General features: G+C 35.3%; 1 pseudogene; it reads right to left on the bottom strand.

The window, feature by feature from the left end:
- Positions 1-24042: 24042 nt before the first annotated feature.
- On the bottom strand, positions 24043-24817 carry LOC130455223 (cyclin-dependent kinase 1-like; annotated as a pseudogene).
- Between the last annotated feature and the right edge of the window lie 47272 nt (positions 24818-72089).

The raw sequence follows: 72089 nt of genomic DNA on the forward strand, positions 1-72089 counted from the left end.
ACCTATTTTAGAACAGAGCTCAGCCAGACAACAGAGCAATAGAGGTAACATGGGCAAGAAACATGTATGAATTTGCAACACTTTACTAAGCTTGAGAGAAATTGCCCAACAACCAAATTCATCCAGTGTGTGCCTCCTAAAATCACTTGGGATATAGACTGTCACTTGGGATATCGAGGCCAGTGAAATGTCAATTATCCAGCTGGGGAGAAAGCTGAGATAGTGTTATTATTCAGCCCCAGACCATCAAGAAGAAAGAGCAGGAAAGTAAGCAATAAAGGGATATAAAGAAAAAGAGATTAAAATTATCAGGACACTGCAGGAGGAAGAAATCTCAGTTAAAAAACTTGAAAATAAACATATCAATTGATAGAACAGATGTTAATAATAGAAGGGAATAATACCTCTAGATCAACTAAAAGAGTCTAGAAATTAATGAATAAATATTTCAAGACAAAGTAAAAGAACCAGTGCCCTATGTGAAAAAGGACACTATCTCAAGAGTTGAAGGAATCATTCCAGTATGTTCCTGAAGAGTTTCAAAGAGAAATAACTATTGTGAAAGTATAATTTATGGCTTGCACAGCATAAATAATTAGATAGAAGAAAAATTGGAATACATAGTGCAAACACTTTGGAATACACTTTGGGAAAAAAAAAAGAAAAAATCTGATTGAGAATGCAAATAAACAGAAGTGAAGGACAATCTGGAAGAAAAAAAAAACAATAACATTAAAAAAAACATGATCTCCATACAAAAAGTACATATTAATCTCAAAAACTGGATGCTTAGAGACAGCCCAAGTAAAAAAAAAAAAACAAAACTGAACATGAAAATACAAAGAAGTAATATTTAAAAAGTTCCAGAATTCCTGAACTCAGAAAACCAAGTGCTAATTGCTAGAATCCATAGATTCTAATGACAGTAATTTGTGCAAGTGAACAGGAAAATATACTGAGGATTAATCCAACCAAGATATCATTGCAAACAGAAGCATCTGGAGGTCCTTACTAGCCACAAGATGGTATCTTCACTGGATTTCTTCTAGGACTTGATCATCTTATTGGATTTACTCCAGCACAATGTGAAAAAGCTTTTACAAGAACAACATCTCCCTCTTAAAAGTCTCACCTAAGGTTTATGATCAGAAACTCATTTGCAATATTTTGGTGTTTTTATATCTTTCAAAGTATTTTTTAATGGTTTTCATGTATTTGTGAGAAACATCTTGTTAGAAGAGGGCATTTAAAGCAAAATTCTTGACATTTTTTGTTTGTTTGTTTAATAGATCCTAGAACTATTTGTCTAAACCTATTGTTTAAACCTATCTCAGAATAATACTTTTCTAGTACATTATAATGGAGATCACCTTTTGGGTATAAGTTGTTCTAAGTAGTTGTAGAGGAGCTTTCCTCCTTTAAATTCTGATACTGCAGTGGTGCAATCACATGGGACAAACACACACATAGGTACAAATGTGTGAAAAAACGTGATTAGATATGTAGTTATTAGGAAAACACTAAGAACTCATTAATCAGTAGTTAGTTGATAGGTAGTAAGAAATATAGATAGATGGAAAGCTATATCGGTCTGTGTATACAGATATTTAATGTATATTCTACCTAGGAAATATAATAATGTACATATATACATATATAGGTATTATGATAGATACATGTATAACATATAAACTAACATATGTGCATGTCTATATATACATTGGAGTACTACTGAATTTAGAATCAGGAAGGTCTAAGTTTATTCCTGCACCAATTACTTAACTTTGTGACTCAGAGGAAATCAATTATATTCTTTCAGTCTCATTTTCCTTAACTATCAAATGGAGGAGACTTCCGGTTAAGATGGCGGCTTAGAGAAAGCTCAAGTTCAGATCTCCGGAAAAACCTTCCCCACCGATCTCAAACGATAAGCTCCTAAGGCGCCGAAATTCAAAACGATCAACAGCACAGACCCTGGGAACCCTCCTCCTGGACCTGGACCCGGTTCAAAAGGTACGGCTCCCCTCAAAAGCCAGAACCCGAGATCCCTCGGACCTCAGGGGTAGGAGCGCAGAGTCCAAGGCTCCCGGAAGCCGCAGCCCGGCCGGCTGGGCTCAGAGAGCAGAACCCTCAGGGCCTTCTACAGTCCCGGTGAAAGTTACTGCCTGGGGCTTCCGCTGCAGAGAGCTGGTCAAAACAACAGCAACCCTCAGGGCGGGCAAGACAGCCTCACGGGCTGGATCATGCTATCCAAGTCTCAGTGAAAGTCCTTGCTCTCGGAGCTTGGGTTAGCTGCAGCCCATCCCCCCGCAGGCCGACGAAACAGCCTCACGGCCAGCAATTCTGAAGGCAACTTCCGGAAAGCAACGTGGTCCGACCCTTCCATTCCAGTTCCAGTGAGGCATATTCAGTTTAACCCAGGAAAAGTCATAGAACCATCTGCCCAGGACTAAAGCCTCTGAACACCAGACAGAGACAAGAAAAGCCAATCCTCCACATTCAGAGATGGAAAACTCCACAGAAGCACAGAAGCCCCAAAATACCAAGAAAAATAAGAAGAAAGGGGCGACTTTGGACACATTCTATGGAGCCAAAATACAAAATACAGAGCAGATAGAAGATAATATAAAAGAAAATGCTCCAAAACCTTCCAAAGGAAATGGAAACTCTCCACAAACCTATGAAGAATTTGAATCAGAAATGACCAAAAAGATGGAAGCCTTCTGGGAGGAAAAGTTGGAAATAATGCAAAAGAAATTCACGCATCTACAAAACCAGTTTGACCAAACTGTAAAAGAAAACCAGGCTTTAAAGGCCAGAATCAGGCAGCTGGAAGACAACGATCGTGTAAAAGAGCAAGAATCAATAAAGCAAAGCCAAAATACCAAGAAATTAGAAGAGAACATAAAATATCTCACCGACAAGGTGATAGATCTGGAAAATAGGGGGAGAAGGGATAATTTAAGAATAATTGGACTCCCAGAAAAGCCAGAAATAAACACCAAACTGGACATGGTGATACAAGATATAATCAAAGAAAATTGCCCAGAGATTCTAGAACAAGGGGGCAATACAGCCACTGACAGAGCTCACAGAACACCTTCTACACTAAACCCCCAAAAGACAACTCCCAGGAATGTAATTGCCAAATTCCAAAGCTATCAAACAAAAGAAAAAATCCTACAGGAAGCCAGAAAAAGACAATTTAGATATAAAGGAATGCCAATCAGGGTCACACAAGACCTTGCAAGTTCTACTCTGAATGATCGTAAGGCATGGAACATGATCTTCAGAAAGGCAAGAGAGCTGGGTCTCCAACCAAGAATCAGCTACCCAGCAAAACTGACTATATACTTCCAAGGGAAAGTATGGGCATTCAACAAAATAGAAGACTTCCAACTTTTTGCAAAGAAAAGACCAGAGCTCTGTGGAAAGTTTGATACCGAAAATCAAAGAGCAAGGAATACCTGAAAAGGTAAATATTAAGGAAAGGGGAAAATGTTATCTTCTTCTTTTACTCAAACTCTCTTCTATAAGGACTACATTTATATCAACCTATGTATACTAATATGTGGGGAAAATGTAATGTATAAATAGGGGGTAAAGAAAGACCAAATAGAATAATCATTCTCACACAAAGATTCATATGGGAAGGGGAGGGGAAGAAAACTCCTATAAGAAGGAGAGGAAGAGAGGGGGGGGGGATTTACTTAAACCTCAATCTCAGGGAAATCAACTCTGAGAGGGAAAAACATCCAGATCCATTGGGATCTTGAATTCTATCTTACCCAACAAGGGTAAGGAGAAGGGAAAACCAAGGGGGGGAGGGGGAGAGGGAGAACAAAAAGGGAGGGAAAGAGAGGGGGGAAGGGGAGGGAACAAAAAGGGAGGGACTAAAAAGGGAAACATCAAGGGAGGGGACAAGGGGGACTGTTTCAAAGTAAATCACTGGACTAAAAGGTAGAGCCGAAGAAGAATAGGTTAGAATTAGGGAAGGCAATCAAAATGCCAGGGAGTCCACAAATGACAATCATAACTTTGAACGTGAATGGGATGAACTCACCCATAAAACGTAGACGAATAGCAGAATGGATTAGAATCCAAAACCCTACCATATGTTGTCTTCAAGAAACACACATGAGGCGGGTTGACACCCACAAGGTCAGAATTAAAGGATGGAGTAAGACCTTCTGGGCTTCAACTGATAGAAAGAAGGCAGGAGTGGTAATCATGATATCCGATAAAGCCAATGCAAAAATAGACCTGATCAAAAGGGATAGGGAAGGTAATTATATTTTGTTAAAAGGGACTATAGACAATGAGGAAATATCATTAATCAATATGTATGCACCAAATAATATAGCACCCAAATTTCTAATGGAGAAACTAGGAGAATTGAAGGAAGAAATAGACAATAAAACCATACTAGTGGGAGACTTAAACCAACCATTATCAAATTTAGATAAATCAAATCAAAAAATAAATAAGAAAGAGGTAAAAGAAGTGAATGAAATCTTAGAAAAATTAGAATTAATAGACATATGGAGAAAAATAAATAGGGATAAAGAGGAATACACCTTCTTCTCAGCACCACATGGCACATTCACAAAAATTGACCATACATTAGGTCACAGAAACATAGCACACAAATGCAGAAAAGCAGAAATAATGAATGCAGCCTTCTCAGATCACAAGGCAATAAAAATAATGATTAGTAATGGTACATGGAAAACCAAATCTAAAACCAATTGGAAATTAAACAATATGATACTCCAAAACCGTTTAGTTAAAGAAGAAATCATAGAAACAATTAATAATTTCATCGAGGAAAATGACAATGGCGAAACATCCTTTCAAACCTTTTGGGATGCAGCCAAAGCGGTAATCAGAGGTAAATTCATATCCCTGAATGCTTATATTAACAAACAAGGGAGAGCAGAGATCAATCAATTGGAAATGCAAATGAAAAAACTGGAAAGCGATCAAATTAAAAACCCCCAGCAGAAAACCAAATTAGAAATCCTAAAAATTAAGGGAGAAATTAATAAAATCGAAAGTGATAGAACTATTGATTTAATAAATGAGACAAGAAGCTGGTACTTTGAAAAAACAAACAAAATAGACAAGGTACTGGTCAATCTAATTAAAAAAAGGAAGGAAGAAAAGCAAATTCACAGCATTAAAGATGAAAAGGGGGACAACACCTCTGATGAAGAGGAAATTAAGGCAATCATTAGAAATTACTTTGCCCAATTATATGGCAATAAATACACCAATTTAGGAGAAATGGATGAATATATACAAAAATACAAACTGCCTAGACTAACAGAAGAGGAAATAGAATTCCTAAATAATCCCATATCAGAAATTGAAATCCAACAAGCCATCAAAGAACTTCCTAAGAAAAAATCCCCAGGGCCTGATGGATTCACCTGTGAATTCTATCAAACATTCAGAGAACAGTTAATCCCAATACTACACAAACTATTTGACATAATAAACAAAGAGGGAGTTCTACCAAACTCCTTTTACGACACAAACATGGTACTGATTCCAAAACCAGGCAGGTCAAAAACAGAGAAAGAAAACTATAGGCCAATCTCCCTAATGAATATAGATGCAAAAATCTTAAATAGGATACTAGCAAAAAGACTCCAGCAAGTGATCAGAAGGATCATTCACCATGATCAAGTAGGATTCATACCAGGGATGCAGGGCTGGTTCAACATTAGGAAAACCATCCACATAATTGACCACATCAACAAGCAAACTAGCAAGAACCACATGATTATCTCAATAGATGCAGAAAAAGCCTTTGATAAAATACAACACCCATTCCTATTAAAAACACTAGAAAGCATAGGAATAGAAGGGTCATTCCTAAAAATAATAAACAATATATATCTAAAACCAACAGCTAATATCATCTGCAATGGGGATAAACTAGATGCATTCCCAATAAGATCAGGAGTGAAACAAGGATGCCCATTATCACCTCTACTATTTGACATTGTACTAGAAACACTAGCAGTAGCAATTAGAGAAGATAAAGGAATTGAAAGCATCAAAATAGGCAAGGAGGAGACCAAGTTATCACTCTTTGCGGATGACATGATGGTCTACTTAAAGAATCCTAGAGATTCAACCAAAAAGCTAATTGAAATAATCAACAACTTTAGCAAAGTTGCAGGATACAAAATAAACCCACATAAATCATCAGCTTTTCTATATATCTCCAACACAGCTCAGCAGCAAGAACTAGAAAGAGAAATCCCATTCAAAATCACCTTAGACAAAATAAAATACCTAGGAATCTATCTCCCAAGACAAACACAGGAACTATATGAACACAACTACAAAACACTCGCCACACAACTAAAACTAGACTTGAACAAATGGAAAAACATTAACTGCTCATGGATTGGACGAGCCAATATAATAAAAATGACCATCCTACCCAAACTTATTTATCTATTTAGTGCCATACCCATTGAACTACCAAAATACTTCTTCACTGATTTAGAAAAAACTATAACAAAGTTCATTTGGAAGAACAAAAGATTAAGGATATCCAGGGAAATAATGAAAAAAACCACACATGATGGGGGCCTTGCAGTCCCTGACCTAAAACTATATTACAAAGCAGCAGTCATCAAAACAATTTGGTACTGGCTAAGAAACAGAAAGGAAGATCAGTGGAATAGACTGGGGGAAAGCGACCTCAGCAAGACAGTATACGATAAACCCAAAGATCCCAGCTTTTGGGACAAAAATCCACTATTCGATAAAAACTGCTGGGAAAATTGGAAGACAGTTTGGGAGAGACTAGGAATAGATCAACACCTCACACCCTACACCAAGATAAATTCAAAATGGGTGAGTGACTTAAACATAAAGAAGGAAACCATAAGTAAATTGGGTAAACATAGAATAGTATACATGTCAGACCTTTGGGAGGGGAAAGGCTTTAAAACCAAGCAAGATATAGAAAGAATCACAAAATGTAAAATAAATAATTTTGACTACATCAAACTAAAAAGCTTTTGTACAAACAAAACCAATATAACTAAAATCAGAAGGGAAAAAACAAATTGGGAAAAAATCTTCATAGAAACCTCTGACAAAGGTTTAATTACTCATATTTATAATGAGCTAAATCAATTGTACAAAAAATCAAGCCATTCTCCAATTGATAAATGGGCAAGGGAAATGGATAGGCAGTTCTCAGATAAAGAAATCAAAACTATTAACAAGCACATGAAGAAGTGTTCTACATCTCTTATAATCAGAGAGATGCAAATCAAAACAACTCTGAGGTATCACCTCACACCTAGCAGATTGGCTAACATTACAGCAAAGGAAAGTAATGAATGCTGGAGGGGATGTGGCAAAATAGGGACATTAATTCATTGCTGGTGGAGCTGTGAAATGATCCAACCATTCTGGAGGGCAATTTGGAACTATGCCCAAAGAGCAACAAAAGGATATCTACCCTTTGACCCAGCCATAGCACTGCTGGGTCTGTACCCCAAAGAGATAATGGACACAAAGACTTGTACAAAAATATTCATAGCTGCGCTCTTTGTGGTGGCCCAAAACTGGAAAACGAGGGGATGCCCATCAATTGGGGAATGGCTGAACAAACTGTGGTATATGTTGGTGATGGAATACTATTGTGCTAAAAGGAATAATAAAGTGGAGAAGTTCCATGGAGACTGGAACAACCTCCAGGAAGTGATGCAGAGCGAGAGGAGCAGAACCAGGAGAACATTGTACACAGAGACTAATACACTGTGGTATAATCGAACGTAATGGACTTCTCCATTAGTGGCGGTGTAATGTCCCTGAACAACTTGCAGGGATCCAGGAGAAAAAAAACACCATTCATAAGGAAAGGATAAACTATGGGAGTGGAAACGCCGAGAAAAAGCAACTGCCTGAATACAGAGGTTGAGGGGACATGACAGAGGATGGACTCTAAATGAACACTCTAATGCAAATACTATCAACAAAGCAATGGGTTCAAATCAAGAAAACATCTAATGCCCAGTGGACTTACGCGTTGGCTATGGGGGGTGGGGGGGGGAGGAAAAGAAAATTATCTATGTCTTTAACGAATAATGCTTGGAAATGATCAAATAAAATATATTTAAAAAAAACTATCAAATGGAATTGTGAGAATCAAATGAAATAAATCACATTTACAAATCTTAAAGCATCATTAGCATCATCATTATTGTCATAGTCATTATTAAACTGATAATCATTAGGTTAAGGAACTAAGCAGAAGGAAGAGACCACAAATTTTAATTTTAATAACCACAAATTATTTCTTGAAAAAATGGCTCTTCTTTTTGAAATCAATATTGTCTGGTGATATAAGACTGAGTCATGCAATAGTTTCTGAAAAACTGAAACTGAGACTATTTCAAGTGGAAATTGTGCATGTTGGGCACGATTAGGATACAATGCATAAAACACAAGGAATTTTGAAAGGGAATCTTAAAAAGAACTCAAGAAACTGTGGTTGGTGGACTTCTGGGAGAACCTGAATAAGAATTGAAAATGGGTTTCAATGAGGGGTAAGAACAGATTAAATTGCATTCTGCATCCTTGGAGAAATTACCCACAACTATGAAATAAGAGATACATTAGAGTAGTGAAGTACTTCCTTAAGCAAATGTTTAAATGATCCTCAATAAAATGCTGAAATATTCTAACAGATTAATAAAATATTCATAAGAGCATATATTTAGAATTGGAAGGGAGCCTAGAGATTGTCTACTTCAAACCCATCATTTTGCAGATGATGAAATTGAAACCTAGGGAAGGGATATGACTTGCCCAAGGTCACATATCCAATAAATTACAAAGACGGAATTAAAATCTATATCCTCTCTCTCAGAATTCAAGACTTTTACCTCTCTCCCAGGTCTAACTATTCAATTTTATTATTGAAAATTTGCATTTTCATTGGAAATATATTTGTTACTAAAGTATATGAGCATTTTATTGAAACTCCCTCAATAAGCCTACAATTTTCATCCTCAGAAATGATTTTCCTTTCATGTGATTCACCTCTAAGGGATTGTTTGTTTGTTTTTTTAAAGGGGAAAATGACTCACTTAATTTACCTCTTTAATTCTTATGTGAAGTCCTATTTGCTATATTCCTGTCCCTGGTGGTTCTGAAATGGGTTCTGCAACCTTCATCACTCACAGTTATGAGCCTACCCAAAGATTAAATGAAAGGAACAGCTGGGGAGACTGAATTGGGAAGGTTTTCTCATTGGCAAGACTAGCACGATAGGAAATTTCAAAGTTCACCAAATTTGGCATTCCTTGCGACTCTTTTGCTGATAGCAAATCTTCCTCCTCAGCACCCCTGCCCCTCAATTTATTTATGCTCTACTCACTCTGTCCATTGTCCAAATACCCTTGAAGGAGGAATATTATAATCTGGTAAAGTAGAATCAGAGGGCATAGAATGTTATGACTGAGATACTCTATCTAGCCCAGTCTCACTTCTTTCATAGATAAGGAAACTGAGGTACAGAGAAGTAAAACACCTTTTCCAATACTTTATGACTAGAGATGGGAGAGAAAGCACTGTAGCCTAGGATTTCTATATCTATTTTATTTCCCTTTCTACTATAATAGAGCCATTTTATTTATACTGAAAAGGCTTAAACTATTAGGGTCTTCTAGAAGCATTTGTATTTTGAACAGGTTACAAAGCTTAAAGGTAAAGAAGAGGATAGATAATTTGGAGTTTTCCAGGATCAAAAAGCTGGATATATATTTGTCCTTGAAATCCTATTGTACAGACTGTTCTTTGCCCACTGAAGAGCCAAAGGGGGGTAAAAAAAAGGAAAGGATTTCTAGATCTGAGGTCAGAAGCTATAGGTTTGATTCTTGCATCCTCCATGTTTTTTAGCTGTAAGACTTGATCAAGTCATTTCACTAATATAGATCTCAGTTTCCTTAGCTGTAAAACAAGCTATTGAATTAGTTGACTTCTAAGGTCCTTTTAGCTCTTATCTGTGAGAATTTGCCATTTGGACAACAACTTAATTATTATGCCTGTGACTGCTTAACCCCCTATAAAGAAATTTCTGGAGGTATATAATAATCTATCACTATTGGTTGACTATTCTTTTCTTTTCTCCTAAAAATGTCTTCTTTTCAATCAACAAGCATTTTCCCCTCTTCCTCTTCTCCCTCATTAAAAATAAATTTTTGTAAAAATATGAATACTCAATCAAAATAAATTCCCATGTTGGGAATATTAAAAAAACAAAACAAAAAATGCCTTATTTTGAGTTAGGTAGTCCTCTGGAATTATGATTGTCATTGAATTTTTATAGTGCAGGACAACTGGAAACTAAGGGGAGAGCTCATCAACAGAGCAATGGCTGAACAATTTATGGTATATGAATGCAATATCATTTTTCTGTTAGAAATGATAAAACATCATTTCAAAAAATCTTGGGATGGTCATATGAACTCATGCAGAGTGAGGGGAGCAGAAACAGAACAATTTATTTAATAACAACACTGTAAAATAACTTTAAAATACTTTAAAACTCTCTATTTCCAAGCAAGATTTCTTCTTCTTAATAATTGTCATAATTATTTTAGAGTCAGAAGACCTATGCATTCAAATCTTGAATCAATTACTATTTGGATGACTTTGGACTTATCTATTTTGGGGACTCACATGGTTCCTTCTTCACAAGATGAGAGGGTTGGAATAGGTGGCTTCTATGGTCCTTTTGTTCTAATAGCTTTAAGGAGAACAGAATTAATTTCCTTTCATAATAAAATCCTCATTGGTTAGTGATGAAGCTTGTTATCTTTAACATCCCTAATAGGCTTGAGAAAGTGTTATCTGGAGTGAAGAGAACTCAAAGACTACTTTTAAAAATTGTAAATAAAATGATAGTGCAGGGTAGAATTATGGAGGGAACAGGGCAAGATGCAGAAAAAGGAAGAGAAGCAGCAAAAGCCTAGAAGGAGGAAACAGAAAGAATAGTATTTATACTGACCTGAGCTTTGGAAATACCTTAGAGATCAAAGAAACCAGAGGAAAACTCTGAACTGGCATTTTTTGACTATCAGATACATCAATCTACAAATCTATTGTGTTACATTTTTAAATTTCATTTACTTCTGCTATAAAATGGAGTCTGCTTCCAGAGAGAAAGTGTTTATTTTTGCCTTCAGAATAATCTCCTGCAGGGAAACTTGGGTGTTTACTGGGAGAGGGAGAGATTGGGGAAAGGGGAAAGTTCAAAATTGGTTTGTTCTATAGAATATTTTGAAAAGCTTGTAAATACATCACAAAGCCCCTTGTTTCTTGAGTCCTCAGATTCTGGATACCAAAGCTCTAATTATTAACATAAACCCTTGAAGGCCCAGTCTCCACCTGGATGGGCTATCTCATTTTTTTTTATCTCTGATCTTTTTCCCTTTTTATTAGGTAAAAAAAAAAGCCTTTGGCTACTTTCTAATGAGATGAAACCAGATTTTTGTAGTCTAGGTCACCATCAGTTGCCCCAAGGTAGAAAGAAGAAAGTTCAATGCAAGGTAAAGGGGAAAATAAATAAACAAGTCTGGCAGAGCTAAGCTAGTTGCTATACTATTGACTCTATTTGGCTCAATGGTTATTATTATTTGGTGGTGTGGGTGGTGGAAGTAGAAAGCAGGAAGAGAAAAAAAAAAGAAAAGAAAAAGTTGATGCCCCTTTATCTGTTTCCTTTTGGGAAATGAGTCAACTTGATGCTATGCCTCTCTCCTGTCATTTCTGAAAATTCACAAATCTTCAGCCAAGCAGCCTGGGTTGATGTTTACTCCATTGCCCAGTCATTGTCAATTTGCTGTCATTGACCAGGAGTTGGTGAGACTTTCCCTTCAGAGCTGGCATTAAGCTGCCAGCCTGCATCCTACTGCCAAATGATGGGAGCAAGCTGATGAGAACAACGTGGCTCACTCCCTGGAAGGGTGATTGGGAGTAAGCTGAAAAGTCCTGTCTTAGCTCCAGCTTCCTGACTGTACCTTCCTCTGTGGCAGCTAAGGCTACCATGTATGTGGTTTGACTTCAAGGGATCTGTTTTGTGCACCCTATGGACCTTTAACAATTGGAAAATTCCTTGGGGTTAATGAGATGTCCTCCCACATGGAATTTATTCTTCTGGGATTGATGACTAACACAGATCTTTCACTTGGAGAGCTGAACCCAGAGTTAGTCAGCTGGCAGGTTGTCCAGACAGACTCATTTCTATCTCCCTTTAAGTTTTTGCAAAGCCCCTTTCAAACCTGAGAACAACCCTGTGAGGTCAATATTGCAGGAATGGTTATTTGCCACTTTGAGGAACAGATTTGTGACTTCCTTGGCATAGAAAACTCGGGAAAGAATGCTGGGTTCGAAGTTAGAAAGCAAGGCAAAGATTTAAATCTCTGCTCTCCCATGGCACTACATACGTGACCTTGGACGAGTGATCTCACTTGTCAGGACTTGTTTCCTCCTAATCTAAATATACAATCTTCTTGAGGATGATTTCTCTGTCCCTGCAGAGCAACACCTTCTCTATCTATCACTTATAGTCTTAGAGAGCTTGCTGCCTTATGTGTCAGAGGCTGAATTAGATCTAAGTCACCCTTGATCCTTGGTTCACTTCTCAATCTTACAAATGTTTAAACTGAGACTTTGAGAGGTTTAATGGCTTGCCCATAGTCCCACAGCTGGAAGTGTCAAAGGCAGGGCTCACATTCATGTCCTTCTGACTTCAGGTCCATTATAGTATATTCCATTCATTATAGTTGACTATCTCTCAGAAAATCTATCTAAACACTATTGTCAAAAAGCGAGTGAATATGCAGTGGTCACTTCCAAGGGAGCGTCCAGCAGACCAGAGGCATGCTAGAGTGCCCTGCTGGAATGAACTGAGGCTGTTTTCCTATTCTTGTTGGAAGATATATTTTTAAAAGTGGTTAAGTCAGAAATAAAATCATCATTTTGCTATTTTTCCAAATTCTTCTTTAGACCCATTTGTAACAACATCAGCAAATTTAAAGAGGATATTTATTCTTAAGGATAGCTATTAACATTTTGAAGTTCTGGTATCAACATGGATCAGAGGTCAAATAATAGAAGGAAGCTAAGTGAAAGTCATATCCAACTTCTATTTTGCAAATGAGGAAAGTGAAGCTTTAGAAGTTAAGTGATTTCCCCAAGGTCACACAGCAGGAAATACACTGACTATTCAAATGAATGATTGCATATACATGGGTCAAGTGGACAATGAGCAACTCTGTGTCTTCAATATAATAGTTGTTGTTCAGTCATGTTCCACTTTTCATTAACCCATTTGGGGTTTTCTTGGCAAAAATATTGGAGTGTGACCCTAGACAAGTCACTTAATTTTTTTGGACCTTACTTTCCTTATTTGGAAAAGAAAGAATCAAACTGGATGACCTCCAGTTTCCATTAAGCTTTAGATGTCTGACCATGTGAAATATGAGGTCTAGGATCTACCTTCAGCTCTGTTATAATATACTATATTTTAACTTTGGAGAAATGATTTTACTTTTTCTAGCCTCAATTTCCTCCTCTCTAAGAGGAGGGAATTGAACTAGTCTACCTGATTTCTAAGACCTCTTCTAGTACCTATTTCAATAAACTTATTTAAAAAAATCTCTATAGGTGATATTGTCAGTGTCAAATCTTCTAGGATGGGGTCAAGGTATACATGGTCTACTCATATTCTCCTTGGCAGCCACCTTTTCTTTTTTTTTCCAACTCTAGTACACACAACTTTTAAAACAATTATATTTTTTCAATTACATGTAATTACATTTTTTTACCATTAATTAACAAATAGTTTGAGTTCCAGACTTTCTTCTACCCTTCCTCCCTCCACCCTTCCTTGAGTTTTATCCCCAAAATTTGGATATTTGTATTTATCAAATACTAGATTACTATGGTCCTTTACTATTATGTGTTGCATATGTAATCTGATCCACCACTCTATTTTTTTTAACCTTTACCTTCTGCCTTGGAGCCACTTGGCTCCAAGGCAGAAGAGTGGTAAGGGATAGGTAATGGGGGTCAAGTGACTTGCCCAGGGTCACACAGCTGAGAGGTGTCTGAGGTCAGATTTGAACCTAGGACCTCCCATCACTAGGCCTGGCTCTCAATCCACTGAGCTACCCAGCTGCCCCCCACTACTCTATTTTTTGACCTGCACCAGATTATTTTGATAAAGATTGCTTTGACATGATTTTTTGATGATGATAATGTGAGATCTGATACTGCTAGACTACCTTCCTATGCATTTTTTATGGATTCCCTTGATATTCTTGACTTTTTTTCTTCCAGATGAATTTTGTTATATATCTTAGCTGTATAAAATAATTTTTAGTGGTTTGATTAAGTCATTGAATAAATCCATTTAGGGAGAATTTTTCATTATTACTAAATTGGGTTGGTCTACCCATGAACACAATATTTTCCCAGTTGTTTAGATCTAGTTTTATTTATGTGAAAAGTATTTTGTGATTGCGTTCATATGGTTTCTGTATTTTGTTTTTTGTCAGGAAGGCTTTTAAATATTTTATATTGTCTATAGTTATTTTAAGTGTAATTTCTCTTTCCATCTCTAGCTGCCTACTTGGTTGCTAATATTTAGAAATACTGATGATTTGTATGAGTTTATTTATATCATGCAATTTTATTGAAGTTGTTAATTGTTTCAATTAGTTTTAAAATTGATTCTATAGGATTCTCTAAGGCTATCATCATGTCATGTGCAAAGAATAATAATATTGTGTTCTCATTGCCTATTCTAATTCCTTTAATTTTTTTCTTTTCTTTCTATAAGTAACATTTTTAGTACACTATTGAATAATATGAATAATGGGCATTCTTGCTTTACCCCTGTTTTCTTTGGGAAGACTTCTAGCTTACTCAATTACAGAAAATGGATGCTTGCTTATGGTGTTAGATAGATTTTGTTGTTGTCTAGTTGTTTTGGTTGTATTTGACTCTTTGTGATGCCATTTAGAGTTTTGTTGGTAAAGATATTTTAGTGGTTTGTCATTTCCTTTTCCAGGTTGTTTTTTGGGAGTTAGCATTTAAAAATAAATGTAACATAATATAATATGTAACCTAATGCTAATACAATATATATTTGTTATTATAAACATACAATAAATTATAAAGCATATAACTATCTAAGAGAAACAAAAATCAGAGTTTTTTTGTGATCATTTTTCTTGCCAATTTCTTATGGCACAATACAATCATACACCACCATTTGTTTAGCCAGACCCCAATTGATGACTATAGTTTCACTTTCTAGTTCATTGCCATCACAAAAAGAACTGCTATAAATATATTATAACAAAGAGTTTCTTTTCCATTTTCTTTGATTGCCTTAGCAAATAATCAAGTTGGGGAATTGAGGCATACAACATTAATTGACTTGTACATCTTGTAAATGCTCCCCCATAGCCTCAAGTGCTTTCATGACCCTTGAAATGTGACTTGGCTTTCTGCACCCCTGTGTTCGCAATCGTTGGTGTTCCCTTGTGAAAGACTACAATCACTCTTGCATGCTGCCACCAGAGTAAATATGCTAAAATACCTTTTAATTGAGGCTTGAAAACATGGATGGACAACTGGTCCTGCACCCAGTGCCAGGAAAAGGTCCCCTCTAATCTCCTTCTGATGAGTTGTTTGACCATCCTCCCTTCTATTGGCTGAAATTTCCCAAAGCTGTACCACCAATGCAACCACCCCTAAAATCTACTGCTGGTTTGCTGGGGTCTCGCCTGAGCTGTACTGCACTCAGACATGACCACCACCCTGGTGAGGCAGACCTATCCTGCTGTCATCTTGGGCAGGAAAATTGTTTCACCTCCACCTTTTATTGCTTCTACCTATCCAGAAGTCTATTTGAGGCATTATTTTAAAGATGATTGAGATTCAAGTGAGTCCCTGCCTTCATCCTACCAACTTGGCCCTGCCCTAACTTAACAATTTTATTATATATTTCATTGCTTTCTCCATTTCTCTCTACTATAGACTATGACTAGCATGAAGGCAGGAACTATGCCCTATCTGAACTTCACTAATTCTCTCTAAACACCTAGCACAAAGCTGTGTTAATAATAGGGACTTAATTGATATTTTATTGAGGGAGAAGGCTTTAGGGTCTATTTGTTTAATGTGAGACAGGAGAAACTCCAAAGCCTGAATAATATATTAGATTCATAGAATCAAGACCTGAAAAATGGGACAGAATCCCAATAGATACCTAGTCTAACCCAGGTGTGAAAAATACAATGTAATGTTAGCCCAAACTTCAGAAGAAATGGGCTGCCAGCCTTTTGTTGGAGGTCTTCAATGAATGGTAACCCACAATACCCCAAAGCAGCTCCTTCCACTTCTGCAAAGTTCTTGATGTGAGGAGGTTAGACCTAATGTCAAATTGGAATTCACCTAAAATCGTTGGGGTAAAGGCAGCTGTCAAAACTTAGCCTCACAATGGAAAGGGGATGGTAGGAGGGAAGGGAAAGAACATGAATCATGTAACAATGGAAAAAATATTCTAAATCAACTAATTAAATATTTTTTTTCAAATTAAAAATAAAACAGCCTCAGACTCAAGCTTAATTGACTCAATTATGAATAATGCTGAACTCTTCCAGTTCTATTCTAAAGGAAGACAATGAGGGAAGAATACAGACCAAAATGATTGGTATTGTCTGTTGTCTATTGCTCATAAATGAGACAATGCCTAGAACCCACCTCAAGTGGCAGGATTCTTTGCCTTTTTATGAACAACCCAAGTGTAAATTATAAAAGTTGAAATCTGTTTCCATTTTCAAGTTATAGAAAATAGTGTAAAACTAGGTTTCTAAGAAATTTCTGCCTTGCCTAATAGCACCCAAAGTAAAGGGTTACATAAAACATCCCTAAATACACATAAACTATTTTTGGCTAATTCTGTTTTTGCCAGAAGACTCTAGATGTATATAAATGTTTTTTTTTAATCAGTAATAGATAGTTATTTTTTCAGATAAAGCAAAGCATTCTGTACAGGAAGAATGCTTTATTAAATAAATTTCATACTACTCTTAGGGTCGCAGAATATTTTATCTAAATGTCTTTTGCACTTAGAATTTCTTTTATTGTTTGTCCCTGAAGTAGTTTTAGACAATAAACATTTAAATGACATAGGAACTTCCTAGATAAAAGATTTTTTCTAAGTCAAAGTCATTGACTTTTCTGTGAATTATAGTCAGAGACCTGCTAAGTGTTCAGGAGGTAAATGTCAAAGGGGGGGCATGAGGTTGGGTTTTCCTAATTTGGGGGCAGCTCTCTACTACTTGATATTATTGCTACTGACTAGTACTGTTACTGTTGTTGATGGTGGTGGTGGTGGTGGTGGTTAAGGAAGTCTTTTATCAGGAGCCCTCTGAAACAGGATCATTAAAAAAATGAATATAAGAAAAAAAATTCCCTTCCCTCAAAGAACTTAAATTTTTGTAATATTGTTTGTATTTGATAGTTTCCATTCCAATAGGGGGATGAAGGTAGAGAATATGCCATAGCTAAATTGTCTGTCTTCCTCATAGTCTCATATTTTACTCTGAACATAGCAGGTACTTAATAATTCAGTTGTTATTATTTGATTTTTTTTTGCATAGAAATAATATTAATCTCCTTGAATGGAACAAATTTTACAGCTTCTGAAGACCATATTCCAGAAAGAGTTCTGTCTTAGGAAGATTGGTTTAGTTGCCATGTGGAAAACTTATTAGAGAATGGAAGGAATGTAAGCAGGAAACAAACAATTATTAGAAGGTTATTATGATAATCAAGAAAAGAGACAATTAAGGATTGAATTATGGTGAAAACCAAGTGAGTAAAGCTTCCTTTTAGCTCCTACTGTATCTGGTTCTATTAGACAGAAACCCTGAAAATTATTTGGGAAGAGAGTTATATGGAAACCAACAGGATCAGCATTGTATAAGACAAGCTGAATTTATACATGTAGGGATTTTATGACTTTATAGAAACATAAAACTAGAGTTGGAAGAGGCCATCTAGTCCAATACCCTTAATTTATTGGTTAGGAAATGTGGACCTTAGAGAAGATGACTTGACCAAGATCAAGCACCTAATTCAACAGAAAAAACTTTATTTGAACTAAGGCTTTCTCTCCCACACTGTACACCAATGTCCAAGTGTGGAGTTTTCTTTTATTTTGTTTTCCAGGATTATGTATTGAAATGGCTGCATTTGGAGGGGACAACACTAAATTGGATGTTTTCATTCTGATATGCATGTTAAAAAATCCAAATCATATTGTTTTATTGTTCCACTTTGTTTTAGACATGTCGTTTTGTTTTCCTCTTTGTTCTAAGGAACATCCTGTCAGAATCAGTTGTGTCTTTTTCTCCTGTGCTGTCATAACAATCAGATTCCTCTTGGCTAGACCTGTCTCAGTAATCACCAATAATATTTGTGTTTTTTCTGCAGAAAAGTGATTTTGGATCTCCAAATGTAGAATGAATCATTCTTGTAGTAAATATTTCATCATCCTGCAGGTTTGGAGGATGAGGCCATCTGGTTAACCCATAATTCCAGTTAATGGAGAATTTCAAAGTAGAAAATACAAGGATTTGTCACTTGATCTGTATGTAACCTTGGGTAAATCACTTAACCTCTTTGGAACTCAGTTTGCTCATTTTTTCAATGGGGGTGGGAGGAGAGTGTTAGGCTAGATAAACTTAAGCTAATGTCCCCTCTAGCTCTCAACATATAATTCTATGAAACTATAGATTCAAATATAATACACTTAATACCCAAACTTTTTGGAATTTGATTGAATCTTCCTTTTTTTTTTTTAATAAAGATTCAGGAAGTACTCAAGAACTTATGGTGATCTAAGGGTTACATGATTAGAAACAATCAATGATAATTATGATGTTTGTACCTAGAAATGTCAGTTAATAGAGATCTCTGACTGAGGAAATACTGGTGGAAAATAAAGCAAAAAAAAAACAGTTTTTAGTAAAATAGATCTTAGATTGCCAAGTGAATTAGTGACAGTTACATTACTTGACAGCTGCCAGGATTTAAAATCTCCATCTCAGATCATACATACTTCTTGTATATTATTCATGAACCTCCAGTGCAGTATTTCTACAGAAAGAGACAGAAAGAGAAACAGGGGTTAGGGATCTGTATAAGCTATTAGAAAGGAAAAAACATGCACAAAACATAGTCTGCAAAATTTTGATTGAAGCAGACTTACTGGTGGAGCCAGGATTTTTGTTTATTGCAAAAAGTAACTTTTTTACTATATTAATGTCTTTTTGACCAAATTTATGATAAGTAGAATTAACTGACCTTGTGTGATTGGGTATGTATTTTTGCAAGTCCCAGAAGAAGAAAACAATTACACTTGTCAGTTTTTGTTACTGTCTTGAAAAGATCTGGGGCAGTGTATTTCTATTTCTCCCTCTCTCTCCCAAATCATGTGAAAATTCAATCAACAAGGAGACATTCAAAGCACATAGCAAAGACATCTATCACTTAACAATGAGGACATCCCTCTCCAATAGGTCATTCAATATTAAAAATGAATGAGCATATTGGTGTCACTCAGTAATGAACTAAGTTGAAGGATATTGATGAAGGAATACAATGACAAGATATAATACAATGCATTACTTATGTTTCAAAAGGCACTTAATTAGTGTAAGATGCAAGAATGACTGTTCCCGGTATTTTAGATGTACTTTGAATGGATGTCAATGAAAGGATTAATGGGTTATGTATCTCAGTAGAAATATCCTAAATTTGTCATTACAATGCCCTTTCTAGGTTACTACTTTACCTTGTACTTACAGGTTGCAGGCTAAGATTTCTGCTGTTACTTCAATTTCTATGGTATAAAATGTAGTACCACGTTTTTAAAACTACAATCAGAAGCCCAACCAAGGATCTTTCCCACAATAATCATCCTATAGACTCAATAGGCTCTTAGCAAAGACATTTACTTAATGGCAGAGCAAGAAGATTAATAACAAAATATCCCCTTCCCCATGTACTTTGGGTCCACCCTCATACAAGCATACATCATATCTATGGGAAGAATGGACAAAAACATAATTCAATGGTAATCAGGCACAAATATAAAGAATATATATATATATATATATATATATATATATATATGTCTAACACAGCTCACTAATCCATGACCTTTATTATTTTCCCCTCTTTTCATGGAATGTTCACAAATTCTACTAGAAATATCTGTGCAAGTTGGATAATCCAGGTGTGTATGCTCCTCATAAGTCATGGTGTCTCTGTTGGACTTGCTGAATTCACTGGGTTTGCTGCTCATTGGTCAGGGTTTACCACCTCTAACTTAACTGAAAGGCAATTCTCAACTGGGGTTGTTGTTTAGTCCAATCTGATTCTCCATGATCCCCTACCCCAAATAAACATGCTTTTGGGAATTTTCTTGGCAAAGATATTCAAGTGGATTGCCATTTCCTTCTCCAGATCATTTTATAGAAAAAATAACCAAGGTAAAAAGGGTTAAGTGACTTGCCCAGGGTCACTGGCTTGTAAGAATTAGAGGCCAGATTTGAACTCTGTCGTTCCTGACTCCAGATTTGGTACTCTATCCACTGCATCAGCTAGCTACTATGAAGGGGATATATAGAGATCTATATTAATCTAGATAGATATCTATATATAGACACACAGAGAAAGAGAGAGAGTAAGAGAGTGAGACAGACACAGAGACAGACACATAGACAATCAGAGAGAAAGAGAGAGAGAGAGAGTTAGACAGAGACAGACAGAAACAGAGAGAGACAGACAGATAGGTGAGAGAGAGAGAGATGAAATCTGAAGGTTGGAGTTTGATTGTGAAAATTTTTTTTCTAATTCATTTTACAGATAAGGAAACAAACAAGGTGATTAAATCTGAGGCTTGATTTGAAGTCAAGAAAATGAGTCTTCCTGACTCCAGGAGCATCACTCTATTGACTATGCAACCAATTCCTTAGCCCAGGACATGTAGAATCCTCTCCAATTCTTCTCCATACAGACTTCAACTTTGAGGTTTGGTATCTCCCAGGCATTAAGTAGGAGAGCTTATGCGTGGCCTTTTCTTTCAACAACTAATCTCACATGGGTAGACCTACCCAGTGAAACTATCCATTCCAATTTCCAAATCTTCATTTCTGCAGACTTGACCAGAGTCAGGCCTATATTAAAAAAATTCTGAGTTTCAGAGTTCATCAATTTAAAAACAAAATAAACCAAATAAACGAAACCAAACAAAAAAATTGAAGGTTCTTCTGATGGTCTATTCCCAAATAAAGGGCTAGGGAAAATTGCAAAGGAAATGTGTGGAGGATGGGGATGTGGTGTTCATTGTCTGTGCTGGCCTTTCATTTGCAGATGAGTAACTGAAAGTCTCATTTCCTTTACAAGAAGGAATGTAATATCTTGCTCACTTCAGAGAGGGGTCTACCTTTCCAAAGCACAAATACAGTCTTAATGGGACATAATAGTAGTAGTAATAAATATAATAGCATTATTATTATTACTAACAATAGCATTATATAGTACTTTAAAGTACACAGAGTATTTTACAAATATTACCTCATTTTATCTTTACAAAGATGCTATTATTATCCTCTTTTTAGAAAAGAGAAAACTGAGAGAAATCTTTTAAATGGCTCATTCAGGATTGCAAAATTTGTGTCTGGGACTGTATTTGAGCTCAGGTCTTCCTGGTTCAAATTCTGGTGCTCTACCTGCTACAAAACTTAGCTGCCACTACTTATGTCTTATAAGATGGAAATCTGATGAAGTATGAAAGGGGATGTGCCATTTTTGGGATTTATAACCAGGCCTTATTTATCGAACTAAATAGGCAGTCAAAAAGGTCAGCTATTCAGGGGAAACAATGATATTCACTAAGTTTCATTTCTGGTTTTACATACATTATTTCACTTGAGGCTCAAAATAGCCCTAAGAAGTAGGTATGACAGGTATTATGATCCCTAATTATTTTTATTTACAATTTTACTTATAGAAAACAAAACAGCTATACTTATTCATGAGATCTACATAGAACATTAGTCACTGTAATAATATCTACAATTTAAGTAACATCTTGGAAAACAGGTCAGCTTCAGTTTTCCAACAAAGAAATATATGTAAAAACAAATGTTGACAAGAGTTTAACAGTAAAGGGGACTATCCATTTCCCCCTACTCTTTACCTTTTTTTTAAAAAAAGATTTCCTTAATTAATTAATTTAGAATATTTTTCCATGGTCCTATGATTCATGTTCTTTCCCTCTCCTCCTTTCTATCCTCTCCCATAGTCAATGAGCAATTCAACTGGGTTTCACATGTATCATTGATCAAAATCTATTTCAATATTATTAATATTTGCAATAGAATGATCATTTAGAGTCTACATCCCCAATCATGTCACCATCAAACATATGATCAAGCAGTTGTTTTTCTTCTGTGTTTCTACTCCCACAGTTCTTCCTCTGAATATGGATATCGTTCTTTCTCATAAGTCCCTCAGAATTGTTCTGGTGTGAATTTCAAAACTACGAAACCCTGTTTAAACCATTCTTTAGAGGATGTGATTTGGCTATTTCCTGATCAATAACAACAGAGATACTTGGAATGACAGAATCAGGTCTTGGAAACTACAATCTCCACCCTACTCAGGGTAACAGGATTTAGGAAGGGCTGTAGCAAAGCTCAAGATTTAATTATTTGAGAATATGGCCTTCAACAGACATGTGCAAAGGGGACAGCTCTCTGGGCGGTCCTGGGTGAAGCTAGAGCCACCATTGGCACAGGTGAGACACAGGAAGTGAGGTAGAGGAGAGCTGAGGAGGCTGGGACTTCCTGTGTGGAGGGAGAGTGTGGTGGTTGGAGGCTGGTTGCTTGGAGTGGAGGCCCTGAGACTGTTTCTCCATTTTGGTCACGTGAGTGATAGGGACTGATCTCTTTTCTTTGCCTCAGCTATCCAAGGTCTTGGGCCTTTGGCCCAACCTAAGCAGAGGGGGTATTTAAGCCCTATTCCCTTCTCTCCCCTTTCTCTCTCTCTCTCTCTCTCTCTTTCTCTCTCTCTCTCTCTCTCTCTCTCTCTCTCTCTCTCTCTCTCTCTCTCTCTCTCTCTCTCTCTCTCTCTCTCTCTTTCTCTCTCCCTCTCTCTCTCTCTCTCTTCTCTCTCTCTCTCTCTCTCTCTCTCTCTCTCTCTCTCTCTCTCTCTCTCTAATACCTTTCTTCCTCCTGTTAGTAATTAAAAACTCCATAAAAGGTTGACTGCTGACTTGAGTTTTCATTTAAGAATTACATAGCTGAATTCCTTGGTGACCTTAAATTAATATATATAAATCTTTTAAAGTCATTTCCATATAACACTGGATCATTGCATTGTTGCTAGTAGAAAAGTCCATTACTTTCGATTGTGCCACAGTGTATCAGTCTCTGTGTATAATGTTCTCCTGGTTCTGCTCCTTTTGCTCTGCTTCAATTCCTGGAGGTTGTTCCAGTTCACATGGAATTCCTCCATTTCATCATTCCTTTTAGTACAATAATATTGCATTACCAACAGATATCACAATTTGTTTAGCCATCCACCAATCGAAGGGCATCCCCTCATTTTCCAGTATTTTGCCACCATAAAGAACATGGCTATAAATATGTTTGTGCAAGTATTTTTCCTTATTATCTCTTTGGGGTACAAACCCAACAGTGGTATGTCTGGGTCAAAGAGCAGGGAGTCATTTAAAGCCTTTTGGGCATAGTTTCAAATTGTCTTCCAGAATACTTAGATCAATTCAAAACTCCACCAACAATGCATTAATGGGACTATTCATTCTTGATGCAAAAACCATAGATATATTTGGCTAGAACTTCTTCAGTAAACTAAGAACTAAGTCATTAAAATACAGATTATTTAATGTTCTTTTCAGCCAGAACAGACTAACATTTTAGAGAGTATACCTATTCTCTTTACATCAAGACTTTTGACATGTAATTTCAGACTTTCTGGTTTCTATTTGAAGGATATATTATTATAATCCTTCAGTGACTCAATTTTTGCCCACATCAGTTTTGAATAGTTCCCCAAACCCTGAGAATTCTAAAGAGCCAAACAATTAGAATCAGCATGGAAGAGTGGTTTCTTGGTTATAATTCAGCAAATATTGTACTGATACTCTAAATGTCTACCAGTGTGTAATATCTAGCAGATATTAGCAATACCTCCAGAGATCCATATAACAAACAGTATTACTATCCTCAAAGGTATTATAAAGGCATGCGTAAGCTCATAGTCAGATAGAGTATTTATTTCTTTATCATCTATGAACAAATTTTGAGGTTTCAATTCTCTATAAATATCTCTTCATGAGTGACAAAAGACAATGTCTTGAAACATTTGGTACAATTAACTTTTAACAAGTTGAGTCCACAAATGGGCCAAGCATGATAGAATCCAAGTATTTCTTAAGATATATGAAAGGAATTCAGAAATGAGGTATATTTTTTAATCAGAATTTCTTGAAGCCTGACTCTGTTAGGATGATTGAATTCTTTCAAAGGAAATTTCTCCTATAATAGTCTTGCTTTCTAATTTAATTTTCCTTATGGTTGCCCCCTGACTTTTAGTTTTATGTCCATCTTTATATGCAACACCATTAGGACCTTTCCCCAGTTTTCTCTATTTTTGTATAGTCCTCCATAACTATTCAATATAATAGAGATTATGAAGATGCTGAACCCCAAGAAATGGCAGCAGTGCCAGCAGCAGTAGCTATGGGAGCATTGGCAGTGGGAGAATCTCATCCATACCTACTCTGGGGATGCCTCCACATTCATTTTATAAAAGTTGAAACTAATGCCCAAAGAAATTAAATGTGTAGAGTTTGGTTACATGGCTAGCATGTATCAGAGTCAGCCGTTGAAGTGAGATTTTTCTAAATCCAAGTCCAGCTTTCCATTACCTTGTGCAAAATCCTAAACCAACAGGAAAAATAGATTATACCAGTGGACAAGAAAGAATATAAATAATATTCTAAGAAACTTTAGAGAAAATTACTGATAATTCCAAGTTAGATGAAGAGAGAGAAAGCAAGTCATGGTTTGGTCATGGTAGTTTACATAAAGACATCTATAATTTTCTGTGAAGAACAGTAACTTAGAAAAATCACCTTTGCTTTAGTCTACACTGTTTGCTTCAAGGCTTCTTGGCATATACAAAGAGCATTAAGTACATGGTTATGGAGTCTTCAATGCTGATATTATTCCTTTGCTCTATGATAGAAAATCTGAGATCTTTAAGTTGGTTGTTGTTGACTATGATGGTTATGATGAAGTTAATCTGGTAGTGTACTTAATGCTCTCTGTACCATGCTTCCTGTGTAGCCCACCAAACTCTGAAGTGAGATGTGAAGCAGATTAAAGTGCAATTGTGAAATAGTAAACAAAACATATTAAAAATTTAATAAAACATAGCTAATTTTACATTAAAAAACCAAAATCAATATGCAATCTATAGGAATCTTTATGTACAAATTATTGACCTCCATGTATATTTAAGTTTGTTTTCACTATCTCAGGACAACTCTACCTGAACCCCTATGGACAATGACAACCGACCTTGATTTATTTTTACTTGTTTTTCTTACCTTTCCCCATTTCTCATACTCTGCCGCATTCCAGTGATGCTGAATCCTTGTCTGCCATTATTCAAACACCCTTTCTGTTCCCCAATTCATATTCCCTTATTTATAGCGTCTTCACACAAACCACACAATGTCCAACTCTATAGCTACCCATCCTTCCACTATCCTCTTTGGAATCCTGATCCAGAGGTTATAAGCTATCTTTCACCTTAAACCTTTTCTATATTTGTTCCTTCTATCTTGCATTCACTGAGACTTGGTTCTCACTTGGTGACATACCTTCCTTCCTTGGCTAGACTTTCCAGTGCACTTTCATTCATACCCTGATTCATTTTCAGGATGGGGGAGATGGAATACTCCTTGCTCCTCATTTCTACTTCCAGGCTTTCCATTTACTAATATCACTCAGTAAGCTTTACTCTTCTGAGATTCATTCAATTATTATTTATCTATCATCCAATCAAGGTTCTAGTGATTGTTTTCTACAGAATTCTAGGACTCTCTCCTTCTTTCCTCACCCAATTCAGTGCTCATCTCACAGTCTTTTTATCCTTTCCTACTTCTGCCATTATACTAAGGAATTCCAACATATATATTGATACTCTCTAAATTTATGCTAACCTCCCAATTCCTCAGCTTACTAATTTCCTATGACTTATTCCTATACCCCATTCTGTTGCACACAAAGATGGTCATGCACTTGATTTTAACAATGTTCACAAATTTTCCAGATTCATGTGCATGAGCACATGTTCAAACACTGAAATTCCTCTATCCGATCATATTATATTGTCATTTTATCTCTCTGTCTTGCAGTCTCTACAGCTTTGAACTTATTTTTAAATAAAGTTCCCTCTCTGGCCAGGGTTTGAATAGAATTTAAGAAATATCTCAGTGTCTGGAGTTCCATTTAGTTAGGAAAAAATCTTATGATAGTGTGACAGAATGAAGGCAAGAACTTTCCTAAATTGAGCAGTATTGGATTTCTAAAGGGCTGTCATGCTCACCTCTCTGTTTCATGCAATCATCAGACATAAGCATGCCACTTTACCAGGAGAAAGATGACAGCAATGTAATCCCACTATTTCCTTAGGCTCCAATTTTAAAAATGCAAGTTATACTAGAGAAGAAAACTATATTATTTCCCCATCACAAAGAGACAATTCAACCTGTTGCTGTTAATGGTTCTGAGGTCTTTAAAGGATTGTTTTATGTCACAGAAAGCCTTGATGCATTTGCTTGGTGTCTGATAAGCTAGAATTGCTGATTGAACCTTAATTGCATTCTTTCCATGTGAATACATCTATTGACAGAATGACCTCCATATCTACAGCTTGAACTGGATGGTATGATTTCAGTTGCTGCTTACCCATATCAGCACAAACTCAAAATGCAAGCCATATTGCTGCGTGTGCATCTCATTCCTGCTTGGAGGCTCAAATCCAATCTGCTTGACAGTTCAAATTAGCAGGACAAGGTCAACTGTTAAGGATGAAACTGGTTCTGAACAGAAGCCCTTCAGAGTCTTTGTTTGCTTGTCAGATGGGCTGCAGTGTCAGCTTAAATACCATCAATATGAGAACACAGAGCATGGCTGAAGGAATTAGAAAGTGTGCATTTGAGCAGTAATCAAACAAAGCATAGGGGATCTTCAAAACAGGTTTCAGCTACTGTATGAGAAACTTCCACTTTCTATAGCTGAGTGCAAAGAGGGCAGACCCTTAGGAGAGTCAGAAAGCACAAATGCCTTTCACAAAATATTAATGTAGGTTTATTCAAGAACTGGCAATCCCATAGGGGAGATGGTCAGACTCTAATATATGTTTGTTTGTTTGTTTGTTTTTTTAATATCACATCTACTTACCTAGCTGTTGTGAAATATTTCAGCAATATGGAGAATTCAACAAAATCTCAAACCGTAGACCCAGATGCTAAATCTCACAATTTTTTTCTAGACCCTAATGTTGCAAGGTTTCATATTAGACCTGATTTGTATGCTGCTGCCATGCATAAAAGGTCTCTCCACAAATGGTACCAACCGTGTCCAGGCACAGCATGGGAATTTGGCTATTGAATCAAAGCAAAGGAAATTAGTTGTGCCACATAGTTCATTCATTCAGAAATCTTTTCTCAATATCATTCATTATGGCATTTTTACTAATCATTTCCATTAGTTTAAAATACAGGGGAAAAAAGAATTTGACATCTATAAAGATTTCCCCCACCCTTTCCCCACTTTTTTATGTAGCTGTATATAACTTTCAATGATCAGTCCCAATGTGTTCCCTGCTGCCAAAGTACATTTTAAAAAAAATCAATATTTTCTAAATGATGTTATGTGACTGTGGATCATGGAACACTAAAATTTATGGGATTCAAAAGTGAGAAGAACCCAAAAAGGACAATAGAAAGATGGATGGTGGGTGTCAGGTATCAGTATACTGCAGCATATTACCAATGGTGAGTTGTGAATAAGTGGTATAGCGACAGCATGAAGGTCACATTGGAATAGAAGAGATGTCAGTCAAGAATGGGCATTGTGAGGATAATTTTGGTGTTGTGACTTAAAATCTAAATTTTAATGGTCGCCAAGGGAAATCCCAAATAATAAAATACGTCAGCTGGAAATTTTATGGTGATTTAATTGATATAGTGGAGAAGATTAAGAAGAAGGGAGAAGGAAAGGGTGAAGGATTTCTCCCCCAACCTGGCTTGTACCAGGCGGGAAGATTAGAAGATCTAGAAAGTAAGGGTTTGGAGTGTGAAGGGGAAAGAATCAACATGAACTCTAAAAGGGGCTCAGCTGAGATGCCTGAACCTGAATCAGGTCAAGGACAAAACTCACAGCCAAAACTCAGACAAATAACTGCCACCCTCCCAAGATGTCAGAACGCCTAGCACGCTGCCAGCCATAGTCACCTCTCCAGGGAAAGAAGAGGAGAAAGGAAGTGACGTGTCTTACATAGACGGTTTTACATGACTTTCCTGCATCTCATTTTTACCAATGATAGCTTAGCTTGACTTAGGAAAGCCCAGGAGTCTGTCCACTGTTTCTGCACATAGCTGTTAAAGGCCATCTCCTCAGATAATTAAATCTTTGGGTTTGGTATAGACCTTTTTAATCTTGTTGCTCAGAGGGAGAAATGTAGAATTCCCAAGACCTGATTCTGTTATTCTAAGTATCTCCATTGTTACTGATCAGGAAATAGCTAAATCAGATCTTCTAAAGTATACTCTGATTAGGGTGGAGTTGTTTTAAAATTCACAGTATTTGCAAACAGTTGAATTTCCTCAGTTTTGTAAAAAGTTCCATTAAATATTAAAAAACCACTGAGGAAGGTCTTAGGCTTGATCTTCCAATTGGAGGTATATGGAAATTCATAGGCAAGGATAACACTGAATGATAAGATGCAACTGTGTTGTGATCTGGACAAATACCATGCATGAAACAATCTTAATCTCAAGGCACTCACCTTCATTTCCGAATACTGGGTGCTCTAAAAATCTTGGTGCAGGTTTAAGTCTTAATAAGTTCACAAGAATAAATACTACACACTTACAAAAATATCATTTTGAAAGTTTATTTCAATTTCCTGTATGCTTAGTTTTGTTCATTTTAAGTGACACATTTTAAATTTTGCTAAGAAATTAATAAGGAAGGAAACTTTAGTATGTGTTGCATAGATGATACTTTATGTATGACTCTTAGATTGGTTGTCTACTTCATTCTTTTGGTTTATCTCCATTCAACTTATTCTTGCATAGACATGTCAGAACTAACATGTTTGCATCAGAACCATATGCTTTGGATGATCTTTTTAAAATGTTTAATCTTTTCCCCAAATGGACATAATAACAATCTTAAACATATGTTTTCTAAAATTTTGAGATCCAAATTGCTTCCTTCCCCTTCCCAGAAATGGTTAACAATTTGATTTAGGCTATACATGTATGATTACATAAAACATATTTGCACTTTACTAATGATGTGAGACAATAATATTATAAAACCGGAACCCCAAAATGAAAAAATGCAAAAACAAAAGTAAAAGTTAGTATGTTTTCAGAATTCATCAGTTTTTTTTTCTCTGCAGTTAGATAGCATTTTTTCATTGAAAGTCCTTCAGAATTGTCTTGTATCATTGTATTACTGAGAATAGCTAAGTCTTTCACAGTTGATTGTCATATAATATTGTTCTTAACATGTATTATATTCTCCTGGTTCTGCTTATGTCATCCTGCATCACTTCATATAGATCTTTCCAGGTTTTTCTGAAATCATCCTTCTCATCATTTCTTATAGCACAATAGTATTCAATTATGAAATTATACCACCATTTATTTGGTCATTCTGTAATTTTTGGTATCCCTTCAATTTCCAATTTTTGCAACCACAAAAAATGGATATAAACTTTTGTACAAATAAGTTTTTTTTTGTCTTTTTAAAAAATCTATTTGGGATACAGACTTAATAGTGGTATTAATGGATGAAAGAGTATGTACAGTTTTGTTGCCCTTTGAGCATAGTTTCAGATTGCCCTCCAGAATGGTTGATTCAATTCACAACTCTACCAAAAATGAATTAGTTTCCTAATTTTGTTACATACCCTCCAGGCTTTATTATTTTCCTTTACTATCATATTTAGCCAATCTGTTAGGCATGAAGTGTTTATATGATTTATTTTCTTTCCCTTCTTTTTCCCTCCCCTCTCACAGAGCTGGCAAGCAATTCCACTGGGTTGTACAAATGTTATCACTTGATACCTATTTCTATATTATTCATTTTTGCTATAGAGTGATTTTTAAGTCTAAACCCCAAATCACATACCCATATATACATGTGATGTCATATGTTCTTCTTTTGCATTTCTACCCCGATAATTTTCTCTCATTGTGGTTAGCATTCTTTCACATAAGTCTTTCAGGAGTGTCCTGGCTTGTTGCATTACTACTAGTAGCAAAGTCTATTACCTTGGATTGTTCCAGAATGTTTTACTTTCTGTGTACAAAGTTCTCCTTATTTTGCTCATTTCACTCTGCATCAGTTCATCATCATTCATTTGAGGTTCTCTCAGTTCATATCAAAATACTCCAGATCATCACTCCTTACAACACAATAGTATTCCATCACCATCATATACCACAATTTGTTTCAGCCATTCTCCTATCAAAGGATATTCCCCCCCCCATTTTAGGGGTTTTTTTTGCCACCACAAAGAGAGCGGCTATAAATATTTTTCCTTATCTTGTTGGGGTACAAACACAGCAGTGGTATGACTGGATCAAAGAGCAGGCAGTCTTTTAAAGTTCTCGGCATAGTTACAAACTGCCTTGCAGAATGGTTGGTTCAATTCACAACTTTACTAGCAATGCATTATTATCTCAATTTTGCCATGTACCCTCCAACATTTATTACTTTCTTTTTCTGTCATATTAGCCAATCTGCTAGGTGTGAGGTGGTATCTCAGAGTTGTTTCAATTTGCATTTCTCTGATTATGAGAGATTTAGAACACTTTTTCATGTGCTTATTGAGAGTTTTGATTTCGTTATCTGAAAACTACCTATTTACATCCCTTGCCCATTTATCAATTGGGGAATGGATTGATTTTTTGTATAATTGACTTACCTCCTTCTGTGTTTGAGAAATTAGACCTTGGTCAGAGGTTTTTGTTATTATTTTCCACCCAATTTGTTGCATTGGTTTTGTTTGAACAGAAACTTTTTAAATTTAATATAATCAAGATTATTCATTTTACATTTTATAGTGTTTGTTCTCTATTTCCTGCTTGTTCTTAAATTCCTTCCTTTCCCATAGATCTGGCAGGTATACTATTCTATGTTCACCGAATTTGTTTGTAATTTCCCTCTTTATATTTGTCATTTACCCATTCTGAATTAATCTTGGTAGAGGGTATAAGATGTTAATCTAACCCTAATTTCTCCTATACTGTTTTCCAATTTTCCCAGTAGATTTTGTCAAATAGTCGGTTCTTATCCCCAAAACTGGGATATTTGGGTTTATTGAACACTATTTGCTACTATCATTTACCCCAAGTCTATTCCATTGATCCACCTTTCTATCTCTAAACCAGTACCATATTGTTTTGATTATCATGGCTTTATAGTATAGTTTGAGATCTGGTTACACTAGGTCTTCATCCTTCACAATTTTTTCCACTAGTTCTCTTGATATTCTTGATCTTTTGTTCTTCCAAATGAACATTGTAATATTTTTTCTAATTCTATGAAAAAAGTTTTTTGGTATTTTGATAAGTATAGCACTAAATAAGTAAATTAATTTAAGGCAGGACTGTCATTTTTTACTATATTAGCTCATCCTTCCCATGAGCAATTAATGTTTTTTTTTCCAGTTGTTTAGATATAGTTTTATTTGTGTGAAGAGTATTTTGTAGTTATATTAATATAATTCCTGAATTATTTTTGGCTAGTAGATTCCTAGTAGATTCCAATTTTATATTGTCTACAGTGATTTTAAGTTGAGTTTTTCTTTCTAACTCTTGCTGTTGAGTTTTGTTGGAAATATATAGAAATGCAGATGACTTATGTGGTTTTATTTTGTACCCTGCAACTTTGCTAAAGTTATTATTTTGACTAGTTTTTTAGTTGATTTTCTTGGATTCTCTAGGTATACCATTATGTCATCTGCAGTGATAACTTGGTTTCCTCATTGCCTACTTTGATCCCTTCAATTTCTTTTTCTTCTCTAATTGCTACTGCTAGCATTTCTAGTACAATATTTAATAGTAATGGTGATAATGGACATCCCTGTTTCACTTATGATCTTACTGAGAAGAAATCAAACTTATGCCCATTGGTAATGATATTTGCTGATGGTTTTAAATGAATACTGTTTATTATTTTGAGGAAATGTCCTTTTATTCCTATATTTTCTAGTATTTTCCATAGGAATGGGTGTTGTATTTTGTCAAAGGCTGTTTCTGCATCGATTGAGATAATTATGTCATTTCTATTAGTTTGGTTGTTGATATAGTCAATTATGTGGATGATTTTCTTAATATTAAACCATCCTTGCATACCCAGTGGTATCAATACCACCTGGTCATGCATTCTCTTTTCACTTTTGACACTGGTAATTTGATTTTTTTCTTTACTTAAAAACATCAAATTATTCAATGATCTGTCTAATTTCATCCATTCCAATTCCTAGTCTTCATTATTATTTAAGTGGTTTTCCTTAAGTTTTATTATCTTCTCCTTGATTTTAAGTATTTCCAATTTGTCATTAATTGGAGATTTTTAATCTGCTCTTTTTTTAGGCAAGTCAATAGGAGAGCACAGAGGATAGAAGCATTAACACATGGTAGAAATTTCTGTTTTCCAATTTAATGCAATACAGTTCTGTCTCCCTGATCTCCCCATGAGCAATATTATTCTCATTCATATGCAATTCCATCTCTTGGTCTGTGTCTTCTGATATTTCTGGGAACCACTTACCACTAGGAGCTTTGATTTCTTTCTTCTCAGTCAGGATATTGTCCATGGAAGAAAAAAATTTTCTCAATGGACATTGTCTCCCTATGCATTAACCCCCACATTAGGATTATTGTAATATCTCCATATTCTTCCTTTTTTTTTGCAAAGGGAAAATTACTTTTATTTTATTTTTTTAATTTTATTTATTTTTAAATATTTTTCCATGATCACATGATTCATTTTCTCTCCTTCCCCTCTTCCCTTCCCACTTCTGTGGCTGAGAAGCATTTTCACTGGGTCATACATGTGCTATTACTTGATACCTATTTCCATATTATTCATTTTTATAACCCCAAATCCTATACCCATATAAACAAGTGATAAAACATATGTTTTCCTTCTATGTTTCTACTCCCACAGTTCTTTCTCTAGATGTGGATCTCATTCTTTCTCATAAGTCTTTCAGGATTTCCCTGGATAATTGCATTGATATTAGTAGCAAAGTCTACTACATTTGATTGTGCCATAGTGTTTCAGTTTCAGTGTACAATGTTCTGGTTCTGCTCATTTCGCTCTGCATCAGTTTGTGGAGGTCTTTCCAGTTTGTATAGAAATCAAGCAGTTTATCATTCCTTATAGCACATTAGTATTCCATCACTATCAGATACCACAATTTGTTCAGCCATTCCCCAATCAAGGGATACCCCCTCATTTTCCAATTATTTTTTGCACAAAGAGTGAGACTATGATATTCTTACATTTCTGACAGATATGTGGTATTCTATGTTTATGCTCTTCATTTATAATTCCTGTGGGTTCAGATATTCCTCTTTCATTTATCATTTTTCTATAAATTTCTTTTGCCTCCTCTTCATTTCTCCTATAGCTTCTCTTCTTTCTGAGATATTAAAAGAATTTTCTTATTTTTATTGTTCACTGCTCACTGATGGACTAGATTAGGGTACATCACACATTTGCTTCTGCACTTTTTCCTTTCCCCATTTGTCCCCCCACCCATTCTATAGTTCTGCTCCTACATTGGATACATTGGTTCATATAAAGTAAGGTTGTGGGATTTAGTCCATGTTTTAGGCTTCCTCCACCATGATCATTAATTCTATCTTTAAGCTTTCATCATTGTGCTTTTGCATATTTAAAAAAAATTTCTTTATGATCTGACTTTTACTTTTCTTTATAAGCTATATAGTCTTTTCTTTTTTCTTTTTTATGCATTTAAGAAAAAATAATATTTAGGAATGGGATAACATTTTGTTACTGGTTCTTTCCTCTGTAATTGTATTTATTAATTAATCACATTTTTGCAAGCTAAATTAAAAAATAGTAAAATTTAATGTAAATATTGCTTTGAAGATACCCTGATATTACTTCAGCACATTTTACTTGTGAGGTACTGCATCACTCATAGGCTATTCACTTTGTATAACATTAACTTTCAATGGAGTTAAGATTGTAGCAAAGTATATATTTAGATGGCACATGGTAATAATACCACTATGGTAATAATAACAATATTTGGCATTATATTGCCCTTGATATTATATAATTTGTTGTATTTTCATTATATAACTTATTTCTCAAAATAATCACATGAGATAGGAGGAGTGCTCTGTTTTTCTAAAAACCTTATACAGAATGCTATTATTGCATTATTATTTATTTCCACAAAATTTGATTATAGGATGTATGCATAATTAATTGATGCTATTTATTGATGTTCTTTCAATATTGTAAAATAATAATATGATCCAAGATCTTTTCCATCCCTTGATATTCCACACCCTCCTTTAGATACCATGATTATCAATTGGTCAATGAACTCCAAATTGCAATATATAGCACAGACCTCCTCTGTGTATATTTGGTTGAATCTAAATACATCTGGAGCTGGAATGTTAGAGGTCTAATATGGTGGCTTCACTGTTCTTGATGGTAAAAAGGGTCAGTTATAAAAGGCATGAAAAATCTTTTTTTTTCCATTTTTTATCTGTTTCTTGTCCTTCCACTTTAATCCCCAAATGCCTTTGGGGTGACATTGCTTAGTTAGATCTCTTGCCAAGATTCTTTAAGCTTCCCTCTTTTATCAGATGTTACTGCTCATGATACTACTCACTAACTTTCTGTGTGAGATTTCACAAATATCTTTAGATTCTAAACTGATGTTGCCCTTGGCTGCCCATTATCTCTACTTAGAGAGAAACTTTTTTTTTGTATTTATCCAAAACTTATCTTCAATTCAACTCACAAAACATTTGTTAATCATCTACTATTCATAAATCCCTCTGCTAGGCCCTAGGGAGAGGAAGATTAAAAAATAAATGCATCTTTGTCAGTAAGGAGTTTATAAACTCCTAGGAGAGTCAGACAGGGATGTGATCAGGACATGAGACCCTAACATAGTGCTTTGGAACACATGAATAGCCTAGAAATCATTGTAAACTACTGAGATGGAATGTGAAAGGTGTCATGAAAAAAAATTGTCAGATGATCTAAACCAGGAAGGAGAAAAGCATCTTAATAGATGGTGACATGAAAAAGAGAAAATCTAGCTATCGTAGAAAGTCATGCAAATTCAGGAAAGTAGGATTATACAACATGAAATCAAGGAAAGACTAGTAGTCTAATTTTGAAGAACAGAATTTGTGAAGAGTAATGTAAAGAAAGTTATAAAAGTCAAGTGGAATCATATTATAATTGTTCTTAAGTGCCAAGCTAAGGAGTCTTAATTTTATCAAAATAATGAGTATGCATATGAGACCTGAAAATAACTTTATACAAATTATTTTACTTGAGTCTCATAGCAACTCCTGGGCAGGGTTCATTCATTTTTTTTGCCAGTTCATTTATTGATCTGATTATTTTAATCTATTTATGTATTTATCTACTCATTCATTCAACTATCCATTTACTTGCATATTTGTTTATTCTTTTTTATTTTTAGTTAATTTTTGTTTTGGACTTGAATTTTATTTCCTTTATATAGAGAGCTCACCTATAAGGGATATATTTTACTAATACAGATGAACAACTTCTGCAAATTATACTCTTAGAAAGTTGCCTAGGACACAGAATTTAAATGACTTTCTTAAGATCACAGAAATAGTATATATCAGAGATGGACTAGACTACATCATGACTAAGTGATATTACTCTATGTTCATTATATCAAGCTTTCTCTCAAAGATGTTATCTTCATTTTATTAGATGAGGAAAGTAAGACTTTGAGGGGTTAAATGACTCAGCTAGAGTATGATTTGAAGTCAGATGCTCTTAAAATAGCATAGAGAGAGCCACTGATATTTTTTAATAAGGAAGTGGCAATATGAAGGAAGAGGTGGGGTTTAGGAAAAGCTGGAATCTAGAAGACCATTTAGGAAACTATTATAATAGTCCAGATGTGCAGTGAAGAGGTTCTAATTTTATGGTAGTTGTAGTAGCATTGAATGGGAACAGATGTGAGAGATAATATATCCATAGGCCTAGGCAACTGATTGGATGTAGCATTGGAGAGAGGTGTAGAGCAAGGAAATGTTAAAGACAAGTGAAGTCTTTCTAGTGTGGATGACTGGGTGGATGATGGTGACATGAACAGTAAGAATGAAATTAGAAGAAGGGATGGCAGGCTGAGTGGGAAAGAGGATGATCTACTTTTGCAAGTATCAAGTTTAAGTACCATTGGGACATATAGCAGTCAAATTAAAGTCATGATTAGATCTCAGGGGAGACATTAGGGCTAGAAATACAGCTGTCTGATTAATATCCATAGAAGTGATATCCATAGAAGTGATTTTTAAACCCCCTTTCAAAGATATTCTGAAAGTGTTTTAAGGTAATCTTTTTGTTTGTTTTCTACTGAAAATTCCAAAAAGTTCTTGTGATAGATAAAATCCACAACATTAAATGGGAATTTCTAGAGAAGAACGAAAAATTAAATTGAAATAAAAAAGAAATAGTATTAAAATAAATTCCTCTTTATAATGGTAAAGAACTCGTTCCCATCCTTCAAAGCACAGTATTATATAGTAAGAATCATGCTGGATTTGGAACTGGAAGACCTGAGCTTAACTCTAATCTTTGTCACTGTTGTTTGACTTTGGACAAGTCAATCATTCTGAATTTCAGATTTCTTATTGTGATGTAACAGAAAAGGCACCTAATTTGAAGTAAAAAAGTTCTACCTTAAAATTCTGGCATACTTTATACTTGTGGCACATTGGGCAAGTCATTTAAGCATTTTGAGCTGCCTTATTCTTATTTCTGAAATGATTTTGTTAAAGACCATCTAGTTTCCAGGCTTCCTTGTCAGTCTTTAATATACATAAAAGGAAGGCATTAAACTAAGGAATCTCTTGATCATTCTGTGAACTCTAAAATCCTCATGACAATATTATAGGTTTAGAATTGGAGGGACTTTAAAGGACATCTAGTTCAGTCACCTCATTTGATATGGGGAGACCACAGTTCCAAAAGGGTGTCTGCTTGTCCAAGGTCTTACTAGTATTAAGACAGGATTCCAAACCAAGTGATCTGACTATTATTTTATAAACTCTTCCTCTTCTGTGGAGTCTTTGCTGAATATTGCTTATGTAATGATATTTACTTTACGTCAACTCCTAATACAATTATTATATACAAACTAATTTCTCACAGTAGAAAAAATATTGAATTTGGAATTAAAATTCCTCCCTAGACATAATTTCCAGTTCTTCTATTTTGATCTGTGTAAACTTAGTATTTTAAACTAACTCCAAACTGTGAGGTATTATAGTAGGTGCTAAAAGAAAAGAAAACAAAACAAAAACCACTTGTTGATTGGTCCGGAATGGCATTATGTTGCCAAGAGCTGTGCTCAATGATTTCTAAGTAAAAACTAAGAAGAAAAAGAAAAAAAGTCCATGTAATTGCAGAGTCATGTAAAAAAGATCCAGGACCAAGCCCTGGGAAACATTTTCCCCCAAGTGGTTGCTTCTGTCATAAGTTTCCTAGCCCAAATAATTAGCAGCTAATCACAATGTGCCTGTCTTTGGGACTGCTTCCTGATTGGCGCATTGTCAGTGGGTCCTGCGTAGATGATGAATGAAGTGCTAGATGGAGGATAAAGTTGTTAAGATAGGGTGTCAACCTCCACATCTGGAAGAGATTTAACCCTCACACCCTGCCTTATTGTTAACACCCTCTTAACACCTTTTCCTTTATGCTATATAGGCTGCTGAAGGAAGAAAGTGGGGGCCAGATAAGACTGCACAGCTGGAAGCACTTGTCTACTGTATATACAACCTTGTTGACCTGACAAGTAACATTCAATCCTAAACAAGGATCTGAATTCTGGTTGTGCCTGTGTAATTACCCTCCCAAAGCAGTCTTCAGTGAAAACAACCACAAAAAAAGCAGATTAATTCAACAGGTATCCACTGAACTCCTCTTTGCAAAGAGTTTTTTAAGACATGATCTCTGGAGAGTTAGAATGGGGAAAATTTTTTTCACAAAAAAGAGGTAAGTAAGGAAGAACTTTTATAGTTAAGGGGAACATGGAGGGGTAGACAATGCCTGAACTTCACTCTTCAGATTTGGTTTGAAGAGCAAAGAATATTTCTATAAACTTAGTTGGGTTTAGAAATCTATCTTACCCAGTAGGGAACTAGGAGGGGAAGGGGATCAAAGATGAGTCCGGTAATAATAAAAAAGAGGGCAGATTAAGGGAGTTAGGGGTTGGGAGTAAAACAGACCTTAAAGGAGGGGAATGATAAAAAAGTAAGATAAACAGAATAAGATACAATGGAGTTAAATATATAGTTAGTGATCCTAAGTCTAAATGTGGATGGTATGAGCTATCCTGTAAATATGAAGAGAATAACAGAATTGAATTAGAAACCAGAATCCAGAAACCAGAATTGTGCAAAATAAACACACTTGAAACAGAAAGACACACTCAGGGTAAAGATAAAAGGCTGGAGCAGAATCTATTATGCTTTAGTTGAAGATAAAAAAGTGGGGAGTAGAAATTATGAGCTCAGACAAAACAAAAGCAAAAAATAGGTCTAATTAAAAGAAAGAATTAGGGAAACTACATTTTGCTTTATGGAACCATAGACAATGCCATAACATTTAAAAAATTACAGCAAGTTTCTCTGATAAAGCCCTCCTTTCTCAAATATATAGTGAACAAATATATAGGTCAAATTTATAAAAATAAAAGTCATTCAACAATCAATAAATGTTCAAAAGACATAAACAGGCAATTTTTAGAACAATAAAACAAAGCTACCTATAGTCATATAAAAAAAATGTTCCAAATCACTTTTGGTTAGAGGAAGGCAAATGAAACTTTGAGGTACCACCTCACACCTATCAGATGAAAGAAATGCTGGAAGGAATGTGGAAAAAGAGTAACATTAATGAATTGTTGGTGGAATAGTGAACTGAATCAATCATTCTGGGGAACAAACTAAACCTTTGCTCAAAGGGCTATAAAACCGTGCATACCCTTTGACTAGAAATATCACTACTAGTTCTGTACCCCAAAATCAAAGAAAAATAAAAATAACTTATGGGTACACAATTTTTTATTTTTTTGTTGAAGGAATTTTTATTAATTGAAGAAGGGCTGAACAAATGGTGACATATGATTATGACAGAATACTATTTGGCTATAAGAAATGATGTATAGTTTGATTTCAGAAAAAACCAAAAACTTGTTAAGACCTATATGAACTGATGCAATGTGAAGTGAGAAAAACCTGAGAGATCATTGTGTACAGTAACAAAATTGTTTTCATGGTGATCAATACTGAAATACAATTATCCAAAAACATTCCAAAAGACATGATGAAAGAAAGCTATCTATCTCCAGAGAGAACTAATGAACTCTGAGTGCAAACTGAAAAAAAAATTCCTTATTTTTGGAATAGTGTTGCTAATATGGAAATATGTTGTATGTGATTTCATATGTATATTTGCAAAAAAGATATAGTCCCTGTCATTAATTATGAAGGTTAAACAAATGTCCACAAATAGTCAAATGAAAGAATAAGACAAAAATATAAAAAAAAATTGCCATATGACCAAATATGGTTAATTGCAAATGGATGTTATTATGGTCCAGGTATCAAACCCTGACTTGTGGGCCTGCACATTATTAATACTGCCTTGAAGAGGGATTTGGGGACAGAGAACTCATTTTCCTCTCCTTTCAAAGCAATAACTCTCATGATCTTTAAACATAGTGCAATAGAATGAAGCTGAATTAAACATAATTTTGGTAGAGAGAGAGAAAAATTTTAAAAGGTTTTACTTTAAAACTTATTTCGAAAGGACTTTTCAAGGTAATTTCTAGTTAATTTCACATTTATAAATCAACAAAAATATTATCTACAAATCCAAATATATTTACATATATAAAGAATTTCAGGTGCCCTCATATGTGAGGTAATCATGGATTACCTCCCTTAGACTTTGGACAGATGCTAACATTCAAGACGAAAATGACTTTCAGAACATTCAAATAATTGGGAATCGATGATAAATGCCCCTTCCCTTTGGATCCATTTTATAGCATTATTTGATGATGTTACATTTTAAAATTCTTCATGATTCCAAGTGTTCAAACTTTTCTAGATTTCTGCATATTGCTACCAATCATTCCTATTTAAATATTGACTTCATCATATCACCCACCTGTTCACAAATTTTCAGTGATTCATTTCTTAGTACAACAAAACACAGCTTCTCTGGCTGATCAAAAAACAAAAGAAAACAAAACAAAAAAAGATCAACTCACATTCATTTAATAAGCATTTACTAAGTACCAATGGGCAGGTAGTAGCTCAGTGACTCCAGGCTGAAATCAAGAGAACTTCAACTCAAATACAGCCCCTGTAAAAATAAAAGGGCCAGTGCAGAAACTAACAGGGGCAATGGATTTGATTATTATTTATAAACTGATTTAGATACTCTGTTTCCTGCAATCACAAAGTATCCTCAGCTTATATAAGTGAAGTGAAGCTCATAAGTGAACTTCTCTTTAGGGCCAGGCGTGAGGATGATATGGAGACTCTTGTTAAATAAAAATAAACTATTTATTGAAAATATAAGGATAAAAAAGAATTTCTAACTCTAAGGGATTCTAACTCCACCTGAATAAAGCTCCCTGGATCTGCAAGGAACCTTTTCTCCCCTGTTCACAGGCTACACTAATCCTTCATAATCTGATCAACCCATATTTTCCCCATTCCACAATAAACGAACACTCTTATCCTTATAATTGTTAACTTTGTCTTGAAGTTATAAAAATAACAAAGGCTAGCTGGTTGAGTCTCAACAAGAATCAAGTTAGGACTCAGAGCCTTAGCAGACTCAGAGTCCAAATCAAAGACCAGGTCTTCTCAGAGTTAAACAATCTATTAAGATAGTAATAGATAGTCAATAGTGTTTCCCAAGTTGGAAAAAGAAAATACCAAGCTCTTTCAGGTCCTTTCCTCCTTTTCTTCTACCTCAGATAATGAGAGAGAGAGAAAATAAGTTACCTCCTCCAATCCCCCAGAGAGAGTATAAGTCTCTGTCAGTGTCTCTGCCAACTGCCAGAGACCAATTGCAGCACCCAGAGAGAGTAACTGTCACAGGAAAACCCTTAAACTGACAACATTTGAAATTGACCCTGTCTTATATCTGCTTCAAATTCCAATTCTTTCTCAAGCCAGCTTCTCTGTTTCTTATCTCTAAACTAATATAACAAGACCCAATTTCTAATATCATCCTTATAATTAGAATCTAGCCCTAGACACATACTGGCTGTGGGACCCTGGGCAAGTCACTTAAACCTTCTTGCCTTAGTTTCCCCATCTATGATCTGGTCTGGAGAAGAAAATGGTAAACTAGATCAATATCTTTGCCAAGAAAACCCTAAATAGGGTTTAAAAGAGTTGGATACAAGAGACTAGTTACTAAATAAATATTTGTATCATATAATTGAATGCCATTTGGTAGCCATATATATATATAATATATATGTATATATAGAAATGAGCATGGAGTGATAAAATAGAAGCTGTGATTATGCATAATTTGGCAGAATCTGTAAGATTAGCCATTGACTGAAGGACTCTGGGGATACAACTCACTGTGAAAAAAGGGCTTCTTATGGATCCAAAGGAAATCAATGGCAATACTCATGCCTTTTATTTTCATATCACAGTCATTTGTAGATTTATATTCACAAAATTCATTTATATCGATAAGAGGTTAAATAGGCTCAAATGATCCATATCTGATCCCATGCCTGACAATGCATGCAACATTTCACACCTATACCCTTGTGCCTTTTGACTAGAAATGGAAGTTGTTTTGAATCATTTTTCATTGGAATCAATATTGAACATTCCAATTACTCATATTTTAATTTGCTTTAGGGGTTCTTTTTATTTACATCATTGTAGTTGCAATGAAAGAGAAGGATTGGCTTGGATGAAGAGCTATAGTGCCTCATGGGGATAGTTAACACTATTTATTGCTACTCACAAGGGTAGGAGAACAGATGCCAACAAGGGATGATACAGATTTGTGACCTCCATTGCCCTAAACCCTATGGGCAGCACATAGTGGAATGGCTTTGGGTGTACAACAGGATATTCACTACCAACAAATTCCCCCAAAGTCACTTAGATCTCAAACATTTTAGTTTTAGACAAAGATCTCACCATACCCTCAACCACGAGGCAAAGCTGAACTAGTCTGGACCATTGAAATAAAAGTATTTTCTGAGTTACTAAATGAAGAATGAGGAGACAGGACATCAAAAACAACTGTACCATAGATTGGGGAGGGAAGTAATTCCTAATCTCTGAACCAGTTGAATCTTAGAATGCATGTATTTTAGGGGTTTAGGGGAATGGGATATCAAGACTTGCCAAACTGTTTTTCAGTGGCTCATGGTAACATTTGTAGTGCTTTTTTGCTTACTTAAGTTTATATCAGTATAATTTAAAAATAAAATTATGTAGTCATCATTCCCCATCACCCTTTTAGTACAAGTTTTGTTTTTGTTGGCATAGACAACTTCCAATGAGGAATCTCTTTCTACTGATTAAAATCAGATTTACTATATAAGCTTATAATTTTATAAAGTTGCCTGAGGCCAAAGAGGCTTAGAAGCAAGAATTGAATCCATGTCTTCCTGTATCCATTATTGGCCCTCTTTCCATTATGGCATGTTGCTCATCAGCCTTTCTTATGATATTGGTGATTAGATCTATATGCCACTCCTTTAATTTCACAGGATTTTGGGGGTTATTATGAAATGTATTGACATGAATATTTTGGTATATGTGAGTCTTTTCTTTTTCTGGCTGTTGGGATATATTGTCAATAATTGAACTTCTATATATAAAAGTAGAAGCAGTGAATTTTCTAGAATAATTCTATGTCCCATCCCAGAAGTTAGACCAATTGACATTTCCATTTCCCCAATCCAAATACTGATTATTATATCTATTATTATCTTTGCAACTCTGAAGGATACCTCAGTTCTTTTATTTTGCATTTCTCATAGAATTGGATATTTAGGGTTTATTTACTAAAGTTGTTGATAATTTTGAGTTATTCTTTGAAAATTACTTCCTCTTATTATTTGAGCATGGATAATATACATTTGAATATCTTTGAATTATTTTGTCAAGTAGAGCACAAAAAATAAAAATACTGAAGCATTTTAAAAACAAAATTAAAGACAGAGTTGTGGGAAAACATGACTCCAAAGTCCAGTCACAGGACCAGTCCAAAGAAATCCTTAGAAATGCATGAGAGTAAGCAGGATGGTTCAATGTCCAGAGCAAGCAATTTAAATTCATAAGAACCTGGGTTCAAATTTCACCTTTTCTACTTATGTATCTTAAGCTCTATGAATCTCAATTAAAATATCAATAAAAGGAGAGGTTAAGGCTAAATGATCAATAATGACCCTTCTGTGATTCTATTAATTCAACTGAGCTAGTCAGAGGAGCATGTCAAATTATATTTTAATCAGAGATTTTTAGATGAGCAACTTTCACACTCAGTGTGACTGAGCGGGAAAAGGACTGAGTTTAGAGTTAAAAGATCTGAGTAGGAGTTTGTGTTCTTCTTATTAGCTTTGTGACCTTGAAAAAATGACTTCATCTCTCTGAGCCTTAGTTTCCCCAACTGTAAATGAAAATAATCATATTTAAACTGCATTTCTCCCAGGATTTTCATGTGGATCAAAGCTCTGTGTGTGTGTGTTTGTGTGTGTGTGACAGTACACTCACAATTATGAAACTCTCCACAAAGGTAAACTCTCTAAAAGGCATATGCCTAGCTAGTATCTCTGCAGCACTTTAAGGTTTAAATCACTTTATGTCTCTTATCTCAGTTGGTCCTTTCAGCATCTCTGTGGTGAAAGCTAACTTTTAACCCATTTTACAACTGAGGAAGCTGAGGTTTAGAGGGGATAAGTGAATTGTTCAGAGTCATAACTAGTATGTGTCTGAAGCAAGGTTTGAGCTTAGTTCTTTATGACTTCAACTCTTGAGTTCTATTTTAGGTGCCAATGACCCATTGTCATCAATGGGCCATCCATTCAGAGCTCTTTCTCCAGTAGTGGGTTTTGGTGATGATAAAGTCTTCCACACTTTCTTTCCCAGACCTCCTTGTAAAATCAAAAGTACACATTTGCCAGACAGCTGGCCAGGATTAAGGGTGCAGTCTGTGGCCATGCAGTGGAGTAAAACTAACTGGCCCCACATGGGGATTGAACTCATGACCCTTGTCTCGTTTGCACAGCACTGGAACCAACTGAGTTAATGTGTTGAAAGTGTACTCTTAAGTGCAGTCAACATCAATGGTGGTGGGAACAACAGCTGCAGGAATCTCTCTTTGAAACAAATCAGTCAGAAATATGGAGGTCTCTTTTGAGCTAAATGCCTTTCTGATTTCTCTACTCTGCTTATAAGTGTCAAAGGAACTGTGAGTGATGCTCTGGTTTTTTTTCAGTCACCCTCACGAAGAATGGTCACTACAGTGAACACTACAGTGAGTCTCAACCTTCTGGGGATGTGTGGACAATGAGTTAAGTCAATATGGACAGATGTGTCTGTGTAATGAAAGCTAGGACCCTGTGATGCCTTTAGAGTGACTCCTGACAGCAAAGGGGGAAATTCAGGGAGATAAAATTACATTGATTTTGAATAAAGAACTGAAAATACTTTCGATGGCTATCTTTAGTGCCAAGTTTGTGCACTAATATTTTATAATAAGTGGAAAATAATTGGTATGTATTTCCTTTGGTATTTCATGTTCTAATATTAATCAGATGAATTCTTCAGTGTGCATTTGGTTGAAATCTGACTCCATAGGCACTTTACTGTAATTTGGCATTAGCTTAAATGTTCACATACAATATGTGACTGATATTTTTTAATCAGAACCACATATTTGGAGTCCCCTAAACCCCTCAAGTCCTCATTAAAAAAGAAAAGTCTTCTGTCTAATAACTCTTGAGGTTTTTGGATTTAGTCTCCTAACCCTTACCCCTTCCTGTATTTTATTTTACTGGCTGGTCAAGAGGAACAGTTTTCTAGGTTTAGAGAGTCAGGGTCATATTCGCCTAATGTAAAACTTGGCACAGATTTCTGTATTTGGTTTTCTATATGGGAATTATGGGGAGATTCAGAATGGAATCTTATACTTTGCTAAGATAATAAGACTCATAAGCTAACCCTTATTAACTTGTCAAGTGTGGTGACAGTCTTTAATAGCATTCATTCTTTTATTTTCCTTTATTTTAAAAATTGATTCCTTTCCAGCAATTTATTTAACACCAAACACAGTTTTCACTGTACCTGCTTCTGATGAGACAACTATTAACCTGGGATATAATGAAATTATCTCTTCTCTGCAGGAGTCATCTTATGTCTCTTTTACATTTTTCTTGATTTGTTTCATATATATATATATATACATATATATGCCATCTCTAGAAGAATATATATTCATATGTACATTATTCACATACATATATATATATATACCCAAATACATACATATATATATCCAAATGGTATTTGTAGAGTGTGGAGGTAAATTGGATATCCAGTATAGATCTCCACTGGCAAGTGTAAGTGGGAAAGGAAGACAACATATGAGTTTCAGAAGCTATTTGTGGTATCTAGGAAAAATTAGTATTCAGTCTCCAATGGGCAAGCATCTTTCTTCCTATATCTTCTCTAGTTCATAATTACTCATGGAATTGTCTATAAGGGACCTCTTCACCAACTTCCTCAAACTAAAGGAAAGTTCTGTAATATTCTAAGGCATCAGCATGAGGAATGATGGTGGTGAGAAATAGTGGAATGAGTGAAAACCTCTCACACTAAACAGCCATAAAGGGAAAAATAATTAAGAATTGCTTCACCAATATTTGGTGTTTCTTGGAGTGAGCTATCTGTGGAGTTGATTGAGTGATTCTACATTGGCAAATAATATCATATTGTAGAGTTAGACTTGTTAATGGTAGAGTAGACATGTTAATTGTAGAGTAGATATGTCAAAACATTGGCTTATTAGTAGCAACTGCAAAGATAGAGGGAAGATGGCATTTTCAGAACTGGTGGTCATGATCTTTTGGAAAGAAAAAGGGAATTACTAGACCAATTATTTTGTTATTAGGACAAATTCTAATGCCTATCTTGGTTCTGGTTTGAGGGTTGGAGAATTTACTTACATGATTTGTTTGTCTCCCTAGGCATAATTTTTAATGGCTCTAGTTATATCCCATAGAACATTTCTTTTACTGATAATATATTAGTCATTTTTCATTCAGGTGGTCCCAGCAAAGTATTTTTCCCTTGCTTATTTATTCCCCCACCTATAGTGAAAAAGAATGTTTAAAAAATACAGCACAGGTGCAAGCTGCAGCTGTTGTAGGTAAACATTGTTTTACTGAAATAATTCATATTCCCATTGGGAAGCTGGAGAGTAGTTGAGTTCCCATAAGAAGAAAAAAATATCTTCTTTGAAGAGAAAAGAAATTTCCCATCAATGTAGTAGATCTAATTGAGATGTCCTTTATAAGTCAAATTCTGAAACATTTACATTATCAAAAAAAAATCCAATTTCTCTATTTAAAGCATACAATGTTCTTATAAAACCTCAATTAACCAGAATACAATTAACTAGAAGATTTAATAAATGTAGTGTTTGTTGCGCTATACTCGGGAGAAATTAAACAAAAGAATTCAATTCAACTAATATTTATGAAGCTATGTGTGAATGCTGTCCTGGGGTCCAGAAATATATAAACCAAAAAACTGATTTCCATGTCGGGGTATAACACATACACAAAGAAGTAAATATTAAGCAGTTTAAATGAAGGGGCTAACAATTAGTTGGTCCAGTGAAGACTTCACAAAACAAGTGATGCCTGAGCTCAGTCTTACAGCAAATTACAAAAACCCAGGCATACTATGCTCAGCTGAAATTCCTCCCTTCGCTTCAATTACACCTACAGTCTGGACCAATATTCACTAATGTTTCAAGTGAAGACCCCTCAGGTTTGTAAAATCTTTATATATCAAACAAAGATTCAATTAAAATTATTAGATTTCCTTCTGGAATCAACCATATGCAGTAATAGATTTTTGAATTATTTTCAACAGCAAATACTGAAAGAAATATTTTCTAGTTAAATTTCAGTTAAATAGGAAATTAAATTAACCAAAGGACACTATTTCCTATGCATTATTATTAATCAAGGTTTTTTGTAATTAATTTTTATTGGGAAATGTTTATAATTTGATCTTTACTTATGCTCAGCTTTATTTCTTACACAAATTGTGTAAATATAATTTTATTTTATTTTCTTATTGGTTTCTATTCCTATTGAAAGAGATGGTTGATGCAGGAAGGAAAAATATTTGTCTCTCTTTTTTAATTTTTAATTTATTTTTAAAATAAAAATAACACCTAAAAATTCAATAATTTAATTATCTTTAGTAAACTGTTTCCCTTTGTTAATATTCCAAGTGCACTCAGTCTCCCATGAAACTCTAGCAATATAATAATTTGAAATAATAATTTAAATAAGAAATACATTTATTTAAAACTATAAATACTTATATGTAATATATGCTATTACCCTAACCAATGTTACTTTAGAGTAACATGAATATATCATACCTAATTAAATAAATATTTATCAAATAACTATTCTCTGTAGACTATTGGCCTGGCCCTGGAGGAAATTTAGTTTAGATGTCATATGTCACATTATGTATGCATGTAATTTGTATACCTGCATATAGATACATACATGCATATTGTCATTTCTGATACATAGCATGTGTTTTATATTTCATACAGTTATTACCTATGTGAAAGTTTACAGATTTTATGTTCCTGTTCATGATTTCTCACAATACTATCAGAACATGCTCAATCTCAGAACAGAAGCTAAGCACAGGCAGACCTGGTTATCTTTTGGAATTGGGGGAACCTGAGAGTACAATGGATTGGATATTTTGGAAAGAGTCAGAGTGGAAGAGAGAGAAGTATATTAAACTGGGCAACATTTCATATACATTAGCTAGCTAAGATGCCATTGAGTCTTTGTAAGAAACTGGCAGTTGCCAGTTAAAGAGATCGACCAAAGGATTTATGATTCCAGTATATACAGACAAACATGCACATGAATATACACACATAAAGCCTCCCTCTGAGTTCTCATTCTCTGAAATGGACTGACTTAGCCAAGAGGAAATTTGCCAAAGCAATTTATTCAAACAGATACACACATGAAGATCAGAGGACTGATCCCTGATGACATTACTTCCAGCAAATGTGGATTTCCATGTTAGCCATGTTATTTAAAAAAACAAAAAGCAAGAAAAATGAAGCCATCACTTCTTTCTTTGGAATTGTATAGAATGTTCCTTCATGACTCCTCTGAAATTGTTGTGAATCATTTGATCAGAGCACCTTAGGTCTTTCAGATTTGATCATCAAAAAAAAAAAATATATATATATATATATTGTTACTGTGCATACTGTTCATCTCACTTCACTTTGAATTAGTTCACATAAGTCTTTCTAGATTTTTCTGAAACCATCTCCCTTATCACTTTTAACAATGCAATAGTATTCCAACAGAATTATGTACCACAACTTCCTCAGTCATTCCCCAATAGATGGGCATCCTATCAAAATCTAATTCACCACAAAAAAAATCTGTTATAAATATTTTGGCTCATGTGGGTCCTTTTCCTTTCCCTTTGATCTTTCTGTAGTATAGATCTAGTTGCAGTATTGCTTGGTCAAACTATATGCACAGCTTTAGAATGCTTTGGGCACAGTTCCAGATTGTTCTCTAGAATTATTAAACTAGTTTACATTTGCTATTATTTTTAATGAGATTGCTATTTTTAATGTGTCACTGATGATGTTTTTGAGCATTGTATCCCTAACCTCATTTTCCTCTAAACTCTGGGCTTTTTATTCATTTTATTCTATTTCATAATTTTTCATAGGACAGTGCTTTGGGAGAAAAAATGTTAGATTATATATCAGAATGTAAAAAAGGAGGTATGGGGAGGAAAGTACTGATACTCAAAAGTAGGAAGATAAGAAAAGATTTGTATTGGTACTTGTGCTGAATCTTCAGAAATACAAGAGAAGAAGCAGAGGTGAGGATGGAGTGCATTGAAAGAGTGGACAATTCCAATGTGAAAATATGGGGTTAGGAGATGGAATGTCATATGTAAGAAAAGCAAGATCGATTTACCTAGAATTTGTGATTCTGATTCAGCACCATTCTGATGCTGAAAAAACAGAATAGGGCCAATTTGTAAGAACTTCAAAAGACAAAGGGAGATGTAACACTTCTTATTCATGTCAAAAAAGAAATTGATATGATTGCTTAAGAAGACCAGTCATGTCCATCTGTCCAACATACGAAAATAAGAGTCACTTTATTAGTGAGCTCAATTCAATAGTGAACTGATCTAGTGGACAATTTCTGGTTCAGAGTATTGTTTCTCAAGAGCTGAAACCAAGCCTCTGAAAAAGAATTGCTCTTAGGTGAACATGGTTCAGGAGAACTCCTCTGTTGAATATGTCATCAGAGACTGTTCTAATAGTGGACAATACATCCAATATGGATCAGGAAAACTGGACCAATAGGAGACAACATATCTGGTCAAGAACAATGATAGCACTGAAGGCAAACGAATTTCAGGAAGCATGACTTTTTGTGGTAGAAAGAAGTTCTACTTATAGATGCTATAAAAGTAATAATCTTCAGCCCAACAGAAGGTGACATCTAAGGGGAACTCAAGAGAACTCTGTGAAGGGAGGAAAAAAGTACTTCCAAAAAACCAACATTTAGAAATTTATCATATATGTTATTCACAAACTTGCCTTATAATCTTTATGCCCTATCTGTGCTCACTCTCCCCAAAGACACTGCTATGCTTATTTAAATATACAACCCAAACTTTTGAGAGGAATATTTTTGTAACTATTATTCTTGCCTTAATATTTTAGTAAATGCCTTTGCTAAATGATAATTAAGTTTCAATGATTATCAGTGGCACTCATCTAGAAGTGCAGGAGCAACAGTACTAGAAACCCAGCCCCTTAAGGAGATATCCAGAACTCTGAGAGTAAGAGCAGGTAGCTGCCCTCTGGGGACCCAGTTCACCAATGGAAATGAGATTTGAGGAAGTAACTACAGATGATATGCTTCATCTTCTGCGTACCTGTTTATATACAGTGCTTAGCTGTGTTTGGTACATAGTTGATACTTAAAAAATGTTTATTGGGGGCAGCTAGGTGGCTCAGTGGAGAGACAACCAGATCTGGAGACCTGAGCACTTGGGTTTAAATCTGGCCTCAGACACTTCCTAGTTGTGTGACCAAGGGCAAGTCCCTTTACTCACCTAACTCTTACCTCTTTTCTGGCTTGTAATCAATGCATAGTATCAATTCTAAGTCAGAAGGTTAACATTGTTTTATTTTGTTTTAAAAATAATCAATACTAAGTATTGGTTCCAGGGTAGAAGAGTGGTAAGGATTAGGCAACTGGGATGAAGTGACTTGTCCTGGGTCACTCATCTAGGAAGTGTCTGAGACCAGATTTGAACACAGGACCTCCCATCTCTGAGTTTTATTCTATTTCCACTAAGTCACCTAGATGTCCCTACTTAATACTGATTCTAAGACAGAGGATGAGAGCTTAAAAAATAAGTGATTATTCATACATTGATTGATCGATTGCTTCATTCCCTTACTCTACCTTCTCCCATTGTGATCAGCGACTGTTATTAATTTTTTTTTGCCTACCTTTGCATCACTAGTGCACATCCCATAGTAAGCACTTAATAAATGGTTATTGACTGTCTTTACTAGTTGTCTTTGTCTCAAGATTCATTTTCTTTTAGCACATTACTAGTCCTAAAATGCGAAGTTGACCTTGCTATAACAAACATCTATTAACCTCATGTCCAACCAGTTCTGAATTAGGAGGATCTTAATTTTTAATACTATACTAACAGGATGTCTATAGACTATAGTCAACAGTCTTATCTATTTATCTACCCATTTACTTACCTACCTGCCTGCCTACCTATCTATGCATCATTTATGTATCTATGTATTCTTTTGTCTCTCTATCTCCCTCCATCCCCTTTCCTCCCCCCTCTTCCTCTCTCTCTCCCCGTCTCCCTTCCTCTCTCTCTCTCTCTCTCTCTCTCTCTCTCTCTCTCTCTCTCTCTCTCTCTCTCTCTCTCTCTCTCTCTCTCTCTCTCTCTCTCTCTCTCTCTCTCTTTCCCTCTCTCTCTCTTTCCCTCTCTCCCTCTCTCTCTCTCCCTCCCTCCCTCTCTCTCCCTCCCTCCCTCTCTCTCTCTCTCTCTCCCTCCCTCTTTCTCCCTCCCTCCCTCTCTCTCTCCCTCTTTCTCTCCCTCCCTCCCTCTTTCTCCCTCCCTCTCTCTCCCTCCCTCTCTCTCTCTCTCTCTCTCTCTCTCTCTCTCTCTCTCTCTCTCTCTCTCTTTCTGTCCCTCTATCTGTCTGTTTGTCTCTCATAAAGAATGGTATGTTTCAATATGCATTGAACCTCTGATCCTTCTAAAGTGGTGAACTTCCTTTTTTGTCACAAGTCCTTTGCAGTTGTCCTGGGTCCCTGTCTTTTTTGAAATAGTTAAGTCATTCACAGTTGATCATCATGAATTGTTACTCTGTACAAAGTTCTCCTAGTTTTGATCACTTAACTTTGCACCACTTCATATTAGTCTTTCTAGTTTATTTGTGATCATCTTGTTTGTTCTTTCCTGTGGCACAGTAGTATTCCATTACAATTATTTGCCACAATTTGTTCAGCCATTCCCCAATTGATAGACATGGCTTTGGTTTCCAGTTCTTTGCCACCACAAAAAGAGTTGTAAATATTTTACAGCACATAGTTCCATCACTTCCTTAAACCTAAATAGCCAACAAAAGAATGAAAAACTCTTATTTGTAGTGTTTACCTATTTCTGTGGTACATTGGAAATTTAACAATCACTGGCCTGGGCTAGTATAAATCTCACAGTATGAAACCCAAGGTTCTTGTTAGTGAAGCTTTCAGGGAATAAGTTATGCTGTGATTTTCTTTAAAAGCCCAATTTTCCCTAGAAAGTTTTTTTTAAAAGATGAATACTCTCAAAGATAAAGACCTGTTCTTTTGAGCTTATCTTTTAATACCTATGTGCGAAAAGCAGAATTCCATTAAATATGGGAACACATCACCACCCTCTTTTCATACACACTTCACAAGGCTTGTATTAAAGGGCAAGAAAATCTTGAGAGCCAAAACCAAATTGAAGCTTTTAATATTAAAACTATTTGTTACAAAAATGGTCCTGTATATATCCTTCTGTATAGGGGTGCTTACTTAAATTAATCACCTTGGATGAAGCCATTCCTAATACAATAATAAATTGTGATTGCTGAGTTAACATGTTGTTAATCAATTATTTTCATCATGTCTGACTCTTCATGACTCCACTTGAGATTTTAATGACAAAGACACTGGATTGGTTTGCTATTTCCTTCTCCAATATATTTTATAGATGAAGAACTGAGGCAAGCAGTGTCAAGCAACTCGACTAGGGTGACATAGCTAGGAAATATCTGAGGCCCTATTTGAACTCAGGTCTTCCTGCCTCTGGGCCCAACACTCTATCCATTATGTCACCTAACACAGTGATCATTAAGATCTATGTAACATGGCATCAAATTTGTCTAATTTAACTTAAACCTATTCTGACCATTATCATTAAGTAAAGCCAGAGTTGACCTCAAAGTTTATCTAGCTCAGCCTTCTCTTTACAGAGAAAAAGAAATCAAAATTCAGAGAAATAAAATTATTTGCCAAGGTCACACCCTGAATAAATGAGAGACCCAGGACTTGAAATGAATTCACTTGACTCTAAGTCCAGCATTTCCCACCTGGAAATGCTACTTCCTATTCCTCAGTGCCTACCTAATTTATATAGAGTTGGAAGAAGACTATTCCTTTCATTCCAACACCATTTTGACTATATGAGAGTCATTAACATTCAACCACAACATAAAATAAGCTATATGAAATCATAATTTTGCCAGTTCCAAGTTTTTTAGGCAATGTGCTAGAAGCAATGGTGTTTTAGTAGGAGGAATGATGAATATGGAATATGAAAACTTGGACTCCACTAGTGACTCAATATTTTACCAGTTAAACTATCTTGGACAATTTACTTAGTCTCTAGGCTTCAGTTTCTTGATTTGTAAATAGCATAAGTAAGAATAATATGAACCTCTCCCCCCAATCCAAATCGTGATAATCATTGTCTCTACTGCTCCAAGTCACTCTATTTCCTTTCTCAATGGGTTCAGTGCATGGTTCACAATTTGTCCCTCCTTCCCAACTCTTATCTTCATACAAGGAGATTTCAACATACATATTGATTCTCTTTCAAACACTAGCCATTCAGTTATACAACCTACTTAATTACTATGAGTTATCCCTCCATCCTTCCTCAGTTACACACAAAGATGGTCATAACCTTGATCTTACTATCACCCACAAATTTACCACCTTCAGGTTCAAAAATTCTAAAACTTCCTTATGTGACCACAATCTATTGGTTTTTCATCTCTCTCCCTGCCTTCCTCATAAAATCCTACTTTATCTATAGTTGTGATCTCCATTCCCTTCCCGCTTCATTTTTCTCCTTTGCACTAGCCATTGTCTCCTCTTTTATCTATCTTAACCCTTTGGTGAAGGAATTTCACTCTACAATGTCTTCTATTAAATTCCTATTCTTTACCATGTTGCTGATTTTGTCATGCCTAGCCATAGTCTGGGATCCTTCCTACTATTTACCAGTTTGTTTTTACACATGGGCTTATGAAAGAAGATCAGGAAAAATACCTTAACATTTCTTCCTGGATCCACAATAAATATATATTACACAGCTTCAAGTAGACTCTGATTGCTGCTAGGTGGTTGTTTTATACCTCTTTAATCAATTCAAAATCCCACTCTCTGTAGTAGTTCTCCCAAGCTTTTTCAATCCTTTTTATATCTCAGGTAGCTCCCACTGCTCTTACTCTCTTAGTTGAGAATGTTGCTTCATATTTTACAGAAAAATCAAAGCCATTTGCCATGAGCTCCTTTTTCTGCATCTTATATAACTCATGTACCTTCTGCTTCAATTTCCTCATTCATTCTTGTCTCACATGACAAGGCAGCCTTACTCCTTATCAAGACTAACCCTCCACCTGTGCAAGTGATCTCATTCTATCTCATCTCTTCCAACAGATTGCCTCCTGCTATCCCCCACTCTTTCACTTATCTTCATTTTCTCAGTGTTTGCTGACTCACTTCCTATTGCTTATAAATATGTCCATGTTTCTCATAGTGTGAAAAAAACAACCTTATTTAATACTTCTGTCCTCACAAAATATCATACTTTATCTCCTCTGCTCTTCATGCCTAAATTCTTGAAAAGATTTTCCAAAATAATTGTCTCCACTTTTTCTCCTCTCACTCTCTCTTAACCCCTTATGATCTAGCTTCTGATCTAATTTTTTATATCAAAATACTTCTATCCAAAGTTACAAGTGATCCATCAACTGCCAAATTTAATGATCTTTTCTCAATCCTCATTCTCCTTGGCCTTCCTGAATCCTTTGATGCTGTTGTGTACCTGTTCCTCCTTGATATTTTCTTCTATCTAGGTTTTTAGGACAGTAGTCTTCTTATTCTCCAACCATTCCAATAGCTCCTTCTTAAGCTTCTTAGACCATATCCTCTAATTGTAGATATCCCTCAGGATTCTACCTGGGATATTCTTTTCTCTTTATACTGTTTTACTTTTTGATCTCATTAGCTTCCATGGATTTAATTATCATCTCTACATTGCCAATTCTCACCATCTACCTTTCCTGCCCCAACATCTCTCACATCTCCAACTGCCTTCCAGACATTTTGAGCTGGATGTACAGTAGATATCTTAAATTCAATATATCCAAAATAGAACTTGTTATTTTCTCTGGCAACTGTCCTCTCCTCTTACCTTCCTTACTCTTGTTGAAGGCATTGCTATATTCCTACTTCCTCTGGCTCAAAAATTATGAGCCCTACTCAACTCCTACTTAGTTCTCTTATTCCTATAACCAATTTGTTGCCAAGGTCTATTGATTTCAGCTTTGCAACATCTCTAATATTCCCCCTTCTCTCCTTTGACAGTGCCATCACTCTATTAAAACCCCTCATTAACTAATACACAGTCTACTGTAATAGTCTGCTGAAGGGTCTACATGCCTCAAGTCTTTTCTCACTCAAATCTATCCTCCATTCAGCCACACACACAAAAAAATTCCTAAAAGTCAGATCTAACTATGTTACTTCCATACTTAATAAATTCCAATGTTTCCCCATCTCCCCCATAATCAAATACAGAATTATATGCTTGGTGTTCAAAACTCTTCATAACCTATTTTCTTCCCAACTTTCCAGTATTCTTATACATTACTTCTCAACATGTATTATTTCATCCAGTGACACTGGTATATTTGCTCTTTTATTAATAATGTGCTCCTTTTCTATCTAGTTCTTTCCTTCCTTATCTCTGTCTATTGGATTCCATGATTTCCTTTACATCTCAACTAAAATCTTATCTTTTACAAAAAATGCCTTGCTTATCTTCTTTTGATTTTAGTGTCTTCCATCTATTAATGATTTCTTATTTATTTTGTATATAGTTTGTTTCTATATATTCATTTGTTTACCCCCCGCCTTTTAAGTTTGTGAGCTCCTTGAGGACAGAGATTGTCTTTTATCTTTTTAAAAATATCCTCAGCACTTAGCACAGTGCAGGGAATATAGTAGGCATTCAATAGAGATTTATTGATTGACTGATTAATGTTGCTCTGATCTAGGAACTTTTTTGAGATCTAGGCAGTATCATTAAAGTGTCTACTGATATCTTGGTATTACCTCAGGTTTTAATTCAAACAACTGTGATTATTCTGGCATCAAAACCAGGTCCTGAAAAGACAGTGGGCAAAGTATGGCTTTTGCTGAAGTGCTAGAATTTAAATGGGCATCACTTCCTCTCAGTAAATGCTCAAAAAAATTAGTAACTGTCAGTCAATTATTAAGGGCCAACTACATTCTAGACACTGTTATAAGTAGTGGAGATACAAAGAGATTTATTAACTTCAGGAAGTTCAAAATTTAAAGGAAGATAAAAAAAATATAAAAAGAAGCTGAAAATGGAAGAGTAAAGGGGGAAACGGAGCACTTTGCCAAGTCCTATAAGGCTGGGAAATAATAAGATGGCTATCCTGGGTCTGATCCTTAAATTGAAACTTTTGTAGGGACTCTCCAATATGTCCTTTCCACCATTTCCAATCAGAGGAAAAGAGAGGCTCCAGAGGCAAAGTTTACTGAAGATATGAGTTTTAGACTTGATGTCATCTTGAAGGATGATTGATTCTTGGAGATTAGGAACTAAATGTAAAATGATGGGTTCTATCTTTCTTTTTCTGAAATCACTTATTAAAGTTTCCTCTTCCTTGGATCCAATTAGTTTTGTTTTGAACACCCTCAACAATATTTTCTGCACTTTTCTGTTCTAAGAACACCCATTATAAAAGCCCTAAACAAGACAGTAGTTTTCCAGAGCAAGTCATTGATTCCAGCCTTCCAAATCCCAATATAAAAAGCCAATATGGAGAATATTTATCAAGTAGCTTCTAAAGCTTAATTATCTTTCATCTGCCCACAGATAATTTAGGAAAGTGGCAATTTGGATAGAGGGAACTGTCAGGGGAATCTAGAATATAGGAAGAGAAAGCTGCTGGAATTCTGAGGAACATATCCTCCCAGGTGCTGCTAGCACAGTATTACCCCTATACCACTTACCTGGCATCTGAAACAATTTGCCCTGTTTGCTAAACTTATGTTGGTCATAACACCTGATAGCTAGCTTCTCTCTTGGAATCAGTGGCCCTACATTCTGCCTGCCAGAGGGCAGCCAAGGGACAAGTAATATTGACTGTCATATCTATCCTCTTTTCTCTTTTTTGTAAACCTTAACCTTCTATGATTTACCTGTTAGAATTGTGGATAAAGGAAAAATTTAGGTCAAAATAAGACATAAAGATTATAATGAGATGTAAAATAGATACCTTTGACCACATTAAATTAAAAAGTTTCTGCACAAACAAAAGAAATGCAACCAAGATTAAGCAGGTAAACACCAAACTGGGGGAAGGGGGAGGGAGGTCAGAGCTTTATAGCAAGTGTCTCTGACAAAGGCTTCATTTCTCAAACATATAGAAAACTGAGTCAAATTTATATAAATACAATGCATTCACCAAATGAAAAATGGTCAAAGGATATGAATAGGAAATTCTTATACGAAGAAATTAAATGCTATCTTTAGTATATGAAAATATGCTCCAAATAACTCTTAATTAGAGAAATGCAAATTGAAACAACTGAGATAGCACCTCACACTCACCAGACTGATAAACATGTCAAAAAAGGAAAATTATAAATATTGGAGACACTAATAGATTATTGATGGAACTGTGAACTTATCTCACCATTCTGGAGAACAATTTGGAACCATGCTTAATTTTACCCATCAATACCAGTACTAGGTCTTTAAGAGATTATAGATTGGAAAAATAACCTACATGTACAAAAATATTCATAGTAACTCTTTATGTGGTGGAAAAGAATTGGAAACTAAAGGGATGTCCATCAATTGTAGAATGGCTGAAAAAATTGTGGTATATGATTGTGAAGCAATCCTATTGTGCCATAAGAAATGAAAAATACGATGATCACAAATAAAACTGAAAAGATTTATATAAAGTGATACAAAGTGAAGTGAATAAAACCAGGAGAATGTTGTAAATATTAACAAAAATAATGAGTGATGATCAACTGTGAATGACTTAATTATTATCAATAAGGCAAGGATGTAGAAAACTCCAAGGGACTCATAATAAGAAAGGATATCCACCACCATAGAAGGAACAGAGTCTGAATGCTTATTGAATTATACAATTCTTCACTTTACTTTTTCCATGAATTTTTCTCTAGTGTAAGCAATACATGTCTTGTTTTACAACATGAGTTAAATATAGAAATATGTATTATATGATAATATACGTACAACCTGTATAATAGTATCCACTTTCTTGGGGAGGATTGGGTGTGAAGGAAAGAACATAAATTGCAAATATCAAAAAACAAATATTAAAAATTATATCAACATGTAATCTGGGAAAATTTTAAAAATAAAAAAAAAATTAAGAATTATATCTAAAAAGAATAAAACCTCAAGTCTTGGAATCAATACTAAGAATTGGTTCTTAGACAGAAAGGTGGTAAGGGTTTGGCAGTTGGGTTAAGTGACTTGCTTAGGGTCACACAACTAGGTAGTGGCTGAAGGCAGTTTTGAATCTGAGACTTCTTGACTTCGGTCCTGCCTTTCTGTCCACTGAGCCTCCTAGCTGTACCCACTCCTCCTGAATCATGAGAGTTAAGAGTATAATTTGAAGCATCTGAGAAATAGAGGGTTATATACTGAGGGTAGGACAATTTCTCTGGGCTTCCTTTCTTTCAGCATCCCTGCACCCAATCAAAAGTTTCCTATAGGAAAGCAGTCTTAGTACAACAAAAGTGAAGACTTACTTATCTTAGAGGCAGAATCTCTCATTTCTATGACTCCCCCACCAAAAACTCTAATCCTTATGTCCTGCCCCATCTGTCTCCTCACCAAAGACCTCCTGATCTTCTCCAATATTCACCATTCTTTTATTAAGACCACCAACATTCTGAGTTCTGACATTAATTAAGGATATCTTATTAATCAATCAAAATCAATTAAACTAATTAATTAATTAATTTTGGGGGAATATGTTGGGAGGAGTCTGAGAAACCCATCTGCTCCTCTGATAATCTCTGGCTGGCCATGGTGCCTACAATTCCCACTGAATCACATTTACTTTGTTTAAAATCTTTTCTTTTCAGAAAGTCTCAGTTAAATGCTTATGTTAGGGACAGACTCAGTGGATTGAGAGTTAGGCTCAGAGATGGGAGGTCCTGCATTCAATTCTGACCTCAGACACTTCCTGGCTATGTGACCCCGAGCAAGTCATTAAACTCCCATTGCTTAGCCCTTACTGTTCTTCTGCCTTGGAACCAATTCACAGTATTGATTCTAAGATGGAAGATAAATTTTTAAAAATATAATGCATATAAGTTAAATAATATATATAATATATATATAACACTTATATATATTATATAAATATAAAATTTATATATATGTATTTATAAATTTATATATATAAATGATATATTTATATATACCTATAAAATATATTTTTATATAAAATATATAAATAATATATAAAAATATAATGCATATAAGTTAATTACCTATGATGGTATATTATATAAATATTAATAATAAATAATATATAACTGTTAATAACACATATAAATATTACCTATAATATAAAGTATATTAACCCTTGAAAGACCTAGTTATTCTATTTTCAAAGTTGGGCATATAATAGAATGTTCAATATGGTTTAGTGAATTAAAAATATTTTAGAGAGAATAGGTTAAGTATTAATAGGTCTATTGGAGAAAAGAGAGGAGAAAAATATGTGGAGTATATAAAAACTTCCAACAATGATTTTTTGAGAATAGACTTTATGCACTGGAAATAAAGGGAAGGCTACCAATAGGTAGGAGACAAACAAAAAGTAGGACACATGACTTTCTTATTAGGAAAAGAAATCCTCCCTTTTTAGTGTAAATGTGAGAGAGAAAGAACTGAATTTGAAATTGGAGGACTTGAATTCAAATTGTTTAGTTGTGTAACTTTAGCCAAATCATCTTACCTCTCTGAGCCTAATAGTTCCTCATAAAAAAATGGCAGCAATGGGTCTCACATTAGCAGTAGGCAATGTTGTTATTACAATTATGCTTTTTAAACTTCAATCAATACATTATAGAAATGTGAATTACATTATTGCTCACACTGGATATCTTCCTCATCTATAAATGGTTGGAGGCACATATATATGTGCCTATCTATCTATCTATCTATCTATCTATCTATCTATCTATCTATCTGGTAACTAAAAGTTCTAAAAAAGATCTAATTCATCATTTTGCTTTAGGAAGCCCAAAGCTTAATAATAGCCAGGCCAACGTGTGTGTTGTGTGTATGTGAGACAGAGAGAGAGACAGAAACACATGGAGAGAAGAGAGAGTAGGAGGTGAGGGACTAAATTAGCAGACTGTGTCACACAAGAGAGACTAGAACTCTCAGCAATGTCACCACAAAATTTGCAATGGTGGGTCTGGTCCTCCCTGTGGACGCTCTCTTATTTTGGCCTTATCCCAGGTTGAGACCACATGTTGAGTCAAAGACATACCAGGCTTTGACAAGCATAAGATTATGTGGAGATTCTAATATACATTAAAATAATAAGAGGTTGAGAATTACAGAAAATAAGGGGAAGGACAACAAGCCGTGTAAATAAAGGAAACTGACTCTTATCATTAAAAGTCTGAAGGGGATTTGCCTAAAACAAAAGGGAGTTAGCAATTTGATATAATTGTCTTCCATGATTTTCTCAGGCAAGCAATCATCACACAGGAAGTAAGGCAGGAATACTTGGGATTAGCGGTTAGAATTTAATTAGAATGTCGTATGTGGAATGGAGCTTGCACAAAGGGGTTTGGGAAAAATATCAGGGTAAAAGAGAAAAACAACAGATAAGTGGTGTTTGTATAGAAGGCCCACAGAGGAGTGAGTGATTCTTCTTTTGGTTCTCTTACTCTCCAGTCCCTGTTAGCCTAAGAGAGAGAATCCACATCAATTTTCTATTGAGATTTGAGAAGATCAGCAATCTTTGTTGTTACTGTTATTTTAATGACAGATCAGTAAATTAAAGTAACCTGTCCCACAAGGGACTATGTAACTCAGGACACGTAGGCTCCAGGGATCCCACAAATGGTATCTAATAGGAGCAAAACTTGAATTCAGGCTTTCTGGTCTCTAAGATTGTCCCTCTATCCAGTCTCTGCTACTTCTCAGTAAACTCTGAGCTATCAGAAATATGGGGCCACAGTAGCAGAGGTTGGAATGGAGGGCATTGCTTTCAGTGTTCCCCTGGAAACAATGAGACCACAGACTTAGTCCTCTATGGGGTGAGTGTATAGATTCCAATCTAAACAAAGAAAGAGAATTTCCATTAGATCCAACTAAATGAAGAAAATTTAGTCAACCCTTCTGTTTCTCACCAGATAAAGAACCTTGGTTTTCTAGTTCTACTTAAGAGGATGACAAAACAAGGAGGGAACACAGAGGACATTACAAGTTGTCAAATAAATAACTGACTACATTAAATTTAAAAAAGTTTTTGCACAAAGAAAAACAATTACAACCAAGATTAAAAGGGAAACAACAAATTGGGAAAAATAATTTTTATAGCCAATATCTCTAACAAAAGCGTCCTTTCTCAAATATTTAGAGAACTGAGTCAAATTTATAAGAATATAAAACATACTCCAACTGGCAAATGGTCAGAGGATATGAACAAACAGTTCTCAAATGAAGAAATTAAAAAAAAATTTAGTCATAGGAAAGAGGTTCCATGATATTTAATAACATATATATATACATCTATCTATCTATATATCTTCTTTTGTATTTACAAGGATAAACAAAGGAAAAATGAAATAAAAAACAAGGGGTACAATCTACTAGGTGATTACCCCCTTATAAACAAGAGGGCTCTCTCAATTTTTGTCTCTTCCTGACTGATATAAATTCTAAATTTGGTAGGAGTTATATTAGTGCAATAAATGAATTTATTAGAATTATTAGAATTAATGCTATAACTCAATTTATTTGAATGAATAAAGAAGTCAATTACAGATTCATCTGTTTGCCTTGGTTAAGGTGTAAGAAGAACCTTAGGGTGCCATCCTAAACCTACCATAACTTCAGCTCTTGCTAGCCAGGTGCCCTATTCCCACAGCAGAAAAAAAAAAAAAAAACTTTTCTCCTTAACTCCTCCAAAATCTGGGATCTGTGATCAATTAATTGATTGGAAGGAGGCTTGAATAATGGAACCAAGGTCTAGAAAATATCTTTGGGGTTCAGTTGTCTGCCAATAGGGAAGCTGATATTTCCACATGTGTTGACACATCCATCAGTATGCATCCCCATTCTTGAGGGCTTTGGGTGATTTACAAGGTACCTGGTTTTGTACAGCATCTTCAATTACACAGTCGACAAGACTAGCAGAATCATAAGCCTGTTAATTCAAGACAGTCCTGAACTGCTGCTATAGGAATCAAAAGCAGACAAGGCATCTCTTCAATTAAGATGCAAGAACGATTGTGATTTCTCTAAAGAAAGAAAGTAGTCCTTGGTTCTCCCCATCCTCCCAATAACCTCTCTGTCATTGTTCAACAAATGAAATGCCTAAGTGAACTCTATTCAAAACAGCAATTTGTGCTTAAGCCTGTGCATTTTTTTTTTGAAGCGAGAAACCTGATTGTAATAATGAAGGTACAAGGATGTGGCGGAAAGTAGACAACTTCTTCTTACCAAGCACCTATTCTTGAAATTAACTGGAAGTCAACAGGACAAAGTGAGCTACATCTTCATGAGGGGAATGATTTTGAATATCTTTTGCAGAAGTCTGCTTTTGGTAATAATGGCTTTGTACTTATATTTGGGTTTTTATGAGAGATCTAGTAAAGGAAAAATTATTTTTATAAAGTGTGATGGTGGTCTGGTAAAATGAAAATGGAAGATGTGGGTATGCCTATGGCAAAATGACATCAACCTGTTCAATACAGCTTCAGTTTTGTTTTGTTTTGTTACCTATATGACCTTGGTCAAGTCATCTAACTTCTTAAATATTCAATTTCCTCATCTGAATTTTGGATGAGATAGCTCTAAGGTCCTTTCTAATTCTAAATGGATAATTCTATGATCAAGAAAGCACTGACAATTGATTGAAGTTTTTCATCTATTCTCTTTTTCCTTTTATCTCTATGAAGGGAAGAAGAAAGGAAAGGAAAGGAACAATTAATTGATAGACTTTCTAATAATGCTGTGAGCCATAGAAAAGAGCAAGAGCTTCTAGGGAAAAGTAGGTATTGCTGTGAGGAAAATACCGAAAGTTTGGGGCTAAGGAAGTTCCTTGGAGATACTGGTGGAAGAAATAACTTATAAATGAGAAGTATAATTACTTTAAAAAAAACTTATCTTCTGTCTTAGAATCAATACTGTGTATGGGTTCCATGGCAGAACAGTAAGGGCTAGGCAATGGGGGGTAAGTGACTTCCTTGGAGTCATGAAGCTAGGAAATATTGAAGGTCAGATTTGATATAATTACTTTTGAAGGAACGAACCAGTGGGCACTAACAAAGCCTCTTTAGGGTAGATGAGGTAGAACTCTAGAAACACAGATGATCATAGATGAAAAGATCCTAGATTTTATAACTGAAAGGAATGAGGAAACTGAGTCTGAGAGCTAGGTTCAAGTGATTTGCCCTGGGTTGCACAAGTAGTTAAATATCTGTGGCAGGATCTGAACTCTGATCTTCTTGACTCTAAGCTCCACAATCTAACAATTGTTCCTCAAATCTGGCCTCAGATACTACCTAGGTGTGTGACCCTGGGCAAGTCACTTAACCCCCATTGCCTAGCCCTTACTACTCTTCTGCCTTAGAACCAACACTCAGTATTAGTTCTAAGGGTTTTAAAAAACAAACAAACAAGTATTCCATCTAGAAACTGAGGTTACTTGCTACAACCATGAAGAGAATATCAGAGGAATGAAGGTGAGGGGAAAGATACATCCTTCATATACATGTCAGTGGTGCCCTCAGGTCATTGAGACACATGCTTTTGGAATTTGAGATTTAATCCTTTAGGGACAGAGGAATAAGAAAAAGCATTTACCAAGAGATGGAGTATAAATACATAAGCTTTTGAAAGTAGAGAATGTTTCTTTTGCATCTGTTTGTAGTTTTCTATTTCTAACATTAGACTTGCTACAGAGTAAGATATTTAATTAATGACTGATTGATTATTTGATTGATTGATTGATTCCCTTTTTAAAGAAGCTAGAATACTATTCTTTTCTTTGCTAATTAATTTTCTAATAGAAAAAAAAACATATCTTTGAAAGCTTATCATCAGCCCATTATACTTGTGGGGGTAGGGGTTAAAATGGACTCTTCCAAATGGAGAATTAAAATGAACCAGATTCCAATGTTCTCAGATGGAAGACATTTGGAGCCTTGAATTCTTGAAAAACCAATTGAAATTATTGAAAGACCAATTAAAAAACCAATAGATCAAGAATGAATCTGAATCCATATAAGCCTAATGTTTGGGTCCAGACAACACATTATGCCACTATTTTTAAAGTGAGGAAACCCAAGCTCAGAGTTACATAAGTGATCTGCTTCTAGTCTCAAATCTAAGGGAAACTCATCTGAGCATCTGACTACTGGTGGTCCAGAAACCCAGAGAATCCAGGGTGAGAAAGAATTCTTAGCAGCAGGAAGAGTGAGACTAAGTAACAGGATTTACCTTTCTCTATCATTTCTAACTCTGACATAAACTTAGCTTCAATACCTAATGCATTTCTGCAAAAAGCCCTGATTTTATTACTATTGGTACTCCTTACACTAATAAAATATAATAATATAATATACATGTTAATTATATTAATATTAATTAAAATAATTAATCCTATTAAATATTGAATTATTAGGACAATTAACATAATTATCAATTATATTAATTAATGTACTTAATTATAACATTAACCCTAATTTGTTTAAAAAATCTAGTATTGAATATCTAAGCTGGGGAAGTGCCTCTCTGAATCTAACTAGGCTTATTTTTTGATAATAAATCTAAATTGCTCATAGGACCCATTTTGAAATTCTTTTTATCTTGGTATAGAATCTGCAATTTTTTTTTTCACTTTACTGGCATAGCCTATGGGAACTCAGAGTTACCTCTGTGCTACAGATGTTTTTTTTTTTTTTTTCATGTTCACAATAGTCTATTCAAATAAGCCATTCTAGAATTGTGCTAAAAGTTGAAATGAAGCTTCCTGGCTTCCTTATTTTTCACCTCCTTTGAGGTTTTATTATTTTCAATGAGTGAAGAAGACTATAATTTTAGACACAGTTCTAGCCCTTTTTAGCCCCGAGTCATAGTACACATTATTACATTTTGTCCTGAACTGCATGTATATCCTCTGGTGTCAGCTTCAATTTGTTGACCAAAGGGATGTTCCATATGTCTTTCCTAAAGTTTGGTTTCTAGAATTGAGCCCAGTCCTTTGCTGTGGCCTGACCACAGAATATATGAAATTGTTACCTTCCTTTTTTTTTCTTTTTTGGAACACTGTGTTTCTCTTTATTCAGCTACAATGGAAACTATAGAAAAAGTATGATTAAATATGGAATCAAAGGCTTTGGGTTTCATTTCCAATTCTGAAATGTATTTTTTCCTTGGACTTGGGCAAATCACTTAATCTTCACTTTTTCACCTATAAAAATAAGGGTATTTGCCCCATCTTATTGGTATAGACTTTCACCTGTAACTTAATACATGGCATCTATTTTGGTAAATTTGGTTTACATGTTTGTCTTTGTTTAAGGATTGTTATGGATTCTTTCTTTTAGGATTAATGGTTGCCATCTGAAACTGACCCTTTACTGAAGTTCCAATTGCAAGACAATTTAGCCTTTTCTTCTTTATCAGAATGGATTCTTTTTTCTAAATTTTATTTTGTTGTCATTCAAAATGTATTATTCTCAAAAGGTATAATTCTCATTTTTATTTTATTAGCTTTGTTCATCCATGAAAAATTGTTCTCCCAATGATTTAGATTCAACTTTATTTGTGTGAAAAGTGTTTTGTAATTATGTCCATGTAATTTCTGTGTTTGCCTTAGCAAGCAGATTCCCAGGTATTTTATATTATCTCGAGTGTTTTTTTTTGAGGTGTTTGTTTTTTTTTTTTAAATATATTTTATTTGATCATTTCCAAGCATTATTCGTTAAAGACATAGATCATTTTCTTTTCCTCCCCCCCCACCCCCCATAGCCAACGCGTAAGTCCACTGGGCATTAGATGTTTTCTTGATTTGAACCCATTGCTTTGTTGATAGTATTTGCATTAGAGTGTTCATTTAGAGTCTATCCTCTGTCATGTCCCCTCAACCTCTGTATTCAGGAAGTTGCTTTTTCTCGGTGTTTCCACTCCCATAGTTTATCCTTTGCTTATGAATAGTGTTTTTTTCTCCTGGATCCCTGCAAGTTATTCAGGGACATTACAGCGCCCCTAATGGAGAAGTCCATTGCGTCCGATTATACCACAGTGTATTAGTCTCTGTGTACAATGTTCTCCTGGTTCTGCTCCTCTCGCTCTGCATCACTTCCTGGAGGTTGTTCCAGTCTCCATGGAACTCCTCCACTTTATTATTCCTTTTAGCACAATAGTATTCCATCACCAACATATACCACAGTTTGTTCAGCCATTCCCCAATCGATGGGCATCCCCTCGTTTTCCAGTTTTGGGCCACCACAAAGAGCGCAGCTATGAATATTTTTGTACAAGTCTTTGTGTCCATTATCTCTTTGGGGTACAGACCCAGCAGTGCTATGGCTGGGTCAAAGGGTAGATATTCTTTTGTCGCCCTTTGGGCATAGTTCCAAATTGCCCTCCAGAATGGTTGGATCAGTTCACAGCTCCACCAGCAATGAATTAATATCCCTAATTTGCCACATCCCCTCCAGCATTCATTACTTTCCTTTGCTGTTATGTTAGCCAATCTGCTAGGTGTGAGGTGATACCTCAGAGTTGTTTTGATTTGCATCTCTCTGATTATAAGAGATTTAGAACACTTCTTCATGTGCTTGTTAATAGTTTTGATTTCTTTATCTGAGAACTGCCTATCCATTTCCCTTGCCCATTTATCAATTGGAGAATGGCTTGATTTTTTGTACAATTGATTTAGCTCATTATAAATATAAGTAATTAAACCTTTGTCAGAGGTTTCTATGAAGATTTTTTCCCAATTTGTTGTTTCCCTTCTGATTTTAGTTATATTGGTTTTGTTTGTACAAAAGCTTTTTAGTTTGATGTAGTCAAAATTATTTATTTTACATTTTGTGATTCTTTCTATATCTTGCTTGGTTTTAAAGCCTTTCCCCTCCCAAAGGTCTGACATGTATACTATTCTGTGTTTACCCAATTTACTTATGGTTTCCTTCTTTATGTTTAAGTCACTCACCCATTTTGAATTTATCTTGGTGTAGGGTGTGAGGTATTGATCTATTCCTAGTCTCTCCCAAACTGTCTTCCAATTTTCCCAGCAGTTTTTATCCAATAGTGGATTTTTGTCCCAAAAGCTGGGATCTTTGGGTTTATCGTATACTGTCTTGCTGAGGTCACTTTCCCCCAGTCTATTCCACTGATCTTCCTTTCTGTTTCTTAGCCAGTACCAAATTGTTTTGATGACTGCTGCTTTGTAATATAGTTTTAGGTCAGGGACTGCAAGGCCCCCATCATATGTGTTTTTTTTTCATTATTTCCCTGGATATCCTTGATCTTTTGTTCTTCCAAATGAACTTTGTTACGGTTTTTTCTAAATCAGTGAAGAAGTATTTTGGTAGTTCAATGGGTATGGCACTAAATAGATAAATAAGTTTGGGTAGGATGGTCATTTTTATTATATTGGCTCGTCCTATCCATGAGCAGTTAATGTTTTTCCATTTGTTCAAGTCTAGTTTTAGTTGTGTGGCGAGTGTTTTGTAGTTGTGTTCATATAGTTCCTGTGTTTGTCTTGGGAGGTAGATTCCTAGGTATTTTATTTTGTCTAAGTTGATTTTGAATGGGATTTCTCTTTCTAGTTCTTGCTGCTGAGCTGTGTTGGAGATATATAGAAAAGCTGATGATTTATGTGGGTTTATTTTGTATCCTGTAACTTTGCTAAAGTTGTTGATTATTTCAATTAGCTTTTTGGTTGAATCTCTAGGATTCTTTAAGTAGACCATCATGTCATCCGCAAAGAGTGATAACTTGGTCTCCTCCTTGCCTATTTTGATGCCTTCAATTCCTTTATCTTCTCTAATTGCTACTGCTAGTGTTTCTAGTACAATGTCAAATAGTAGAGGTGATAATGGGCATCCTTGTTTCACTCCTGATCTTATTGGGAATGCATCTAGTTTATCCCCATTGCAGATGATATTAGCTGTTGGTTTTAGATATATACTGTTTATTATTTTTAGGAATGACCCTTCTATTCCTATGCTTTCTAGTGTTTTTAATAGGAATGGGTGTTGTATTTTATCAAAGGCTTTTTCTGCATCTATTGAAATAATCATGTGGTTCTTGCTAGTTTGCTTGTTGATGTGGTCAATTATGTGGATGGTTTTCCTAATGTTGAACCAGCCCTGCATCCCTGGTATGAATCCTACTTGATCATGGTGAATGATCCTTTTTGATCACTTGCTGGAGTCTTTTTGCTAGTATCCTATTTAAGATTTTTGCATCTATATTCATTAGGGAGATTGGCCTATAGTTTTCTTTCTCTGTTTTTGACCTGCCTGGTTTTGGAATCAGTACCATGTTTGTGTCGTAAAAGGAGTTTGGTAGAACTCCCTCTTTACTTATTATGTCAAATAGTTTGTATAGTATTGGGATTAACTGTTCTTTCAATGTTTGATAGAATTCACAGGTGAATCCATCAGGCCCTGGGGATTTTTTCTTAGGAAGTTCTTTGATGGCTTGTTGGATTTCAATTTCTGATATGGGATTATTTAGGAATTCTATTTCCTCTTCTGTTAGTCTAGGCAGTTTGTATTTTTGTATATATTCATTCATTTCTCCTAAATTGGTGTATTTATTGCCATATAATTGGGCAAAGTAATTTTTAATGATTGCCTTAATTTCCTCTTCATCGGAGGTGCTGTCCCCCTTTTCATCTTTAATGCTGTGAATTTGCTTTTCTTCCTTCCTTTTTTTAATTAGATTGACCAGTACCTTGTCTATTTTGTTTGTTTTTTCAAAGTACCAGCTTCTTGTCTCATTTATTAAATCAATAGTTCTATCACTTTCGATTTTATTAATTTCTCCCTTAATTTTTAGGATTTCTAATTTGGTTTTCTGCTGGGGGGTTTTAATTTGATCGCTTTCCAGTTTTTTCATTTGCATTTCCAATTGATTGATCTCTGCTCTCCGTAGTTTGTTAATATATGCACTCAAGGATATGAATTTACCTCTGATTACCTCTTTGGCTGTATCCCAAAAGGTTTGAAAGGATGTCTCGCCATTGCCATTTTCCTCGATGAAATTATTAATTGTTTCTATGATTTCTTCTCTCACTAAATGATTTTGGAGTATCATATTGTTTAATTTCCAATTAGTTCTTGATTTGGTTTTCCATGTACCATTACTGACCATCATTTTTATTGCCTTGTGATCTGAAAAGGCTGCATTTATTATTTCTGCTTTTCTGCATTTGTGTGCCATGTTTCTGTGACCTAATGTATGGTCAATCTTTGTGAATGTGCCATGTGGTACTGAGAAGAAGGTGTATTCCTTTTTATCCCTATTTATTTTTCTCCATATGTCTATTAATTCTAATTTTTCTAAGATTTCATTCACTTCTTTCACCTCTTTCTTATTTATTTTTTGATTTGATTTATTTAAATTTGATAATGGTTGGTTTAAGTCTCCCACTAGTATGGTTTTATTGTCTATTTCTTCCTTCAATTCTCCTAGTTTCTCCATTAGAAATTTGGGTGCTATATTATTTGGTGCATACATATTGATTAATGATATTTCCTCATTGTCTATAGTCCCTTTTAACAAAATATAATTACCTTCCCTATCCCTTTTGATCAGGTCTATTTTTGCATTGGCTTTATCAGATATCATGATTACCACTCCTGCCTTCTTTCTATCAGTTGAGGCCCAGAAGGTCTTACTCCATCCTTTAATTCTGACCTTGTGGGTGTCAACCCGCCTCATGTGTGTTTCTTGAAAACAACATATGGTAGGGTTTTGGATTCTAATTCATTCTGCTATTCGTCTACGTTTTATGGGTGAGTTCATCCCATTCACGTTCAAAGTTATGATTGTCATTTGTGGACTCCCTGGCATTTTGATTGCCTTCCCTAATTCTAACCTTTTCTTCTTCGGCTCTACCTTTTAGTCCAGTGATTTACTTTGAAACAGTCCCCCTTGTCCCCTCCCTTGATGTTTCCCTTTTTAGTCCCTCCCTTTTTGTTCCCTCCCCCTCTCCCCTCTCTTTCCCTCCCTTTTTGTTCTCCCTCTCCCCCTACCCCCCTTGATTTTCCCTTCTCCTTACCCTTGTTGGGTAAGATAGAATTCAAGATCCCAATGGATCTGGATGTTTTTCCCTCTCAGAGTTGATTTCCCTGAGATTGAGGTTTAAGTAACCCCCCCCCCTCTTCCTCTCCTTCTTATAGGAGTTTTCTTCCCCTCCCCTTCCCATGTGAATCTTTGTGTGAGAATGATTATTCTATTTGGTCTTTCTTTACCCCCTATTTATACATTACATTTTCCCCACATATTAGCATACATAGATTGATATAAATGTAGTCCTTATAGAAGAGAGTTTGAGTAAAAGAAGAAGATAACATTTTCCCCTTTCCTTAATATTTACCTTTTCAGGTATTCCTTGCTCTTTGATTTTTGGTATCAAACTTTCCACAGAGCTCTGGTCTTTTCTTTGCAAAAAGTTGGAAGACTTCTATTTTGTTGAAAGCCCATACTTTCCCTTGGAAGTATATAGTCAGTTTTGCTGGGTAGCTGATTCTTGGTTGGAGACCCAGCTCTCTTGCCTTTCTGAAGATCATGTTCCATGCCTTACGATCATTCAGAGTAGAACTTGCAAGGTCTTGTGTGACCCTGATTGGCATTCCTTTATATCTAAATTGTCTTTTTCTGGCTTCCTCTGTAGGATTTTTTCTTTTGTTTGATAGCTTTGGAATTTGGCAATTACATTCCTGGGAGTTGTCTTTTGGGGGTTTAGTGTAGAAGGTGTTCTGTGAGCTCTGTCAGTGGCTGTATTGCCCCCTTGTTCTAGAATCTCTGGGAAATTTTCTTTGATTATATCTTGTATCACCATGTCCAGTTTGGTGTTTATTTCTGGCTTTTCTGGGAGTCCAATTATTCTTAAATTATCCCTTCTCCCTCTATTTTCCAGATCTATCACCTT

Source organism: Monodelphis domestica, chromosome 6 (assembly GCF_027887165.1).
Source record: "Monodelphis domestica isolate mMonDom1 chromosome 6, mMonDom1.pri, whole genome shotgun sequence".
NCBI classification, from domain to species: domain Eukaryota; kingdom Metazoa; phylum Chordata; class Mammalia; order Didelphimorphia; family Didelphidae; genus Monodelphis; species Monodelphis domestica.